This window comes from Sturnira hondurensis, unplaced genomic scaffold, assembly GCF_014824575.4.
Source record: "Sturnira hondurensis isolate 20B ecotype Veracruz unplaced genomic scaffold, ASM1482457v3 Scaffold0022305, whole genome shotgun sequence".
Lineage (NCBI taxonomy): Eukaryota > Metazoa > Chordata > Mammalia > Chiroptera > Phyllostomidae > Sturnira > Sturnira hondurensis.
This window is the reverse complement of record NW_028094936.1, coordinates 530,268-602,356: the sequence shown is the minus strand read 5'-3', so window position 1 is coordinate 602,356 and position 72,089 is coordinate 530,268.

The window sequence follows — 72,089 nt, the reverse complement described above, 5'->3', positions numbered from 1 at the left end:
CAAAAGGAAAATACTAAAAAACACTCAAATTCATGGAGAATGAATAGCATGCTTTTAAACAATGAATGGCTTAAGAAACAGGACAAGGAAGGAATAAAAAAAGTTTCCGGAAGCAAATAAAAATGCTGTCACAAAAATATCAAACTTAGGGGACACAGAAAAGTCAGTCCTGAGAGAGTAATTCACAGTAATATATGTCTACCTGAAAAAGATAAAGACATTTCAAATAAAGAACCAATATACTTTGCTTTCTCTTCAGATTGTATAAATCTTTCAAATAAACAACCTGTTCCTATACCTACAAGAACTGGAGGAATAACAACAAAGACAGCCCAGGATAAGTAGAAGAAAGGAAATAAACAAGATCAGAGCAGAATTAAATGACATAGAGACTAAGAGCAAAATTCTAAACATCAATAAATCCAGGAGCTGGATCTTTGAAAAGATAAATAAAATTGATAATTCCTTAAGTAGACTCATCAAGACACAAAGAGGACCCAAATAAACACAATCAGATATGAAAGAGGAAAGATTACAACTGAAACAATAGAAATACAAAGGATTGTAATAAATTACTATGAAGAATAATATGCCAAGAAATTTGAAAACCTAGGTGAAATAGACAAATTTCTAGAAAACATATAATCTTCCAAAGCTGAATGAAGAAGATACAGGAAGTCTGAACACACCAATAGCAGCTCATGAATTTGAAGCATTAATAAAAAAATCCCAGCACACAAAAACCCTGGACTAGACAGTTTCACAGGAGAATTCTACAAAGCATTTAAGAAAGACCTAATCCCTATCCTTCACAAACTATTCCAAAAACAAGAAGAAGATAGAAGACTCCCACTTTTTATAAATTCAGTATCATTCTAATCCCAAGACAAGATAAAGATGCAACAACAACAAAAAAGAAAAATTACCAGCTAACATCACTGATGAACATAGATGCTAAAATCCTCAACAAAATATTGCCAAACCGCTTCCAGAAATTCATTTTAAAAAATCATGCACCATAATAGAGTGAGATTCACCCCAGGGATACAATGTTTGCAAATTAATAAACATAAATATCACATAAACATAAGCAAAAAAATCACATGATCATAACAATAGATGCTGAAACAGCATTTGATAAAGTACCACACCTATTTATGATAAAAACACTCAGCAAAGTGGGGATAGAGAAAGCATTCCTCAACATATTAAAGGCCACTATGAGAGACCTATAGCCAACCTAATACTCAAAGGACAAAAACTAAAATTTTCCCACTAAGATCAAGCACAAAACAAAGATGTCTGGTCTCATTACTCCTATTCAACAGAATATTGGAAGTCCTAGACATAAAAATCAAACAAGAAAAAGACATAAAAGGCAACTAAATTGGAAAGGAGGAAGCAAAACTGTCACTGCTTGCAGATGACATGATAGTGTACATAGAAAACCCTATAAACTCCACCCAAAAACTACTTGGCATATAAGAGAATTTTGCAAAACAGTGAGGTACAAATCAATATTCAGAAATCAAAGGCATTTTTGTACACCAACAATGAAATGTCAAAAAGAGAAACGAGCAAATAATCTTATTTGATATAGCAACAAGAAAAATAAGTTACTGAAGAATAAACCTAAATAAGGAGGTAAAAGACCTGAACTCAGAAAACTACACAACACTGAAGAAAGAAATTAAGGAAGATACAAACAAATGGAACCATGTACCATGTTCTTAAATTAAAAGAATTAACATCATCAAAATATTCATACTACCCAAATCAATTTATAGATTCAACACAATTTCTATTAAAGTACCAATGATGTACTTCACAGATATAGACAAAAGATATCAAAAATTTATATAGAACCATAAACAATCCCCAAAAGCTGCAGCAATTTTGAGAAAGAAGAACAAAATAGGAGGAATCACAATACCTGATATAAAGCTGTATTACAAGAACCCTGTAATCAAAACAGACTGGCACTGGCATAAGAACAAACACATAGACCAATTGAACAGAACAAAGAGCTCAGAAATAAACCCATGTCTCTATGGTCAATTAATATTTGACAATAGGGCCAAAAGCAAAAATTAGGGTGAAAATAGTATCTTTAACAAGTGGTGTTGAAGGAAATGGACACCTGCATGCAAAAAAATTAAAATTGACCACCATATACAAAAATAAGTTCAAGGTGGATAAAGGACTTAAATATGCCTTGACACCATAAAAGTCCTATAGGATAACATAGGCAGGAAATCCGCAGATATTCCACACAGCAATATTTTGCCAGTATGTCCCCTAAAGCAAGGAACATAAAGGAAATAATAAACAAATGATTTTGTNTATATAGAACCATAAACAATCCCCAAAAGCTGCAGCAATTTTGAGAAAGAAGAACAAAATAGGAGGAATCACAATACCTGATATAAAGCTGTATTACAAGAACCCTGTAATCAAAACAGACTGGCACTGGCATAAGAACAAACACATAGACCAATTGAACAGAACAAAGAGCTCAGAAATAAACCCATGTCTCTATGGTCAATTAATATTTGACAATAGGGCCAAAAGCACAAATTAGGGTGAAAATAGTATCTTTAACAAGTGGTGTTGAAGGAAATGGACAGCTGCATGCAAAAAAATTAAAATTGACCACCATATACAAAAATAAGTTCAAGGTGGATAAAGGACTTAAATATGCCTTGACACCATAAAAGTCCTATAGGAGAACATAGGCAGGAAATCCGCAGATATTCCACACAGCAATATTTTTGCCAGTATGTCCCCTAAAGCAAGGAACATAAAGGAAATAATAAACAAATGATTTTGTTTGTTTAGGTGCTCTTTTTTTCTTGATGAGCCCGCTTAAAGGCTTATATATTTCATTTATCTTTTCAAGGAACCAGCTCCTGGATTTATTGATTCTAAAATTGTGCTTTTGGTCTCTATGTTGTTTAATTGTGCTCTGATCTTAGTTAGTTATTTCCTTCCTTCTATTTGCTCAAGACTGTCTTTGTTATTTTTCTTCGAGTTCTTGTAAGTGTAGGGGCATGTTGTTTATTTGAAATGTTTCTATTTTTTAGGAATGCCTGTGTTGCTATGAACTTTTATCTCAGGACTGGCTTTGCTGTGTCCCATAATTTTGTGGGTGTTGTGAGTTCATTTTCATTTGTTTCCAGAAAATTTTTTGATCTTCCTTGATCTCATTTTTGTCCCATTCATTATTTAATAGCATGCTATTCAATCTCCATGATTTTGAGTGTTTTTTTAATTATTTCCTTGAAGTTGGTTTCTAGTTTCAGTCCATCGGGGTCAGAGGGAATGCTTGATATGATTTCAATTTTCTTGAATTTGTTGAGGCTTGTTTTGTGTCCTATCATGTGGTCTATCTTTGAAAATGTTTCACGTACATTTGAAAAGAATGTATATTTTGTTTCTTTGTGATAAAAATCTCTCTCTCTATATATATATATATATATGTCATTATAAAACTGGTACATTTACACAGTGAAATTGTATGCAGCAGAAAGAGAGGAGTTCCTACCCTTTGTGACCACACAGATGGAACTGGAGAGCATGATGCTAAGTAAAATAAGCTAGGCAGTGAAAGACAAATACTGTATAATCCCACCTTTGTCTAGAACCTAACCAGCAAAATCAACAAGTAAGCAAAATATACCCAAAGACATTGAAATTGAGAACAGGCTGACAGGGATCAGAGGGGAAAGGGGAGGAGATTATAGACAAAAGGGGTGAAGGGTTTTCAAGAACAGTTTTAACAAACACATGGACAATAAGAAGGAGATGTGGAAACAGGTGAGGGAGGTGGGAAGGGGTGAGTTTGTGGGGAGGTATGCAGGGGGGAAGGCAGAAAATTGTACTTGAGCAAAAATAAAAAAATGTTTTATAAAGTAAAGAAAAAATAAAATCAAGTAAAAGTATTTTTCAAAAACAGAATAAACAAATAATATCTCATCAAAGTGAAAAGTTTCTGTACAGCTAAAGAAAACACCCTTAAAATTAAAAGAACCAGCCCTGGCTGGTGTAGCTCAGTGGATTGAGCGCGGGCCTGTGAACCACACGATCATGGTTCAATTCCCATGTCAGGGCACATGCCTGGGTTGCAGGCCAGTTCCCAGCAGAGGACACACGAGGGGCAACGATACATTGATATTTCTCTCCTTCCCTTCCCCTCTAAACATAAATAAATAAATAAATTTAAATAAAATTAAAAGAACCAGCTATATGGGAAAACATATTTGCCAATGATCCCTCAGACACATGTTTGATCTCCAAAATATATAAAGATTTCATACAAGTTCACTCCAGGAAGACAAACAATCCAATTAGGCAATGGGCAACAGAACTGAACACACACTTCTCCAACGAGGACGTACAGAAGGCCCAGACACATGAAAGTTTGCTCAGTGTACTAGCCATCAGCAAGATGCAAATTAAAATCACAATGAGATACCACTTCACACAGAATGACCATCATAAACAAGTCAACAAACAAGTGTTAGAGAGAATGTGGAGAAAAAGGAACCCTAGTGCACTGTTCAAGGGAATGCAGACTGGTATAGCCACTGTGGAAAACAGAATGGAATTTCCTCAGAAAACTAAAAATGGAACTGCCTTTTGACCCAGCAATTCTACTGCTGGGATTATATCCTAAGAATCCTAAAACACCAATCCAAAAGAACCTATGCACCCCAATATTTATAGCAGAATGATTTACAATAGCCAAGTGCTGGAAGCAGCCTAGATGTCCATCAGTAAATGAATGGAATGGAACAAAAACTATGGTGCATTTACATGATGAAATACTACACAGCAGAGAGAAAGAATGTGCTCCTGCCCTTTGCAACAGCATGGATGGAACTGGAGAGTATTGTGCTAAGTGAGTAAGTATGGTAGTAAAAGACAAATACAATATGATCTCACCTATAAGTGGAACCTAATCAACAAAACAAACAAGCAACCAAAATATAACCAAAGACATTAAAATTAAAAACAAACTGACAGAAACCAGTGGGGAGTTCAGAGGGGATAATGGTGGGAAGAAGGAAGTGTTTTCAGGAACAACTATAAAGGACACAAAGATGAAACCTACAGGGGTGTGAAATCAGAGGAGGGAGGTGGGAATGGGGCAGAATGGTAGGGGGGGAATCAGACAACTGTATTTGTACAATATTAAACTAAACAAAATAGTTGATATTGTAGCACAGGGAAATTCCCTCCTTGGGAAAATGCGTATTGCTGCAGCTTCTTTGGAGTGGATGTTTTTTTGGTAAGTCTTGTGTTTAGAAATTCACCCTGTTGAAATATTCATAAAATAATTCAAAGATATGTGCAAAAATATTTTCATTGATGCTTCACTTGTTATAATAAGAAATTGCCTCCAGATGCATTGATAGACAACTAGTGAATTTCTAAATGTAATATAATAAAGTCAAGAGAATGTTGGGCAGCTTTTATTAATAAGGAGAATCTATATTACTGCCATAAAATAATATAGATATGTCGTGTGGAAAGAAAGTTTCAAGACACCATATATTATAATTGCATTATTTAAAATATATGTATGACTATTATAATGTATGCATTTATTGTTGCATTTACAACTAGTATATATTACTTATTTAATAGAAATGTAACAGTGAGCAAGAGACAACATCACTACCTCATTGAACTTACAGAGCAGTGAAGAAAATGGAAACTTAAACATGAAATCACACATCACTGTGAAATGTGCCACAATCCTAGCAATAGAACCATTGGAGAGCCTAATTAGGCTTGAGATACCACAGAAGACCCCAATGTTGATACCTGGAAGGTAAATAGGAGTTATTCAAGCAGAGATGTTATCAGTTATGACCAGAGCACAGATTTCAAGAGACAAAAGCAAAAGGTATGCTTGGAGAGTGCCCAGAAGCTCATAAAGATCCTTAAATGTGCCATGGCTGGTGTGGCTCAGTAGATTTAGTGCTGGTCTGTGAATGAAAAGGTCATTGGTTTGATTCCCAGTTGGGGCACATGCCTGGGTTGCCTGCCAGGTCCCCAGTTGGGGGTATACAAGACAACAAATCAAAGTATCTCTCACACATTGATGTTTCTCTTCCTCTCCTTCTTCCCTTCCCCTCTCTCTATAAATAAAATCTTTGAAAAAAAATCCTTAAATGCCATCCAAAGAGCTTTAGTTTTGTCCTCAGTGCAATAGAACTTTTAAGAAGTGTTTACACAGGTTTCTACAAGAGAATAAAGTAATTAGCTTTGTGTTTTTAAAAGATACACAACTCTGTCCACATTTAATAATAGAATACAGACTTCCTTATTCTAGTATGGCTGACTGGAGACTTTGTAGATGCAATAACTAGATCTTGCATTAAAAATAGTTATATTCATCTGTGTTTTAGTTGCTGGGCTTTCAGAAAATATGAGAAAGGAAAAACAAAACTGACAGTATTTTAGATCAGTGGTTCTCAAAAATATGGCCTGTGGGCTCCTGTGATTCTCAAAAAACCCTCAGGGATTTCTCAGAAAGTCTGAAAGGTCAAAATATTTTTATAGTAATCTGTCACTTGGTTTTTTAACTGTGTTAACATTTGCTCTGTGAACAAACAATGATGATAAAACTGTGTCAACACATTCACACAAACCGGTAGCCCCTTCAACTTCACACACATGCAATTTTTTAAAAATTCTACTTTCACATAAGAATGTCCTTGATAAGGCAGTAGAAACAATCAATCTTACTCATTTCAGCTCTGAAGGATCAGCCTTTCTAATATTCTTTTTGATAACATGGGAAGTATGTTTAATGCATTTGGCTGCGCAAAGAAGTAGGAACATTGTCTCAAAGAAGAACACTTGTAAAATTGTTTCAGATGTGAACTAAACTAGCCAATTTTTCCATGAGGCACCATTTTTACTTGAAAGAACTGAAACTATAATTATTCTGATCTGGGTGTTTGTCAAATATTTCCTTGTAAATGAATGAGGTGAGTCTCTCACTTTAAGAAGAACTGATTAAATGATTAAATTTAAATTTTCAAACAAAAACTAAAATTTTGGAAAACTTGTACCCCACTTTGAGATTGAAAGCTTCCCGATTATTAAAGGCTTTTTGGGTGTGATCAGTGAATTTTTAGCAAATGTGGGGTTTTTATATTGTATAATGCAATGTGTCACTATCTGAAGATCTGTGTATAACTCAGTGAGCCACTATTGTCCAAATCACTGATATATATCATATAAAATCACACTTGGGTGAGGTAGACCAAGTGTATTTTTATTGTTTTATTTTTTATTTTTAATATATTTTATTAACAGACCAAATGTATTTGAATATAACTGAGAATAAAATTTGCATTTATAAAAGTACAGATTCCAATAAAATATAATTTAAATTTTAAAAGGTCATTAAGTTAAAAAACTTGATGTCTGATTATATGTGTCATAAAGGAAGAGGGAAGAATCCAGTATAACTAGAAAAGGAGATGACTTAGGGGAGACGGCACATTTAGTTTTTACATATTGTGATATATTGTGATATATTGCATTCTCTGTTCACACAAGATTTCCAAGTGGAGATGTCTACATAAAACCTGAAGCCCAAGGGAAAGGCAGGCTTAATGAAACAAAGCATGAAGTACTTTGAACTACGCTGAGGTTACGGATCTGCCAAATGTAAAATGAGGATATGATGCCTTACTGTGAGAGTTCCATGAAATGATGTATTGCAGTCCCAGACTGACTCAGCCCAAGGTTCTCTAGGCATAATGTTTTGAGCTTTTCTTCCTCCATTAAAAATTTCTGTTTTGCCCTGGCTGGTGTAACTCAGTGGATTGAGTGCAAGCCTGCAAACCATACAACCACAGTTTGATTTCCAGTCAGGGCACATGCCTGGGTTGCAGGCCAGTTCCCAGCAGGGAATACATGAGAGGCAACCTCACATTGATATTTCTCTCCCTCTCTCCTTTCCTTCCCTTCTAAAGATAAATAAATAAAATGTTTTTAATTTTTTTAAATTTAATTATTGTTCAAGTACAGTTTTCTGTCTTTTACTCCCATCCCAGCCCACCCCACCCCCCAGAGCTCCCCACCTCCCTCCCATTTCCACCCTCCCTTAGTTGTTGTCCACGTATCCTTTATACTAGTTCCTGTAAATCCTTCCCATTTTCCCCCTGAAATTCCTTCCCCTATCCCCTCTGGTCACTGTCCCCCGTTCTCTATTTCAGTGTCTTTGTTTTTATTTTGCTTGCTTGTTTGTTTTGTTGTTTAGCTTCCTGTTAAAAGTGAGATCATATGGTATTTGTCTTTCAACACCTGACTTATTTCACTCAGCATAATGCTTTCCAGTTCCACCCGTGCTATTGTAAAGGGTAAGAGCTCCTTCTTTCTTTCTGCTGCCTAGAATTCCATTGTGTATATGTACTATAATTTTTGATTCATTCACTTACTGATGGGCACCTAGGTGCTTCCAGCTCTTGGCTATTGTAAATTGTGCTGCTATGAACATTGGGGTGCATAGGTTCTTATGGATTGGTGTTTTAGGGTTCTTAGGATAAAATCCCAGCAGTGGAATTGCTGGGTCAAAAGGCAGGTCCACTTTTAGTTTTCTGAGAAAATTTCATACTGTTTTCCACAGTGGTTGTACCAGTTTGCAATCCCACCAACAATGGATTTGGGTAAAATCTTAAAAAAAAAAGAATCTCTGTTGTTATAATGTGCTCTGCACTGACCTGTTTCCTTGGGCTTCTGAACCCCCGTTTCCTTAGGCTTCCTCTTGCAACACTGAATAGCAAAATTTAGAAATAATTCTATTTAACAGATTATATGGGATATTATGTTATTAATAGCATTGATGATTTGAAACACCCTCCACTCTAATAGCCAATTCTGTCCACATTGCTTACTGTGCACATTGGGTATGCATCTGTTCAAGTCACCCTTCATTCCCCCAAAGGGATATTTTGATCATGCGTGGCACATGCTATGAGATCAGTAAGAGAAGGGCATTCCCCTTGAAGTGTTTTTCTGGCCCATTTTATTAGATGAGGTGCTGCCATAAACCAACCAATATTTCTTCCACACCATACCTATGTTCACCAAAACTAGACAAGGAGATGAGAAGGAGAGAGGTTTAGGTAGACCAGAAAATCAGAAAGCTGCGGAGGACCAACCTGATTTTTGTAGACAAAATGATTGAAAATTGGGATATTGTGTTACTAATGGCCTTGATGATTTGAACAACCTTTGACTTTGCATCAGAAAAGGTACTGGAGAAAATGGATACTAAACCTCTAACTTTTATGGTTGGTTTCTCCTAATTCTCTATATGGTAAGGTTGATTGGAGCTCCAGGGGTTGCACTGGAAAGCTCCCCAGCAGCCTCCAGATCTTCTCAATCCCCACATGGTCCCTGGAGTGATGCTGTGTAGGAAGAATGTGGGGGAAAGGCAGGACTGGAAGGCATATTCTGCACAGGGTTGTAATGAGTTGTGATTTCTGACAGTCAGAATAATAATGGCAATATAACTAGTAAAAAGGGATAATGAGGTATCTTTTTTTCCAGACTAAATGTTTTCTCATCAAAGTTTTCCTCATTCACAAGAAGAATGAAAAGGAAAATCAGGAAATATATAAGACACTGAAAGCTGTTATCATAAATAGCTGTTTGATGGTCTAAGGCCTGAGGGAACTGGTTAGTGGTAGGAAGCACTTCAAGACACTATTTATAGAGCATAGTCCTTTGTGGCTTCAGCCAAATGTAGCAGGACCATTTGACCAAGCACTTAAGGTCCCTTTTGGGATGATCTCCTGTGCAATGCCAAACTTCTTGGGCTTTTTCTCACACAGGGGATTTGTTACCTTCTTGGCCTCCTGCTTCTTCATGATAGTGGGGCTACTATCACCACCTTTTACTTAGACTTCTTTACCTTCAGAATCCTGGGCAGTGGGAAGAGAGAGGCCTACATCATTGCTATTGCTACTTCTGAAAAAGCTGTTTTTAACAACTTTGTGCACATTTTATAATCTACTAAATATGCTTATCTCTAAATTTTGCTAAAAAAATCAATTTTCAAAGATAGAACTATAACACAATAAGAAACCTATAAGTAAGTATCACATAAGCTAATCAAAAAATTAGTATGATTATTAATAAACAGGTGCTTCATGTGCACAACATAGTGCAGATGCCCTTTTTTGACACTTAATCGACTTCTCCAAATAAGATAAGTGATTCAAACATTTTTCCTGGATTATTTAAGATATAACATCAATGACAACAAAATGAATGACATGGGTGAAATGGAAATATTCCTAGAAATATACATTCTTCCAAAAGTCAGTCATAAAAAATCAGAAAACCTGAAAAATTCAATTATAACTAATTAAATTGAAGTGATATATTTTTTTAAATCCCAGAAAACAAAAGTACTAGACAAGGTGGCTTCATGGGTGAATTTTACCAAACATTAAAAGAAGCACTAACACTTATCCTCTTCAAACTATTTCAAAAATTGTATGAGGAGGAAAAAATCCCATGCTCTTTTTGCAAGGCCAGCATTATCTTAATTACAAAACCATATAAATACACTACAAAGAAATAAAATTGATCACATGGTATTTAGATATGGTCAATATCTCTGATAAATATAATGCTAAAATTCCCAACAAAAAATTAAAAAATTCTATCCAACAATACATTAAAAAGTTCATACAGCATGATCAAGTGGGATCTTTTCCAAGGATGTGAGGATGGCATAATATTTACAAATCAATGATGTGATATATCAAATACACAAAATGAAAGATAAACATCACATGATTCTATCAACTGACACAGAGAAAACTTTCAATAAAATCAAGCACCCATTTATGATTTTAAATAACTCCCATTAAAGTGACAATAGACAGATGATATCTCCACATAGTAAAGGCCTCAACACAATAAAGGGTGAAAAACATCAGGCAGCATCAAACTCAATGGGCAAAAGCTAAAATTGTTTCCCATAAAAGCAGAAACAATACAGGGATGTCCACTTCAGCAATCTTATTTAACATAGATCTAGAAGTACTAGTCACATTGATCAGACAAGGAGAAATAAAAGGCATCCAAATTGGAAATGAAGAAGTAAAATTGTCATTATTTCTCAATTGCATAATATACATAGATAATGCTAAAGATTCGACAAAAAGTAGTAGATTTATTAAATGAATTTGGGAAAGTAGCAAGACATAAATTAATATTCAGAAATTCATGGCATTTTGTGCATTAATAATGAACTATCAGAAAGAGAAACTAAGAAAAAAACTCATTTACCATTGTAAAAGTAAATTAAGTGCCTAGTAATAAGCTTAACCAAGGAGGTAAAAGAGCTGGACCTGAGACCTGTAGGACACTAAAGAAAGAAACTGAGGAAGATACAAATAAGTGGAAACATATACTGTATTCATATACTGGAAAAATTAACAGCATGAAAATGTCCATACCCAAAGAAATCTATAGATTCACAGGCACAAGAATAGGTATATAGATCAATGGAACAGAAGAGAAAGGCAGAAATCAACCCATGCTTTTATGGTCAATTAATATTTGACAAAAGGGTCAAGAACATACAATGAAGTAAAGACAATCTTTTCATTAATTGGTGTTGGGAAAATTGGATGGGTATGTGTAAAAAATTAAACTAGATCACCAACTTATACTATACAGCAGAGTAAAATAAAAATGAATAAAAGACTTCAGTGTAAGTTTTTAAGCCATAAAAATACTAGGGAAAAACATAGGCAATATAATATTCAGACATGTCATGTAGCAATATTTTTGTTGATATATCTACTGAGGCAAGAGAAACAAAAAAAATAATCAAATGGAACTACATCAAACTAGAAAGCTTCTACACAGCAAAAGAAACTATCAACAAAATGAAAAGGTAACCCACTGAATGGGGGCACATCTTTGCCAAAAATACATCTGGTAAATGATTAAGTTTAAAAATATATAAAGAACTTATACAACTCAACACCAGAAAAACAAACAATCCAATCACAATAACAGAAAAATATGAATAAACATTTTTCCAAAAAGGAAACATGAATAGCTAATAGATATATAAAAAATTCTCAAAGTCACTAATCATTAGAGAGATGCAAATTAAAAGTAAAATATGGTACTGCCTCACAACTTCCAGAAAGGCTACCATTAAAAAAAAAATAACAAACACAAAGTGCTGGCAAGAATGTGGAGAAAAGGGAACCCTAGTGCACTGCTAGTGGAAATGCAGATTATTATAGCCAATGTGGAAAATGATATGGAATTTTCTCAAAACATTAAGAATGTAACTGCCATTTGACTCAGCAATCCTTCTAGAAATATATACTAAGAATTCTGAAACAACAATCAGAAAGAATATATATACACCTATATTAATAGCAGCATTATTTACAATAGCCAAGACCTGGAAACAGCCCAAGTGTCCAGCAGTAGATGTTTGGATAAGAAAGTTATGGTACATTTACATGATAGAATACTATACAACTATAAAAAGAAGGAATATTTACCTTTTGCAACAGCATGGATAGACCTGGACACTATTCTGATAAGGAAAATAAGCCAGTCAGAGAAATCCAAATACCATGTGATCTCACTTATATGTAGAACCTAATGAAGAAAATACACGGATGGAAAAATAGGACCAGAGACAGAGTTACATCAAATGGACAGACAGATCTCAGAGTGAAGGGTTGTAGGGGGAACTTGGAGAGATAAGATGAAAGACAAATATGCATGTAGTTTCCATGGACACTGCCAAGAATGTGGTGAAGTCCAGGATGTCAGGGGCTAGGTGGGGGTGTGCAGAATAGGGAAAATAGAAAACCACTCATAATACTGTCAACAATAATAGAGTATATATAAGTTGGGGATTTCTAAATATATAATTTTACTTAAAAAGGTTATATTTGGGAGCTCTGCCCAAGATGGAGGCATAAGGAGAAATGCTTCATTTCCTCCCACAACCAAAAGAGGGATAACAACAAATTTTTAAATGATAAACAACCATAACTACCAGGATATCAAGCTGCATGGAACTCTAACAACCGAAGAGTTAAAGAAACGTCACTCAGACCAGTAGGAGGCATGGAGATAGATAGCCAGGTGGGCAGAGAGGACCTGCAGCAAGGCAGTGGACCACTCATGTGAGGTGGGGCTGGCTGATCTGGAAACTAAAGACTCAGAGCCTCTTGCTATAAAATAATGTGAGGGTCATGAAGGTGGAAGAAACTTTGTCTTACAGGAGAGTTCAATGGAAAGTAGGGCTAGGGCAGAGTGAGCAAGCAGCATTTTTCCTTCTCTGACCCTTCCTCCACAAAGAGCACCATAACACAGCAAAGAGGGTTACCTGCCCAGGTGAATACTTAAGGCTCTGTCCCCTTATAATGTAACAGGTGTGTGGAGACAAAGAAATATGGCCCAACCAAAGGAACAGATCAAAACTCTAGAAAAAGAGCTAAGGGATGAGGAGACAGACAACCTATCTGATGCAGAGTTCAAAACGTTAGTAATCAGTATGCTTACAAAACTAATTGAGCTTTGTCAAAAAAAAATGAAGGAAGAAATGAAGGCTACACAAAGTGAAATAAAGCAAAATATACAAGGAACCAATAGTGAAGGAAGGGAAACTAGGACTCAAATCAATGATTTGTAACAAAAGAGATAAATAAACACCCAAATGGAACAGAATGAAGAAACAAGAATTCTAAAAATTGAGGAGAGGTTTATGAACTTCTGGGACAACTTTAAGTGCTCAAACATCCAAACCCCAGGGCTGCCAGAAGGAAAAGAGGAAGAGCAAAAAATTAAATAATTATTTGAACAAACAATGGAGAAAATTTCCCTAATCTAACAAACGAAATAGACTTCCAGGAAGTCCAGGAAGCTCAGAGTCCCAAAGAAGTTGGACCCAAGGAAGCACAAACCAAGTCACATCATAATTACATTACACAAGACTAAAGGTAAGGAGAGAATCTTAAAAGCAGCAAGAGGAAAGGGGAGAGTTACTACAAAGGAGTGCCCATAAAACTATCAGCTGATTTCTCAAAAAAAAAAAAACACCTTATAGGCAAGAAAGAATTGGAAAGAGGTATTTGAAGTCATGAAAGGCAAGGACCTACACCCCAGATTACTCTATCCAGCAAAGCTATCATTTAGAATGGAAGGGCAGATAAAGTGCTTCCCAAATGAGGTCAAGTTAAAGGAGTTCATCTTCACTAAGCCCTTATTATATTAAATGTTAAAGGGATTTATCTATAAAAAAGAAGTTGATCAAAACTATGAACAGTAAAATAGCAAGCTCACAATATCAACAACTGAGACTAAAAAATAAAAGTAAAAACTGAGCAGACAACTAGAACAGGAACAGAATCAAAGAAATGGAGATCACATATGGAAGGTTATCAGCAGGAAGGGGTCATGGGAGAATGGGAGAAAAGGTGCATGGAATAAGAAGCATAAATTGTAGGTGCAAAATAGACAGGAGGAGGTTAAGAATAGTATAGAAAATGGAGAAGCCAAATAATTTACAGGTACTACCCATGGACATGAACTAAGGGGGGTGAGTGCTAGTGGGAGAGGGGTTGCAGGCATAGGGGAATAAAAGGGAGGTAAATATGGGACAACTGTAATAGCATAATCAATATAATATATATTTAAAAAGAGACACATATATAATATATATTTATTATCATATAATAATAATATATGTTATTTTAATTTTAAATATAGTAACATATTTAAAATGAATTGAGACAAATGTAAGACTCAAAACCATAAAACTCTTGGAATGAAACATAGGCTGGAAAATATTTGATATTTCTCTCAAAAATATTGTTTCTGATATATGTGCTTGGCAAGGAAACAAAAGAAAAATAAATAAATGTGACTACATCAAACTAAAAAGTAAAACAATCAACAAATGATGCAATTGGCAAAATAAAAAAAAGCAACCTATTGAATAGACGAAGCTATTCAACAATGATACATCCAAGAAGGGATTTATTATGCAAAATGTATAAAGAGTTGATTCACAAGAACCACTCAAAAACAAAAAGCTATTCTAAAAATGGGCAGAAAACTTGAATAGACAGTTCTCCAAAAAGGAGTTACAGATGGGCAATAGACATAAAGTAATGCTCCATGTCAATAATTATCAGAGAAATGCAAACTAAAACCATAGTGAGATATCACCTCACACCTGTCAGAATAACTATCATCAATAAATCATCATACAACAAATGGTGAGGATGTGGATAAAAGTACTGTTGGTGGGAATGCATATTGGTACAGCCACTTTGGAAAATAGTGTGGAGTTTCCTCAAAAAATTAAAAATGCAAATGCCTTATGTTCCAGTAATTGCACTCTGGATAATAACCAAAGAAAGCCGAAGCATGAATTTGAAAGAGCACATGTACCGCTATATTTTTGCAACATTATTTATAATAGCCAAGATGTGAAAGCTAACCAAGTTCCCGTGAATAGACAAGCAAATTAAAAAAAAACATGCTACATATAATAGGTGGGCCCAGGTAGGTTTTCAGTTGTTTGTATGATAAAAGACATGCAGGTTATCTTTACTATAATAGCTTCATTAACTCAAAAGAATGCCACAATGCAAATGTACACCTGCTTTTGCTCACCCCTCTATGCAATGGAATATTACTCAGCCATAGAAAAATAATGAAACCTTACCATTTGCAACAGCATGTATGGACATAGAAAACATTTTTCTAAGTGAAATAGGTGAGGCAGAGAAAGATAAATATATTATTTCACTTATATGTCTAATCTAAAGAACAAAATACATATAAAAACAAAATGGAAAAGATACATATGAGTAGATAAGAGAGAACAGACTTAAGATTGCCAGAGTGAAGAAGGGTGCAGGAACAGGGTAAAAAATGTGAAAGGATTAAAATGTACCAATTGATATTTTAAAAAGTCATGCAAATGTAAAGCATAGCATATCAAATATAATAAATATTGTAATAAATGTTTGTGGTGCTAAGTAGTACTGGAATTATGGGGAGGAGGAATCAATTTATGAAGGATATGATTGGCCATAGTACACCTGAAACTAATAAAAATAATATTGAATGTAAACTGTAATTCAAATAGAAATATGTTCACCATTATTTCTTTAAAAAGAACAAAACTAATGGGTCAAAAAAATTATGGTACACTTACACATGAAATGTGTACTATCCATGAAATGCTATGAAGCAGAAGGAAAGAAGGGGCTACTACCATTCATGGCAGCATGGATGAACTGGAGGGCATTATGTTAAGTGAAAAGAGCGAGATGGTGAAAGACAAAAACCATATGATCAAGGAGGAAGATGGCAGAAAGGTAGGAGGGAGCAGATTCCACTCCTCGCTACACACAGGAGAAAAACCTAGCTGATCTATGGAGGAACAGAGCAAACAGCCAACAGTACCCCAGCATATATGAAAATAGAAGACCAAAAATTGTAGCAGGCATTGAAAAAACAAACAGTAAGGAGAGTGCTTCAGGGCAATAAGGTCCCAGGCACCAGTTCAGGGACCAGGGTAGCTGCAGCCCCAGGCCAGGCGCCCACCAGGTCTGCCACAGGGTTCTTGGGAGAGAGCCAGGGCAACTGCTCCCTCCTTGCCCAAACAAGGTTTGAGCAGCACCTGGAGAGACCTGGTTGCTTGAAGAACTAGAGAGGGGAATAAGGACTAAGTGGCAAACTCACATGAGCTGTGAGTACCCACAGAGTCTGTGGAAGTGGGTTGGAGAGAGTTGAGAGACCGACCCTGACAGGCCCTGACCCTGATAGTCACCTGTCTGGCTATAGAATTAAGCTTCGTGAGAGGCCAGCCCACTGTATGGAGTGACAGGCTTGAGTATGAGGAATTTCTCAAAAAGAAAAAGTGAAAAAAAAAGAGACACAGTTTGGGGAATTCTGCACTCTGGCCTCCTCTCCACCCAGCTGGGCAGCATTTTCAAGGTGGCACTGGAAACACTGAGCATCCCATATCGCTGAGAGGATGCACATCCGAACCCCTGGCATCTGAGGCAGCCTGTCCCAGCACATGCGTGCATCCCCAACCCAGGGAAAATGCATTCTGCCAAGGCCCGAAGCCCACAACAGTAACCCTAGAGAAAGTGTGCTCTGCAGAAATCCTGGAGCCCCAAACCATAATAACCCCTGTGAGAATGCCCTCTGAGGAAGAGCTGGATCCCACACCCAAGGCTCATTGCAGAGGCTCCAAGCTAGCTCTGGGAAGAGTGCTAGCCATGCAGAGAGCCCCAGGCTGACTGAGTGCTGATCTGGAAAGGAGAAAAGCACCTCAGCCTGCTGCAGCCAACTAGAACAGAAAAACTAGTGTGGCCAGCTTGAAACAAGCAACAAGTTTTTGGTTTTGTTGGTTTTTTAAGTATTTTTTTACTTTTAAATTTCTATTATTGTATTTTTATTTTTTAATTTATTTAATTATTTTTCAAGTACTGTTTTCTGTCTATTACTCCCATCCCATCCCACACCCCATTCTCCACCTTACCTCCCATTTCCACCCTTCTGGGTTGTTGTCCATGTATCCTTTCTACACATTCCTCTAAATCCCTCCCCTATTTCCCCTAAAATTCCCTCCCCTCTTCCCTCTGGTCACTGTCACCCTGTTCTCTATTTCAGTGTCTTTGGTTATATTTTGCTTGCTTGTTTGTTTGCTGTTTAGCTTCCTGTTAAAGGTGAGATCATATGGTATTTGTCCTTCAACACCTGGATTATTTCACTCAGCATAATGCTTTCCAGTTCCATTCATGTTGTTGCAAAAGGTAGGAGCTCCTTTTTTCTTTCTGCGGTGTAGAATTGCATTGTGTATACGTACCATAGTTTTTGGTACCATTCATTTACTGATGGGCACCTAGGTTGCTTCCAACTCTTGGCTATTGTAAATTGTCCTGCTATGAACATTGGGGTGCATATGTTCTTTGGGATTGGTGTTTTAGGGTTCTTAGTATAAAATCCTAGCAGTGGAATTGCTGGGTCAAAAGACAGGTCCAATTTCAGTTTTCTGAGAAAATTCCATACTGTTTTCCACAATGGTTGTACCAGCCTGCAATTCCCATCAACAGTGAATCAGAGTCCCCTTTTCCCCAAACCCTCTCCAACATTTGTTGTTTATTGCTTTGTTTATGATATCCATTCTCACCGGTGTAAAGTGGTATCTCATTGTGGTTTTAATTTGCATCTCTCTGATAGCAAACGATATTGAGCATCTCTTCATGTGTCTCTGGATTCTCTTTATGTCCTCCTAGCAGAAGTATCTGTTCAAGTCCTTTCCCCATTTTTTAATTGGGTTAGTTGTCTTCTTAGAGTGAAGTCGTGTGAGTTCTTTGTATATTTTGGAGATTAAACCTTTGTCTGGGGTATCATTGGCAAATATGATTTCCTATACAGTTTGTTGTCTTTTTATCTTAATGCTATTTTCTTTAGCTGAGAAAAAGCTTTTTATTTTGATGAGATCCCATTTGTTTATTTTCTCCTTTATATTCCTTGCTTTAGGGGACATATCAGTAAAAATGTTGCTGCGTGAAATATCTGATATTTTCCTGCCAATGTTCTTCTCTAGGACGTTAATGGTGTCACAGCTTATATTTAACTCTTTTATCCACTTGAATTTATTTTGGTGTATGGTGTAAGTTGGTGTTCAAGTTTCATTTTTTTTGCATGTAGCTGTCCAGTTCTCCCAACACCATTTGTTGAAAGGGCTATCTTTACCCCGTTTTATGTTACTGCCCCCTTTGTGGAATGTTAATTGACTGTAGAGAGTTGGATTTATTTCTGGGCTCTTTGTTCTGTTCCATTGGTCTATGTGCCTGTTTTAATGCCAGTACTAGGCTGTTTTGATTACAGTGGCCTTGTGATACAGTTTGATATCAGGTATTGTGGTCCCTCCCACTTTGTTCTTCTTTCTTAACATTGCAGCTGCTATTCGGGGTCATTTATGGTTCCATATAAATTTTTGAAGTGTTTTTTCTATGTCTGTGAAATATGCCATTGGTATTTTAATACGTATTGCATTGAATCTGTAAATTCCTTTGGGTAGTATGGACGTTTTCATGATGTTAATTCTTCCAATCCATGAACACGGTATATGTTTCCATTTGTTTGTGTCTTCCTTGATTTCTTTCCTCAGTGTTGTGTAGTTTTCTGCATACAGGTCTTTTACCTCCTGGGTTAGGTTTATTCCTAGATAATTTATTTTTGTTTTTGCCATATTGAATGGAATTTTTTTTTCTTGATCTCTTCTTCTGCTGATTCATTGTTAGTATACAAAAATACCTTTGAGTGATCGATATTGACTTTGTAACCCGCTGTTTTCCCAAATTTGTTTATTATTTCGAGCAGTTTTTTGGTAGAGGCTATAGGATTTTCCAAGTACACTATCATGTTATCTGCAAACAATGACAGTTTTCTTTTCTTTTTTTTTTTTGAGGGATAAAAAAAAACTGGCCCAAAACTTTGCATTAGAATCTGGGAACCACCACAGAAAATCGAATTTGCATTTTTCTTTCTTCTCTAATAATGTTATTTTATTTTATTTTATTTTTCACTTTGATAAAGTTAATATATTTGTTAGTATATCAATCAGACTGGTACCTGATTGATTTTAGAAAATAAATGTCTTTTTACTATCATGTCTTTTTTAATTTAATTCTTATTCAAGTACAGTTTTGTTTTATGTTCCCTGCCCTGCCCCCACCAAGTGCTCGCCAACTCCCTCCCATTTCCACCAAGCACCTTAATTATTGTCCGTGTCTCCTTTATATTTATTCATGTGAGTCCGTCCCCTTTTCACCTATCATTCTCTCCCCTCTCCTCTCTGGACCATGTCAGCCTGTTCTGTATTTGAGTGTCATTGTCATATTTTGCTTGCTTGTCTGTCCTGTTCTTTAGATTCCTGCTAATGGTGATATTATATGGTATTTGTCTTTCATCGCCTGGATTATTTCGCTCAACAAAATGCTCTCCAGTTCCATCCATGATGTTGCGAAAGTTAGGAGCTCCTTCTTTCTTTCTGCAGTATACAATTCCATTCTGTAAATGTACCATAGCTTTTTGATCTAGTCATTTACCGATGAGCATCTAGGTTGCTTCCAACACTTGGCTATTGCAAATTGTGCTGCTATGAACATCGGGGTGCATAGGTTCTTTTGGATTGGTGTTTCAGGGTTCTTAGGATATACTCCAAACAGTGGAATAACTGGGTCAAAAGGCACATTCATTATTAGTTTTCTTAGAAAGTTCCATACTGTATTCCATAGTGGTTGTACCAGTTGGCAATCGCACAAACAGTGGGACAGTTTTATTTCCTCCTTTCCAATTTGAATGACTTTTATTTCATGTTCTTCCCTGATCCCTGAGGCTAAAACTTCCAATACTATATTAAATAGAAGTGGTGAAAGGGAACAACCTTGTCTTGTTCCTGATCTTAGTGGAAAAAAATTTAGTTTTTGCCCATTAAGAATGATGTTGGCTGTAGGTCTTTCATATATGGCCTTTATTATATTGAGGAATGTTCCCCCTACTCTCATTTTGCTGCGTACCTTTATCATAAATTGGTGTTGTATATATCAAAAGTTTTTTCCGCATCTATTGATATGATCATGTGGTTTTCCTCTTTGCTTTTGTTATGTGGTGTATTACATTTACTGATTTGTGGATATTGAACCATCCTTGCATCCCTGGGATGAATCCCACTTGGTTGTGGTGTATGATTTTTCCCATGTATTGTTGGATGCGATTTGCCAATATTTTATTGAGGTTTTTAGCATCTATGTTCATCAGCGATATTGGCCTGAAGTTTTCTTCCTTTGTTGTGTCTCTATCTGGTTTTGGAATTAGAATGATGCCGGCTTTATAAAAAGAGTTTGGGAGTTTCCCATCATTTTGGATTTTTTGGAATAGTCTGTGAAGAATAGGGGTTAGCCCTTCCTTAAATGCTTTGTAGAATTCTCCTGTGAAACCATCTGGTCCAGGGCTTTTGTGTGATGGGAGTTTTTTCATTACTTCTTCAATTTCATTTGCTGTTATTGGTCTGTTCAGGCTTTCTACTTCTTCTTCATTGAGTTTTGGAAGATTATATTTTTCTAGAGATTTGTCCATTTCACCTAGGTTTTCAAATTTCTTGGCATACAATTCTTCCTAGTAATTCCTTACAATCCATTTTATTTTTGTGGTATCAGTTGTAATCTCTCGTCTTTCATTTCTGATTGTGTTTATTTGGGTCCTCTCTCTCCTTTTCTTAATAAGCCTACTTAAAGGCTTGTTTATTTTGTTTATCTTTTCAAAGAAACAACGCTTGAATTCATTGATCCTTAGATTTGTGCTTTTAGTCTCTATGTCATTTAATTCTGCTCTGATCTTGGTTATTTCCATCCTTGTACTTGCTCTGGGCTGTCTTTGTTGTTGTTCTTTGTGTTCTTGTGGGCGTCAGGGTAGGTTGTTGGATTGAAATGTTTCTGTCTTCTTTAGGTAGGCCTGTATTGCCATCAACTTCCCTCTCAGTACTGCCTTTGCCATATCCCATAAGTTTTGAGTTGTTGTGAGGTCATTTTCATTGGTTTCCTGAAACTTTTTTTATTTCTTCCCTAATTTCACTCTTGACCCAATTCACCCTTTAGTACCATAACATTAAGTCTCCATGATTTTGGGTGTTTGGGGTTTTTTCCTTTGGGGTTAGTTTCTAATTTCAGTCCCTTGTTATCAGAGAAAATGCATAGTATTATTTCAGTTTTCTTGATTTTGTTGACACTCGTTTTGTGACCAATCAAGTGGTCTATCTTTGAAAATGTTCCATGTGCATTTGAAAAGAATGTATATTTGGCTTCTTTGGGATGAAGGGCTCTCTCTATATATAAGTCAAGTCCACTTCATCTAGGGTGTTGTTTAGTGCAGGTATATGTTTATTAATATTTTGTTTGGAAGATCTGTTTATTTTTGACAGTGGGGTGTTAAAGTCCCCTAGTATAATTGTGTTGCTGTCAATATCTTTCTTGAAGTCCTCTCGGATTTTCTTTATATACTTGGGTGCTCTTTTGTTGGGTGCATATATATTTATGATGATAAAATCTTCCTGGTGGATTCTTGCCTTGAGCATTATGAAGTGACGTTCTGGGTCTCTCTTTAGAGCCCTTTTTTTGAAGTCTATTTTATCTGATATGAGGATTGCTACAGCGGTTTATTTTTCTTGTCCATTTGCTTGGAAAATTTGTTTCCAGCCCTTCACTTTTAGTCTGTGATGGTCTTTTGTCCTGAGGTGGGTCTCCTGTAGGCAGCATATGTGTGGGTCATGCTTTCTTATCCATTCAGCTACTCCATGTCTTTTGATTGGAGCATTTAATCCATTTACATTTAAGGTTATTATTGATAGGTACCTATTTATTGCGATATTTGTACCAGACTTACTCTCTGTCTCTGTTTTTTCCTTCTTTTCCTTAAAGCAGTCCTTTTAGTATTTCTTGTAGAGCTGGTCTGATGGAGGCATATTCTTTTAGACCTCTTTTGTCTTGGAAGCTCTTTATTTGGCCTTCTATCTTGATTGAGAGCCTTGCTGGGTAAAGTAGCCTTGGTTGTAGGCCTCTGGTTCTCATTACTTGAAATATTTCTTGCCATTCTCTTCTTGCTTGGAGTGTTTCAATTGAGAAGTCAGTAGCTGACCTTATTGGGGCTTCCTTGTATGTTACTTCCTTTTTCTCTCTTGCTGCCTTTAAAATTCTCTCTTTGTCTTGGAATTTTGCCATTTTAATGATGATGTGTCTTGAAGTGGGCCTCTTTGGGTTCCTCTTGAATGGGACTCTCTGTGATTCCTGGATTCGCGTAACTTTTTCTCTCAACAAATTAGAAATATTTTCCATTATTACTCTTTCAAATAGGTTTTCTATCCCTTGTTCTTCTTCTTCTCCTTCTGGTATCCCTATTATTCAGATATTATTATGTTTCACATTGTCTTGCATTCCTCTTAATCCCTCTTCATTCTTTTTGAGCCTCTTTTCCCTTTCTTGCTCTTTCTTAAAGATTCTTTCTACTGTGTCCTCCAACTCACTGATCCTATTTTCTGGCTCATTAATCCTGCTTTCCATTCCTTCTACTGTCTTCTTCAGTTCCCAAATTGTATTCTTCTTTTCCTCTTCTCCTTTGGTGATAGTTTCTATTTCCTTTTTCATTTTGATATAGTTTGCGGAGAGCTCATTTTAGCTCCCCTCTAGTTTCTGGTAGCTCATTGTGAGCTCTTTGAATTTCCTGATAACTAGTGCTATGAATTCAATATCTGATGGCTGACTTGCCTCTCTTTCATCTGACATTATTACTGAGACTTCCACCTTTTCTTTCATTTGGGCATGGTTTCTTTGTCTTCCCATTGCTTATGAGACTCTTCTTGTTAGCTTCAGCTTCTTAAATTGATCTGTTCTGACTCCCTAGGTTTATGGTGTGAACTTCTATGGTAGAATTCCTGTGAAATTCAGTGATTCAGTCTCCTGCAGGTATCTTGATGTTTTATGCTTCCTTTCTTTGTGTGTGTCTGATCAGTTGGAAGGGGAGGCAAAATGGTTTATGGCAGCAGGAGAGTACTTTATGATATTTACAGTCACAGTCCGAAGAGAAAAGAGAGAAGGTCTTTAGGCCATATATAGTGTTAACTGTAATCTTCAACCCAATTTGCCCCTTTTAAGAAAGGATAGGCCAAAGATAAGTCTCTTGTTGGGAAGGGAAGGCTTATGAGTAGTATCTAGAAAGCAGTGAGGTTGGGGGTGGTTAGATTTTGAGGTAAGGTGAGAGTAAAGAATAGTAAATAAGTGTAGCATGTGAGCAAGGAGAGTTAATCACTACAGTAATAGAATTCAGGAACCTGTAAAGTGGGTAAGACCCTAGAGTTGTGTTGTGAAGTATTTACAGTGGTATAGAAAGCAACAAACAAACAAACACACAAAAAAAAGGGCAAGAGAAGTGAGGAAAAAGCAATAAGTTTGGAGTGAAAGGAAGGACTAAAACAGGAAAAAAGAAAGCAGGGGAACAAAGTATAGAAAGATACAGCAACAATAAAATTAAAAATATATACAATTACTAAAAAAATGTTTTAAAAAAAGTTAAAAAAGAAAACAACCCTCCCTTGTTGGTTTCAAACTGTCCAATCCGGTTTTTCTGGTTTCGGCACGACTTCTCTGTGGGCTGGGTAGTAGGCCCTGGCGCACTCCCACGCGCCAGCAAATCTACCAGACTGGGGTGCAGGTGCCTGCCCACCTGACAGGCTGCCTGGGTCCCATGGGATCTGGTACTGGTCCTTCCCAGTCCTGTGGCTGGGTGAGAAGCAAGTCAAGCTGCCTTCACAGGAGAACTCCTCAGTCCACTTTCCAATGAAAACTTCTCCAGAAAGTGTGCCTCTCAGCTCAGTCCAATCCCCAACCTGACTGGTTAGGACAATGTTCCTCTCAAATTTCCTGGGCTGGCGAGCTGGTGGGCTCGCGACCACAGAGATCACAACTGAACATGGCCCACTGTCTTTGCCACCCTCCCTGCACACCTAGGCAGACAGGTCTCTGCCACCCAGCCCCACCTAAATGGCGAAGGACAGAGCCATCTCTCTACCAAGGTCCCCGAAGTTGGCCCAAGACTTCACCGGGTGCTGGGCTCTTGATGAGTCCTCTGTGGCACTGGCCTCAGATGGAAGCCTCTACACCCCTAACGCAGTGGCAGTGGCAGCAGCGGCAGTGGCAGCGGCTCTGAGCCGTTTTGGGCTGGCCGAGGGTGGCCCTGCCGCTGCCGCTTTTGTCTTTACTCACAGATACCGGGCTCCATATGAGAACTCTGTGGCAGTTGCCCTGAGGCTGGTCATGGATGGGAGCCTCTGGGCTCTGAAAACTGCGGTGGCAGCAGCTCCAAGGCAGTTAGGCACCGGCCAAGGGCTGCTGGTCCCGCTGCTGCTGTTCCCACCTCTGCTGCTTTTGACTTTACTCTGGGGTGCCTAGCTCCCGATGAGTCCTCTGTGGCAGATGCCCCTGTGGCTGGGCATAGACGGAAGCCTCTGGGTCCCAACTGATACGTTGGCAGAAGCTGCGAGGTATTTACTCCGGCCAAGGGCTGCCACCAGCCCTGCCACCTCCGTCCTTACTGAGGACCCTGAGACCCCACCGACCTGTAGCTGTCTGATCGGTCACTATCTCTGGTCTCTTATTTTCATAAATGCTGGGGAATTGTTGGTTGGGCAATTGATTGTGCTGTTCCTCAGTAGATATGCCAGGAATTTCTCCCAGGGGTAGTGGGAGAACTGGAGTCGCTCTGTCCTACTCCACCACCATTTCCCTTCTCCTAAATTTCTATTATTTTTTATCTCTCATTTTTTCCCCTCTCTCCTTCATTCTTGTTTTATTTCTTCTTCCTTTCTTTCCAATTTTATCTCTTCTTCCTTTTAAATACCCACAAGTCAGCACAAAAAAAAAAAACCCTAGAGTGGTGAAAAGACCAGAGTTGGAACCAAAAAGGGGGCATACCAACAGCTGATACCATGAGACAAATTTTACTCTGCTACTACAGAGANTGCTGGGGAATTGTTGGTTGGGCAATTGATTGTGCTGTTCCTCAGTAGATATGCCAGGAATTTCTCCCAGGGGTAGTGGGAGAACTGGAGTCGCTCTGTCCTACTCCACCACCATTTCCCTTCTCCTAAATTTCTATTATTTTTTATCTCTCATTTTTCCCCTCTCTCCTTCATTCTTGTTTTATTTCTTCTTCCTTTCTTTCCAATTTTATCTCTTCTTCCTTTTAAATACCCACAAGTCAGCAAAAAAAAAAAAAAACCCTGGAGTGGTGAAAAGACCAGAGTTGGAACCAAAACGGGGGCATACCAACAGCTGATACCATGAGACAAATTTTACTCTGCTACTACAGAGAACCTGCAAGTTATTGCATATTTGTATTATCATTTTGTCATTATTCTCACATCTTTTAATTTAATAGTATTTTTGTATTCCTCTTCTTTCTGTTTAGTCTCCTTTGCTTGGCTGGTTAAATTGTATCATTTAACAGATTTCCCTTGTTCTCTATTTCATATATTACTGCTAATTTACTGTCCTTCCCTTCACTGGTGTTAATTAGCACACTACACAAGGTCCTATAGTACCTATTCTTGTTATCCAGATCACAGGGATTCTGTCATATGAGTATTGCTGCATTATTAATGTAAATAATAGCTGTCCCATACAAGTGTAAATATGACACAACACCCCTCCCAGATCTTAGCCAACTTCACAGTTTCCTGAACTCTATTACTGCAGTGGTTAACTCTATTCTTCCACACACTACATCTATTCGCTATCCTTTACTCTCACCTTTCCTCAGAATCTGACCTCCCACAACCTCAGTGCCTCCTAGATCCAACTCACAACCCTTCCCTTCCCTCTCCAACAAGAGTTTTATCTTCTTTCCACACTTTCTAAGAAGTGGTTAGTTGGGTGGAATATCACGGTAACATTATACATAGCCAAAGGATCTCCTATCACTTCTATACTAGCTGCTACTGTAGATATCATAGAATACTTTTCTGCTATCTTAAACCATTTTGACTTCCCCTCCAACTGGTTACAAAAAAACAATAGGCAGAAGCAGTGAACACCAGGATATCCACTGGAAGAGGACACCCAACAACAAAGGAACCACCAACATATGACAGCAGAAGAAGGTGAAGGATGGAGTGGAAGCCACACTAACCTCAATCCAGGCATTAGCTGGAAATACAACTAAATAGTGGAGAAATTACCCAGAACAAACAACTGAATAAGAGCAAGAGTGAATCCTCAAAACCATGTACACATGGAAGAACCAGCTTCAACACAACCTTCCCTCACTAGCACAACAAAATACAAGAGGTCATGAACAGAGTGACCCTGAGTTAACCAGCTGGTGGGAAGAAACCACCAAAGAAAGACCCAACAACAATCAAAACCCAAGGACAAACACAGAGTCAACTTAAATGACAGCCCAAGATGAGTGAGCTGAGATCAAGGAGACTACACCACTGAATCTCACAAGTATTCTACCACAGCGTTCATACCATAAATCCAGGGAGCTAGAACAGATCAATTTAAGAAGCCAAGGCTAACTAGAAGAGTCTCAAAAGCAATGGGAAGATAAAGAAACAATCCTAAAATGGAAGAAAAGGAGGAAGCCTCAGAATAAATGCTAAATGAAATAGAGGCAAGTCAACTATCAGATACTGAATTTAAGACAATGGTTATTAGGAACCTCCAGGAGCTCACAGAGAATTACCAGAAACTACAGGGAAACTGCAATGAACTCACTGCAGACTATATCAACATGAAAAAAGAACTAGAAACTATCAACAAGGACCAAGAGGAAAAGAAGAATACAATTTCTGAACTGAAGAACACAGAGGAAGGAATCAAAAGCAGGATCGATGAAGTAGATATTGAATCAGTGAGCTGGAGCACAAAGTAGAAAAAACACCCTGAAAGAGCAAGAAAAGGAAACACACCCAAAAAATGCAGAGGGATTAAGAGAAATGCAAGACCATATGAAATGTAATAATATCCATAAAATAGGAATACTAGAAGAAGAAGAAGAGCATTGGATAGAATACCTACTTGAAAAAGTAATGATGGAAAACTTCCCTAATTTGAGGAGATATAAAGTCACACAAAACCAGAAAATTAGGAGGACCCAAATCAGGAGGAACCCAAAAAGGCCTACTTCAAGACACATCATAATTAAAATGGCAAAATTCTAAGATAAAGAGAGAATCTTAAAGAGAGTAAGAAAAAAAGGAAGTGAAATACAAGGAAGTACAAAAAATAGTAACTGACTCCTCAATGGAAACACACAAAGCCAAGAGAAAATGGCAAGAAATGTTCCAAGTAATGAGAATGAGAGGCCCACAACCAAGACTACTTTACCCAGAAAGGTTCTGAATCAAGATAGAAGGCCAAATAAGAAGCTGCTGGGACAAAAGAAGCCTGAAATAATATACTGTCCCCAAACCAACTTACAAAAGATGATAAATGGTTTGTTTTAAGGACAAGAAAAACACAGTGAAAGAGAGAGGAACACAGATACAAAAAATGGCATTGAATAAGTATTTATCAATAATAACCTTAAATATAAATATATTAAATGCTCCAATCAAAAGATATAGAATAGCTGAATGGATAAGAAAGCATGCCCCACACATATGCTGCCTACAACGGACGCACCTCAGGACAAAGGACATACACAGATTGAAAGTGAAGGGCTAAAAACAAAATTTCCAAGCAAAGGGACAGGAAAAAATCTGGGTGCAAATACTCATATCGGGCAAAATAGACTTCAAAAATAGGGCATCAAGAGAGACCCAGAAGATCACTTCATAATACTCAAGGGAAGAATCAACCAAGAAGACATAAAAGTCATAAATATATATGCACCCAATATAGGAGCACCCAAATACATAAAGAAAATCTTAGAGAACTTCAAGAAAGACATTGACAGCAACACAATTATTGCAGGATATTTTAACACCCCACTGTCAACAATGGACAGATCTTCCAAACAAAATATCTACAAAGATATTGTGGCATTGAACAATGATCTAGATGAAATGGACTTAACTGATATATGTAACCCTTATCCCAGAGAAGATAAATACACATTATTTTCAAATGCAAATGAAGCATTTTCAAAGAGAGACCACATAATAGAACACAAAAAGCCTCAACAAATTTAAGAAAATTGAAATCATACCAAACATTTTATCTTTCCACAAGGGACTGAAATGAGAAAACAATCCCAATGAAAAGAAACTAAAACTCTCAAAATCATTGTGATTGAATAGCATGTCATTAAGCAATGAATGGGTCAAGGATGAAATTAGGGAAGATATCAAAAAGTTTCTGAAAAAAAAAATGAACTCAAAACAACCCAAAAATTATGGGACACAGAGAAGGAAGTCCAGAAAGAGAACTTCATAGCAATATAGGTGTACCTAAACAAGACAGAAACATTTCAAATAAACAACCTAACCGTGTGCTTACGAGAACTCAGAAACAACAACAAAGACAGCTTAAAGCAAGTAGAAGGAAGAAAATAACCAATATCAGAGCAGAATTAAATGACACAGAGACTAAAAGCACAATTCCAAGGATCAATGAATCCAGGAGCTAGCTCTTTGAAAAGATAAACAAAATAAACAAGCTTTTCAGCAGGCTCATCAAGCAAAAAAACAGAGATGACCCAAATAAACACAATTAGAAACGAAAGAGGAGAGATTACAACAGATATCATAGAAAAACAAAGGACTGTAAGAAATTACTATGAAGATGTCCTGGCTGGTGTAGCTCAGTGGATTGATCTCAGGCCTGTGAATCACATGATCGCAGTTCAATTCACAGTCAGGGCACATGCCTGGGTTGCAGGCCAGTTCCCAGCAGGGGACTCAGGAGAGGCAACCATACATTGATATTTCTGTCCTTCTCTCCTTCCCTTCCTCTCTAAAGATAAATAAATAAAATATTTTTTTAAAAGAAATTACCATGAAGAACTGCATGCCAAGAAATTTGAAAACCTAGGAGAAATGGACAAATTTCTAGAAAAATACAATTTTAAAAAAACTCAATGAAGAAGAAGCAGAAAGCTTGAACAGACCAATAACAGCAGATGAAATTGAAGCAGTAATCAACATTGAAGCAGTGAGTAAACTCCAAACTCACAAAATCCCTGTACAGGATGGTTACACAGGACAATTCCACAAAGCATTTAATGAGGACCTGACTGCTGTTCTTCACAGACTATTCCAAAAAGTCCAAAATGATGGAAGACTCTCAACCTCTTTCTATGAAGCCAGCATCATTATAAACCCAGAACCATATAAAGACACAACAAAAAAAAGAAAACCTCAGGCTAATATCACTGATTAACAAAGACGCTAAAATCCTCAACAAAATATTGACAAACAATGTCAAACAACATATTAAAAGGTCATACACCATGCCCAACTGGGATTCATCCCAGGGATGCAAGAATGGTACAATATTCACAGATCAGTAAATGTATTAATACATGACATAAACAAATGCAAAAACAAAAATCACATGATCATATCAAAAGATGTGTAAAGAGCTTTTGATAAGGTATACCACCTATTTATGGAAAAAACACTTCGCAAAGTGGGAATAGAGGGAGCATTCCTCACCATAATAAAGGCCATATATGAGAGACTTACAGCCAACATCATACTCAATGGGCAAAAACTGAAAGCTTTTCCAACCAGATGAGGAAGAAGACAAGATTGTCCATTTTCACCATTTCTGTTCAATATAGTATGCGAAGCTTTAGCCAAAGCAATCAGACAAGAAAAGAAAATAAAAGGCATCCAAATCAAAAAGAAGGCAATAAAACTGTCACTGTTTGCAGATGACATGATATTGTACATGGAAAAGTGTATAGACCCAGCCAAAAACTGCTTGACCTAATAAATGAATTTGGCAAAACAACAGGATACAAACTCAATATACAGAAATCAAAGGCATTTTTGTATCCCAACAATGAAACCGCAGAAGAAGAATTCAAGAAAAAAATCCCATTAGATATGGCAACAAGAAAAATAAAATACCTAGGAATAAGCCTAACCAAGAAGGTAAAAAGCCTGTATGCTAAAAACTACACCACTCTGAAGAAAGAAACCAAGGAAGACAGAAACAAATGGAAACATATGCCATGTTCATGAATCAGAAGAAATAACGTTATCAATATCTCCATACTACCCAAAGCAATTTACAGATTCAATGCAATACCTATTAAAGTACCAATGACATATTTCACAGACATAGAATAAACACTTCAAAAATTTATATGGAACCATAAATGCCCCCCAATAGCTGCTGCAATTTTGAGAAAGAAGAGCAAAATAGGAGAGATCACAATAGTTGATACCAAAGTGCATTACAAAGCCACTGTAATCAAAACAGACTGGTATTGGCATAAAAACAGGCTCCATCTGTCTGTGACAGAAAATCTCTACCTTCTGAGGACTTAGGCTTCTGGGACACCAACCCTGGTCTCTTAACCTTTGGGTTATTGATTTCAGCACTAAAACTGGGAGATGGAGGTGAGGTAACAAGAATCAGATTCCACTACACCCTGCACCCAGCTGGAGCACCTAGACAATCATCCGAGATAGAGTGAACAGTCATTGGAGTCCCAGATTATATGAAGTTTGGAGACCAAAACTGTAGAAGACATAGAAAAATAGATGGTAAGGAGATTGCATATGGATGATAAGGTCCCCAGGACCTGCATGAGGATCAAGATGGTTGTGGCACGCCCCTGGTCCAGTGCCTGCTACAGGATCTTTGAAGAATAGCTGGAGCAGCAGCTACCTCCCCTACCAAAGCAGGGAGGGCAGCATAGCACCAGAAGAGACCTGGATACCTGAAATCCCTGGGGAGAATAAAGATGCAGTGGGGGATGCACAGAAGTGGTGTTCACCTGCTGGGATAGTGGACACCAGCTAAGTCATTGCCAGTGAATTTGGAGAGCCAGGTGACACCTGAAGAATGGAGGGGAGTAGGGCAACATCAGACCCTGACCTGGATAGTCTCCAATCTGGTTACAATGTGAGGGTGTATGAAAAGTCGGGCGTTTGCTAAGAATGGTGGACTTAAACAAGAGAATTTTACTAAAAACAAATGCTCTCAGGCACTGTTTGAGGAACTGTCACATGGCAGCTGGCTTGACCACAGATGGATCATACAACACTCACATCACAGGGGGTTCGTGAAGAGGAAGGAGGAGGTGCACAGCTCAGCCACAGCAAAACTGATGGATTAAAGGCACTGGCCTAGCACAGATGGCAATTGGGAGTTCAATAGCTCAAGGAGGACCTGGGCTAGAAGCTGGACAACTGTGAATACTGTCGCCCAGACCTTTCCCTTATCCCCCCAAAACCATAGGAAGGGAGAAAAGCAAATACCAGCCCCCTCTGCTGCAGCATCCAGGAACACCAGAAGCATTCGCTAAGTTGATTTAAAGTCAGCAAGAGTTCTTCTTCTTCTTCTTCTTCTTCTTCTTCTTCTTCTTCTTCTTCTTCTTCTTCTTCCTCTTCCTCTTCTTCTTCTCCTTCTTCTCCTTCCCATTTTTTTCATTCCCTACCCCCCACAGTAAGACAATAAGACCTACAGCTCTGAAAGGTCCAGAGACAGATCCAGAGAGGGAGCACAAGGCTAACCCCAACAACTGAGAAACTGAAACAAATTTTACTTTGCTATCCTATAGAACTTGCATTTTATTGTTTATTGTTTATTTTTTTCATTATTTTTACTTCCTTTATTTTATTAATATGTGTTTCTGTATTTCTGTTTCATTTTCTTCATTTTATTTGTTTAATTGCATCATTTGACTGGTATTCCTTATTCTCTCTTTCATACTGTATTTTAATTTTCCTTCTTTCACTTCACTCATGTTCCAATAACAAACTATTCTTGGTCATGTGCTTTCTATTCTTGTTATTCAGATCATACATTTCTTGTCATATTATTGTTCATTCCAATAATGAATGAGCAATATGGCAACCATACATTGATATTTCTCTCCCTCTCTCCTTCCCTTCCCCTCTAAAGATAAATAAATAACAAATTTTAAAAATGATAGTTCATTCCAACTATCATAAATAATTTTTGTCCCATATAATTGTAAATACTACACAGCACCCCTCTTTGATCTTACCCCATTTCACTACCTTCCTGAGCTGTATAACTGCTGTGGTTAACTGTATTCTCTCACACACTAAAATGACTTTCAATCATTTACTTTTATTATAGCTTATCAAGTAACCATACAGAAGCACTCTGTTTTCCGGATTCATCTCATAATCCTTCTCCCCTCTAATAAGAATCTTATCTCCCCTGGCTGGTGTAGCTCAGTGGATTAAGCACGGACTTTTGAACCAAAAGGTCACTGGTTTGACTCCCAGTCAGGGGACATGCCTGGGTTGCAGGCCAGTTCCCAGCAGGGGATGCACGAGAGGCAACCATACATTGATATTTCTCTCCCTCTCTCCTTCCCTTCCCCTCTAAAGATAAATAAATAACAAATTTTAAGAAAGAATCTATCTCTTTCCCACCTTCCATAAAAACCAACTAATTGGGTGAAATATCACACTTGATGCTATACTTACAAAAAGGATGTCCTAGCTCTTCTGTACTTGTTGGTACTTTAAATCCCATAGTACACTCTCCTGCTATCTTAATCCATTTCACCTTCTGCCCGCTACTGATCACATACAAGATTAGGTGAGAGCTGTGAACACCACTATACCTGCTGGAGGATAGAATCCATCAACAAAGGAACCACTAACAAAGTAAAACCCAAGTACAACAAGAGAGCCCACTCAAAGAGAAGAAAGGGCCTACCTATAGCATCCAGACAAGGAGATCAAAGAGACAGCACTACTGAATTACATAAAATTCCTACCATAGAAGAAATTCACCCTACAAAGATAGCTAGCAAAGTGAAAATTAAAGGGGGGCAGAAACAAACAAAAACAATCACTTAACATGGGGATACAGTAAAAAAGAACTTGAAATCAAAGGGAATGGAATACCTCCCACCAAAAGAGCTAAATAAAATGGAGGTAAGCAAACTATCAGATATAGACTTCAAAAGAATGATTAAAAGGATGCTCAAGGAACTCGCAGACAACTACAAGGAACTGAGTGAGAATTATAACAGTACAAAAAAAAGAAAAAGAAACTATAAACAAAAAACAGGAAGAAATTAAAAATAAAACTTCAGAAATAAAAAAAACACAATAGAAGGAATTACAAGCACATTGGATGAGGCACTGCACTGAATTTGTGAGTTGGAAGACAGGGTAGAAACACCCAGGTACAACAGCAGCACAAAAGAAGACTAAAAAAATTATGAAGATAGCTTAGAGGAACTCCAAGATAACATAAAATACAATAACATTAAAATCATAAGGATATCAGAAAGAGAAGAAACGGAACAAGGAATAAAAACCTTGTTTGAAAAAACAATGAAAGAAAACTTTCAGAACCTGGAGAATGAAATAAAACACACAGGCTCAGGAAGCAGAGAGAGTCGCAATAAAGATGAACCTAAAGAGGCCTACTCCAAGATATATCATAACTAAAATGCCAAGTTTTAAACACAAAGAGAGAATGATAAAACTAGCAAGGCAGAAATAAGAAGTAACATATAAAGGGGCTCTGATAAAGCTAGTAGGTGATTACTCAACAGGAACACTCCAATCCAGGAGAGAATGGCAAAAATATTTCAAGTATGAAAAGCAAAGTCCTGCAATCAAGACTATACAACCCAGCTAGGTCCTCATTTAAAACAGAAGGTGATGAGGAGTTTCCCAGAAAAAAACACAGCTAAAAGAATACATCTCCAACAAATTACAACTATAAGATACAATAAAGAGTCTACTATAAGAAGAGGAAGGAAAAGAGTGAAAGAAAGAGAAACACAGATACAAAGAGGGAAAATCAATAAATACCTATTAATCAATAAATAATAACCTTAAATATAAATGAATTAAATACTCCAATTAAAAGAATAGACAAGCTGAATGGATAAGAAAGCATGACCTACCTAAGATAAACCCACCTCACAACACATGACATACACAGACTGAAAGTGAAGGACTAGAAATAAATTTTCCAAGCAAATAGACAGGAAAGAAAAGCCAGGGTAGCAATACTCATATCAGACAAAATAGACTTCAAAAATAGGGCCATAGAAAGAGACCCAGGAGGTCACTTTATAATACTCAAGGGAAGAATCCATCAAGAAGACATAAACATTGTAAATATACATGCACCCAATGCAGGAGCACCCAAATACATAAAGAAGATCTTGTAGGACTTCAAGAGAGATATTAACAGCAACACAATTATAGTAAGGAATTTCAACCCCATTGTCAACAATGGACAGATCTTCCAAACAAAGTATCAACAAAGACATTGTGGCATTGAGCAATGCCCTAGATGAAATAGACTTAACTGATATATATAGAGAGCCTTTCATCCCAAATAGGCAAAATATACATTCTTTTCAAATGCACATGGAACATTTTGAAAGCTAGGCCACATGATAGGACACAAAACAAGCCCCAACAGATTCAAGAAAATTGAAATCACGGCAATCATCTTTGCAGACCACAAGAGCCTGAAACTAGAAATGAACCTCAAGGAAAAAGCTAAAACACTCAAATTCATGGAGATTAAATATCATGCTATTAAATAATAAATGTGTTAAGAATGACATCAAGCAAGGAATCAAAAAGTTTATAGAAACAAATGCAAATGAAATCACAACAGTTCACAACTTATGGGACACAGCAAAAGCAGTCCTTTAAGAAAAGGTCATAGCAGCACAGGTCTACCTAAACAAGATAGAACCATTTCAAATGAACTACCTAACCCCACATCTACAAGCAGTGGAGGAACAGCAACAAATAAAGATGGTGGACCTTTTGCCAAGATGGAAGGGTAGGTAGACACACTGTGTCTTCTTGGACAACCAAAAAAAGGAAAACAACAAATTTAAAAGCAAAAACAACCAGAACTGACAGAAAATTTAACTGCGTGGAAGTCCAACAATCAAAAAGTTAAAAAAGAAACATTTGTCCACACTGCTCAGAGGGGCAGAGACAAATATTCGGGGGGAGAGGACTCAAGGAAAGGTGGTGGCTAGAGGACCAAGACAGGCAAGGTTGCAGCTGGCAAGCAAGGAGGTGGCTGGTGGAGCTGGTGAGTCAGCAGGTTGTGGACTGAGCAGTCCCACATTCATGTGCAGATATACTGGAAGGAATAACTGAGGATGAGAAAAAACGTGCAACCCAGTGTTCTAGGGTGGGGAAATAAAACCTCAAACCTCTGATTAAAAACACCTGTGAGGATTGAAGCAGCAGCAGGAGAAACTCCCAGCCTCACAGGAGAGTTCACTGGGGAGACCTACAGGGTCCTAGAACATACACAAAACCACCCACCTGGATATCAGCACCAAAAGGACCCAAGTTGCTTGTAGGTAGCAGGGCAAGTGACTGCAAACTGGCAAAGAGCAGAGCAAGCCTCACTGTACCTCCTTGAACCCCTCCCCCACATACAGCATCACAGTGCAGCAATGTGGGTTACCCCACCCTGGAGAACAACTAAGGATTTACCCCTTACAACCTAACAGGTGTGCTGAGACAAAATAATAATAATAATGGCCCAAATGAATGAACAGATCAAAGCTCTAGAAAAAATACAACTAAGCAAGGAAGAGATAGCCAACCTTTCAGATGCACAATTCAAAACCCTGACAATCAGGATGCTCACCGAGTTGGTTGAATATGGTAGCAAGTTAGATGAAAAAATGAATACTATGCTAAGTGAAATAAAGGAAAATGTACAGGGAACCAATAGTGAAGGAAAGTAAACTGGAACTCTAATCAACAGTGTGGATGAGAAGGAAGAAAGAAACATTCAACCAGAACACAATGAAGACAAGAATTCATATGAAACAACAATTCAAAAAAATGAGGGAAGGTTTAGGAACTTCCAGGACATGTTTAAATATTTCATATTCCAAATCATATGGGCGCAACAAGGAAAAGAGGAAGAGCAAGAAATTGAAAACTTTTTTTCTCCAATTTTTTTATTTAATTATTTTTCAAGTACAGTTTTCTGTCTATTACTCCCATCCAGTCCCACCCCCCATGCTCCCCACTCCCTCCCATTTCCACCCTTCTCAGTTGATGTCCATGTATCTTTTATATAGGTTCCTTTAAATCCCTCCCTTATTTCCCCTGAAATTCCCTCCCCTCTCCCCTCTGGTCATTGTCAGCCTGTTCTCTATTTCAGTGTCTTTGGTTATATTTTGCTTCCTTCTTTGTTTGTTGTTCAGCTTCCTGTTAAAGGTGAGATCATATGGTATTTGTCCTTCAACACCTGGCTTATTTCACTCAGCATAATTCTTTCCAGTTCCATCCATGATGTTGCAAAAGGTAGGAGCTCCTTCTTTCTTTCTGCAGCATAAAATTCCATTCTGTATATGTACCATAGTTTTTTGATCCATTCATTTATTGGCGGGCACCTAGGTTGCTTCCAACTCTTGGCTATTGTAAATTGTCCTGCTATGAACTTTGGGGTGTATAGGTTATTTGGGATTGGTGTTTCAGGGTTCTTAGGATACAACCCTAGCAGTGGAATTGGTGGGTCAAAAGGCAAGTCCAATTTTAGTTTTCTGAGAAAATTCCATACTGTTTTCCATAATGGTTGTAACAGTCTGCAATCCCACCAACAGTGGACCAGACTCCCCTTTTGCCCACATCCTCTCCAACATTTGTTGTTTATTGCTTTGTTTATGATAGCCATTCTCACCGGTGTAAAGTGGTATCTCATTGTAGCTTTAATTTGCATCTCTCTGATAGCTAGCTATATTGAGCATCTCTTCATGTGTCTCAGGATCCTCTGTATGTCCTCCTTGGAGAAGTATCTGTTCAAGTCCTTTCCCCATTTTTTATTTGGGTTAGTTGTCTTCTTAGAGTGAAGTCCTGTGAGTTCTTGGTATATTTTGGAGATTAAACCTTTGTCTGAGGTATCATTGGCAAATATGTTTTCCCATACAGTTGGTTGTCTTTTTATTTTAATGCAGTTTTCTTTAGCTGCACAGAACCGTTTTATTTTCATGAGATCACATTTGTTTATTATTCCCTTTATAGTCCTTGCTCTAGGGGACATATCAAAAAAATGTTACTGCGTGAAATATCTGAGATTTTCCTGCCAATGTTCTCCTCTAGGACTTTAATGGTGTCACGGCTTATATTTAAGTCTTTTATCCACCTTGAATTTATGTTGGTGTATGATGTAAGTTGGTGCTCAAGTTTCATTTTTTTGCATGTTGCTGTCCAGTTCTCACAACAGCATTTGTTGAAGAGGCTATCTATACCCCATTTTATGTTACTGCCCCCTTTGTTGAATATTAATTGACTATAGAGAGTTGGGTTTATTTCTGGGTTCTCTATTCCGTTCCATTGGTCTATGTGCCTGTTTTTATGCCAGTACTAGGCTGTTTTGATTACAGCGGCCTTGTAATACAGTTTGATATCAGGTATTGTGATTCCCCCTACTTTGTTCTTCTTTCTTAACATTGCAGCTGCTATTCGGGGTCTTTTATGGTTCCATATAAATTTTTGAAGTGTTTGTTCTATCTGTGAAATATGCCATTGGTACTTTAATAGGTATTGCATTGAATCTGTAAATTGCTTTGGGTAGTATGGACATTTTGATGACGTTAATTCTTCCAATCCATGAACATGGTATACGTTTCCATTTGTTTGTGTCTTCCTTGATTTCTTTGTTCCGTGTTGTGCAGTTTTCTGCATACAGGTCTTTAAACTCCTTGGTTAGATTTATTCCCAGATATTTTATTTTTGTTTTTGCTATATAGAATGGGATTTTTTTTTTTGATTTCTGCTTCTGCTGATTCATTGTTAGTATACAGAAATGCCTTTGATTTCTGGATATTGCCTTTGTATCCCACTGTTTTGCAAAATTCATTTATTAGCTCCAGCAGTTTTTTGGTAGAGTCTATAGGATTTTCCATGTATAGTAACATGTTATCTGCAAACAATGACAGTTTTCTTTTCTCCTTTTTCATTTGGATGCCCTTTATTTTTTTTTCTTGTCTGATTGCTGTGACTAGAACTTCCAATACTATATTAAATAGAAGTGGTGAACGTGGAAAAGCTTGTCTTGTTCCTGATCTTAGTGGAAAAGCTTTTAGTTTTTGCCCATTGAGTATGATGTTGGCTGTATGTCTTTCATATATGGCCTTTATTATATTAAGGAATGCTCCCTCTATTCCCATTTTTCTGAGTATCTTTTTCATAAATGGGTGTTGTACCTTATCAAAAGCTTTTTTCGCCTCTTTTCATGTGACCATGTGGTTTTTATCTTTGCTTTTGTTTATGTGGTGTATTACATTTATTGATTTGCAGGTATCGAACCATCCTTGCATCCCTGGATGAATCCCACTTCGTCGTGGTGTATGATCTTTTTGATATATTGCTGGATGCGATTTGCCAATATTTTATTGAGGATTTTAGCATCTATGTTCATCAGCGATATTGGCTAAATTTTTCTTTCTTTGTTGTGTCTCTATCTGGTTTTGGAATTAGGATAATGCTCACTTCATAAAAAGAGTTTGGGAGTTTCCCATCGTTTTGGATTTTTTGGAATAGTCTGTGAAGAATAGGGGTTAGCTCTGCCTTAAATGCTTTGTAGAATTCTCCTGTGAAAACATCTGATCCGGGGCTTTTGTGTGATGGGAGTTTTTTATTATTTCTTCAATTTCATTTGCTGTTATTGGTCTTTTCAGGCTTTCTACTTCGTCTTCATTGGTTTTGGAAGATTATATTTCTCTAGAAATTTGTCCATTTCATCTAGGTTTTCAAATTTCTTGGCATACAGTCCTTCATAGTAATTCCTTACAATCACTTCTATTTCTGTGGTATCAGTTGTAATCTCTCCTCTTTCATTTTTGATTGTGTTTATTTGGGTCCTCTCCCTCCTTTTCTTAATGAGCCTACTTAAAGGCTTGTCTGTTTTGTTTATCTTTTCAAAAAACCAACTCTTGGATTCATTGATTCTTAGAATTGTGCTTTTAGTCTCTATGTCATTTAATTTTACTCTGATCTTGGTTATTTCTTTCTTTCTACTTGCTCTGGGCTATCTTTGTTGTTGTTCTTCGAGTTCTTGCAGGCGTCGGGTTAGGTTATTTGTTTGAAATGTTTCTGTTTTCTATAGGTGTGCTTGTATTGCTATGAACTTCCCTCTCAGGACTGCCTTGGCTGTGTCCCATAAGTTTTGGGCTGTTGTGAGTTCATTTTCGCCTGTTTCCAGAAACTATTTGATTTCTTGCCTAATTTCAATCTTGATCCATTCGTTGCTTAATAGCATAGCATTCAGTCTCCATGATTTTGGGTGTTTTGGGTTTTTTCCTTTGGGGTTGGTTTCTAATTTCAGTCCCTTGTGGTCAGAGAAAATGCTTGGTATGATTTCAATTATCTTGAATTTCTTGAGGTTTGTTTGTGTCCTATCATGTGGTCTATCTTTGAAAATGTGCCATGTGCATTTGAAAAGAATGTGTATACCTTCTTTGGGATGAAGGGCTCCATATATATCAGCCAAGTCCATTTCATCTAGGGTGTTGTTTAGTGCAGCTATATCTTTGTTGATATTTTGTTAGGAAGATCTGTCCCTTTTTGACAGTGGGGTATTAAAATCCCCTGCTATAATTGTGTTGCTGTCAATATCTTTCTTGAAGTCTTCTAGGATTTTTCTTATATATTTGGGTGCTCCTATGTTGGGTGCATATATATTTCTTATGTTAATGTCTTCTTGGTGGATTCTCCACTTGAAAATTATGAAGTGACTTTCTGGGTCTCTCTTTATGTCCCTTTTTTGAAGTCTAGTTTGTCTGATATTAGAATTGCTACCGCGGCTTTTTTTTTCTTGACCATTTGCTGGAAAATTTGCTTCCAGCCTTTCACTTTTAGTCTGTGATGGTCTTTTGTCCTGAGGTGGGTCTCCAGTAGGCAGCATATGTGTGGGTCATGCTTTCTTATCCATTCATCTATTCCATGTCTTTTGATTGGAGCATTTAATCCATTTACATTTAAGGTTATTATTGATAGGTACTTATTCATTGCCATTTTTGTACCACGGTTCCTCTCTGTGTCTCTTTTCCTTCCTTTCCTTAAAGCAGCCCTTTTAGTATTTCTTGTAGTGCTGGCTTGGTGGAGGCGTATTCTTTTAGACTTCTTTTTTCTTGGAAGCTCTTTATTTGGCCTTCTATCTTGATTGAGAGCCTCGCTGGTTAAAGTGGCCTTGGTTGTAAGCCTCTGGTTCTCATTACTTGAAATATTTCTTGCCATTCTCTTCTTGCTTGGAGTGCTTCCAATGAGAAATCAGTAGCTACTCTTATTGGTCTCCCTTGTATGCTACTTCCTTTTTCTCCTTTGCTGCCTTTAGGATTCTCTCTTTGTCTTGGAATTTTGCCATGTTAATGATGATATGTCTTGAAGCGGGCCTCTTTGAGTTCCTCTTGAATGGGACTCTCTGTGATTCCTGGATTCACGTAACTTTTTCTCTCAACAAATTAGAAATATTTTCCATTATTACTCTTTCAAATAGGTTTTCTATCCCTTGTTCTTCTTCTCTTTCTGGTATTCCTATTATTCGGATAGTATTACGTTTCATATTATCTTGCATTTCTCTTAGTCCATCTTCTTTCTTCTTGAGCCTCTTTTCCGATTCTTGCTCTTTCTTAAAGATTCTTTCTACTGTGTCCTCCAACTCACTGATACAATCTTCTGCCTCATCGATCCTGCTTTTCTTTCCTTCTACTGTGTTCTTCAGTTAAGAAATTGTATTCTTCATTTCCTCTTGACCTTTGCTGATAGTTTCTATTTCCTTTTTCATATTGATATAGTTTGCGGAGAGCTCATTGTAGCTCCCCTCTAGTTTCTGGTAGCTCCCCTCTAGTTTCTGGTAGCTCATTGTGAGCTCTTTGAATTGCCTGATAACTAGTGCTTTGAAATCAGTATCTGATAGCTGACTTGCCTCTCTTTCATCTGACATTATTTCTGAGACTTCCACCTTTTCTTTCATTTGGACATTTTTTCTTTGTCTTCCCATTGCTTATGAGACTCTTCTTGTTAGCTTCAGCTTCTTAAGTTGATATGTCCTGACTCCCTAGGTTTATGGTGTGAACTTTTATGGTAGAATTCTTGTGAAATTCAATGGTGCAGTCTCCTGCAGGTATCTTGATGTTCTCTGCTTCCACCTACTCCTTTCTTCGTGTGTGTGTGATCAGCTGGAGGGGGAGGCAAAATGGTTTATGACAGCAGGAGAGTACTTTATGATATTTACAGTCACAGCTGGTAGAGAAGAGATAGAAGATCTTTAGGCTCTATATAGTCTTAACTGTAATCCTCAACCCAATTTGCCACTTTTAAGAAAGGATAGACCAAAGATAAGTCTTGTTGGGGAGGGAAGGTTTGTGAGTTGTATCTAGAAAGCAGTGAGGTTGGGGGTGGTTAGATTTTGAGGTAAGGTGAAAGTAAAGAATAGTAAATAGACGTAGCCTTTCAGCAAGTAGAGTTAATCACTACAGTAATAGAATTCAGGAACCTGTAAAGTGGGCTAAGACCTGAGACATGTGTTGTGAAGTATTTACAGTGGTATAGAAAGCAAGAAACAAACAAACAAACACACACAAAAAGGGCAAGAGAAGTGAGGAAAAAGCAATAAGTTTGGGGTGAAATGAAGAAGGACTAAAACAGGAAAAAAGAAAGGAGAGGAACAGAGTACTGAAAGATACAGCAACAATAAAATTAAAAATATATACAATTACTGAAAAAGTTTAAAAATAAATGTAAAAAAAAACAAAAACAAAACAACAACAACAAAAAACTCCTTCCTTGTTGGTTTCAAACTGTCCAATCTGGTTTTTCTGGTTTCGGCTGGACCCCTCTGTGGGCTGAATTGTAGGCCGATGCGCACACCCGGCCACCAGCAAGGCTACCAGACTGGGGTGCGGGCACCCGCCCACCTGACAGGCTGCGTTGGTCCCATGGTATCTGGTACTGGTCCTTCACAGTCCTGTGGCTGGGTGAGAAGCAAGTCTAGCTGCCTTCACAGGAGAACACCTCAGTCCACTTTCCAGTAAAAACTTCTCCAGAAAGCGTGCCTCTCAACCCAGCCCAGTCCCCAACCTGACTGGTTAGGACAATGCTCCTCTCAAATTTCCTGGGCTGGCAGGCTGGTGGGTTGGCGACCACAGAGATCACAACTGAACACGGCCCCCTGTCCTTGCTACCCTCCCTGCACACCTAGGCAGACAAGTCTCTGCCACCCAGCCCCGCCTAGATGGTGAGAGAAGGAGCCAGCTCTTCCTGGGACCCTGCAGCCGGCCCAATGCTCCACTGTGTGCTGGGCTCCCTATGAGTCCTCTGTGGCACTGGCCACAGACGGAAGCCTCCACACCTCTAACACAGCGGCTGTGGCGGCTCCGAGGGGTTTTGGGCTGGCTGAGGGCAGCCGGTCCTGCCACTGCCCCTTCTGTCTTTACTCACAGTTGCTGGGCTCCTGCTGCGTCCTCTGTGGCAGATGCCCCAACGCTGGCCGTAGACAGAAGCCTCTGGGCCCCTACCGCTGAGGCAGCCAAGGCTCCAATGTCTTTGTGCACCGGCCAATGGCTGCCGTCCCGCTGCCACCGCCACCACTGCCGCTGCCCTTGACTTTTCTCAGGGTTGCTGGGCTCCCAATGAGTCCTCTGTCTCAGACGCCCCTTTGGCTGTGCACAGACAGAAGGAAGCCTCTGAGCTCCAACCTCTGCGGCAGCCGAGGCTCTGAGGTCTTTACGCGCTGACTAATGGCTCCCGCCGGTCTCAAGAAATTGAAAACTTATTTGAACAAATATTGAAGAAGAACTTTCCCAATCTGGCAAAAAAATAGGCTTTCAGGAAGTTCAGGAAACTCAGAGAGTCCCAACAAAGGGGAACCCAAGCAGGAACGCATTAAGGCATATCATAATTACATTATCCAACATTAAACATGAGGAGAGAATCTTAACAGCAGCAAGAGGAAAGAAGAGAGTTACCTACAAAGGAGTGTCTATAAGACTGTCAGCTGATTTCTCAAAAGAGACCTTGCAGACAAGAAGGGGCTGGAAAGAAGTACTCCAAGTCATGAAAGGCAAGGACCTACATCCAAGATTACTCTATCCAGCAAAGCTTTCATTTAGAATGCAAGGGCAGATACAGTGCTTCGCAGATAAGGTCAAGTTCAAGAAGTTCATCATCACCAAGCCTTTATTATATGAAATCTTAAAGGGACTTATCTAAGGAAAACAAGGTAAAAAAAAAAAAACATGAACAGAGAAATAACAAACTAATAGTTATTAACAACCACACCTAAAACAAAAACAAACTAAGCAAACTACTAGAACAGGAACAGAATCACAGAAATGGAGATCACATGGAGGGTTATCAGTGGCATTATGGGAGAGGGAGAAAAGGAGAAAAGATACAGAGAATAAGTAATGTAAATGATAGGTAGGAAATAGACAGGGGGAGGTTAAAACTAGTATAGGAAATGTAGAGGCCAAAGAACTTATATGTATGACCCAGGAACATAAACTAAATGGGGGAATGTGGGTGGGATGGGATGTGCCAGGTGGAGGGGAATAAAGGGGGGAAATAGGACAACTGTAATAGCATAATCCATAAAATATTTTAAAGAACAAATAAAACTAGAACTGAGGAGAAGGAAAGAAAAAAACCATAATCAGAGCAGAATTAAAGATATAAACACTAAAAGAACAATTCAAAGGACCAATACATCACCGAGCTGTTTCTTTGAAAAGATCAATGAAATCAACAAGACTTTAAGCAAGACTCAACAAGAAAAAAGAGAGGAGACCCAATTAAATATAAGCAAAAACCAAAGAGGAGAGATTATAACTGACACCACAAGAATACCAATGATTGTAAGAAAGTACTGTGAAAAACTATAGGCCAAGAAATTTGAAAACCTAGGTGAAATGGACAAATTCTAGAAAATATATAATCTTTCAAAAATCAGTGAAAAAGTAGCAGAAAGCCTGAGCAGACAAATAACAGCAGATAAAGTCAATGCAGTAATAATAATAATAATAAAAACTCCTGGTACACAAAAGCCCTGGACTGTATGTTTTCACAGAATTTTACAAAACATTCAAGGAAGAGCTAACCGCTATCCTTCACACACTATTCAAAAAAGCCCAAGAAGATGGAAGACTCCCAAACTCTTTTTATGGAGCTAGCATTATCCTAATCCCCAAACCACATAAAGATACAATAAAGAAAAGTGTAGAACAATAAACCCGGATGAACATAGAAGCTAAAGTCATCAACAAAATATTGGCAAACCACATCCAGCAATACATTAAAAGCATCATTCACTACACTATTTTCAAGTGAGATTCATTGTAGGGATACAAGGATAGTACAACGATCATATATCAATAAATGTAATTCCTCACATAAACAAAAGTAAAGAAAAAAATCACATAATCATGTTGATAGATGCAGAAAAAGCATTTGATAAAGTACAACACCCATTTATAATAAAAATAGTCAGCAAAATGGATGTACAGGTGGCATACCTCAACAAAATAAAGACCACATATGAGAAAACTACACCCAACATCATACTCAATTGACAAACACTAAAAGCTTTCCCACTAAGATCAGGAACAAGACAAGGATATCTGTTTTCATCACTTAAATTAAACATAATATAGGAAGTCCTAGCCAGAGAGATCTGACAAGAATAAGAAATAAAATGCATCCAAATTGGAAAGGAGGAAGCTAAACTGTCCTGGTTTTCACATGACATAATAATGAACATAGAAAAACCAAGAGACTCCACCAAAAGTTTAATACAGCTAATAAGTGAATTAGGCAAAACAGCAGGATACAAAGTCAACATCCAGAAATCAAAGGTACTTTTGTACACCAACAAGAAAATATCAGAAACAGATTTTTAAGGAAGAAATCTCATTTGCTATAGCAATAAGAAAAATAAAGTACCTAGGAATAAACCTAACCAAGGAGGTAAAAGAAATGTACTCATAAAACTACAGAATACTGAAGAAATAAATTAAGGAAGACACAAATAAATGGAAGCATATAATGTGTTCATGGATTGGAAGAATTAACATCAACAAAATGTTTACACTACTCAATGCAATTATAGATTCAACACAATCCCTATTAAAATACCAATGATACATTTCATGGACAAAGAACAAACATTTCAAAAATTTATGTGGAACAAAAAATGACCTTGTATAGCCCCAGCAGTTTAGATAAAGAAGAACAAAGTAGGAGAGATTACAATACATGACATCAAACTATATTACAAGGCAACGGCAATCAAAATGGTATGGTACTGGGACATAAACAGACACACACACTAATAGAACAGAAGAGAGAGCACAGGAATAAAATCATGTGTCTATGCCAATTAATATTTGACAAAAGGGACCAGAAGGATAAAAATAAAGTAAAAATATCCTCTTCAATAGATTGCTTTGGGAGATCTGCACAGCTACGTGCAAAACCATAAAACTTGACCAACAAATATCATCATACACAAACATAAACTCATGGTGGTAAAAGATTTAAAGATAAGTAGTGAGGCCATAAAAGTCCTAAAGGAGGACATTGGCAGGAAAATCTCACATATTCTACATAGCAATATTTTCACTGATATAACCCCTGGAGAAAGGGATATAAAGGAAAAAATTAACAAATGGGATTTCATCAAAATAAAAGGCTTGTTCCAGCTAAAGAAATCATCAGCAAAATAAAATGGGAAGCAGCAGTATTGGAAAGTATATTTCCAATGATACCTCAGACAAAGGTTTGATCTCCAAAATATATAATATAAAGAACACATATGACTCCACTCCAGAAAAACTAACAACCCAATTTAAACATGGACAAAGGCCCTGAACAAACATATCCTCATGAAGAACATACAGAGGGGAACTGGAAAGCATTATGCTCAATGAAATAAACCAGGCGGTGAAAGACAAATACCATATGATCTCACCTTTAACAGGAACCTAATCAATAATACAAACACACAAGCAAAACATAACCAAAGACACTGAAATAGGGAACAGGATGACAGTGACCAGAGGGGAGAGGGGAGGGAATTTCAGAGGAAAGGGGGAAGGGTTTGCAGGAATAAGTATAAAGGACACATGGGCAAAATCAAGTTGGGTGTGGAAACAGGGCAGGGCAGAGAGGACTCAGAGGGGCTGGGATAGGAGTAAAAGGCAGAAAACTGTACTCGAACAACAATTAAATTTTTTAAAAAGGAACCTACAGGAGGGTCCAGATTCATATGAAAGGGTGTTCAGCATAACTAACCATCAGAGAGAGGCAAATTAAAAAGACAATGAGATATCACTTCACAACAGTCAGAATGGCCATCATAAACAAGTCAACAAACAAATGTTGGCAAAATTATGGAGATAAAGGGATGCTATTACACTGTTGGTGGGAATGCAGACTGGTGCAGCCACTGTGGAAAACAGTGTGGAATTTCCCCAGAAAACAAAAAATTGAAACTGCCTTATAACCTGGCAATTCCACTGCTGGGTTATATCCTAAGAACCTTGAAACACCAATTCAAAAGAACCTACACACCTCAATGTTCATAGCAGCACAATTTACAACAGCTAAGTGCTTGAAGCAACCTGAGTATCCATCAGTAAATGAATGGATCAAAAAATATGGTACATTTACACAATGGTGAACTTTGCTGCAGAAAGAAAAAAAAGAACTCCTAACTTTCATGACAGCATGGATGGATTTGGAGAGCATTATGCTAAATGAAATAAGCCAGTCATTGAAAGACAAATACCATAGATCTCACCAATAAGAGGAACTTAATCAACAAAACAAACAAGGAAGCAAAATATAACCAGATACATTGAAATAAAAAACAAAATGCCAGTAACCAGAGGGGAGTGGAAGAGTTATAATGGGGGAAAACAGGGAAAGTGCCATGAAGAAACATGTATAAAAAACACATAGACAAAGCCTTAGGGGATAGGATTGAGTGTGGGCAGTGAGGATGCCTGTGGCAGAGGGAATGGTGGGAAGTAGGACTGTACTTGAACAGAAATCAAAAAATTAAATGAGATAAAGTTAAAGTAGTTTTTAAAAAGAGAGAGATCAAGAAAGAAATTAAAAATTACCTGGAAACAAGTGAAAATGAACACAGAACAACACAAACCAATGAAAAACAATGACATTTGTCCAGAGAGGGAAGATCATTCCATTACAGACTTAACTAAAGAAGATTTTAAGACCTCAGATAAACTCCTAAGCTTACACCTGGAAGACTAGAAAAACAACAGCAAATCTCAGAGTTAGCCGAAGGAAAGACATAATCAAGATCAGAGCAAAATTAAGTGACACGGCCACTAAAGAAAACAGTACAAAGGATAAGTTAACCCAGGAGATGGCTCTTTGAAATAATGAAAAAATGGACAAAACTTTAACTAGATTCATCAAAAGGTGAAGAGAGATCACCTAAACAGATAAAACCAGAAATGACAGAGAAGGAGTAACAACTGATACCACAGAAATCTAAAAGATTTTAAGAAATTGCCATGAACAGCTATATGCCAAAAATTTTGACAATGTGGGAGAAATGAATGATCTTCTAGAAACATACAATCTTCTAAAACTAAACCAGGATGAAGCAGAAAATCCAAATAGATCAATAACAACTAGCTAAATTGAAGCAGCAATCAAAAGTCTCCCAGCCCACAAAGACCTGGACCAGAGCTTCACATGCAAATATTACCAATCATTCAAAGAACTATCACCTATACTTCTTAAACTATCCCAAACAATCCTGGAAGACGAAAGACTTCATACTCTTTCTAGGAGGCCAGTATTATGCAAACCCAAAACAAGCAAAGACACAACAAAAGGAAAATTATAGGCAAATATCTCTGAAGAATATAGATACTAAAATCCTCAACAAAGTATTAGCAAACCTGACCCAGCAATACATGAAAAAGCCACAATAAAATGGGATTAATTTCCAGGAATGCAAGGTTGGTACAATATCCACAATCAATACACATGATATATCACATAAACAAAATGAAGATCTCATGATCATGTACTCCAGGGGTATCTAACTTTTTGGCATTTCTAGGCAACACTGGAAGAAGAGTTATCTCAGGCCACACATTAAATACACAAACACTAATAAAAACAGATGAGAAAAAATGGGTGTGTGCATTACTTTTCTGACATCCACCACCAAAGATAAGCAAGAAACTCTGCACATTATAACACTAATGATGCAGTGGTCCTTCAATATTTTTTTCATTTCTTAAATTATCTTTATTGATGTTCAAATACAGTTGTTTCCATTTTCCAACCACCACTTTCCCCACCTCTACCTGCCCCCACCTCCCACCCTCAATCCTACCCCTTTTGGTTTTGTCCATGGGTCCTTTATATATGTTCATTTATGACCTTTCCCTTCTTTCCCATGTTATTTCCCTCTTCCATGCCCTCTGGTTACTGTCAGTTTGTTTTTAATTTCAATGTCTCTGGTTATATTTTGCTTGCTTGTTTATTGTGTTAATTAGGTTCACTTACAGGTGAGATCATATGATATCTGACTTTCACTGCCTGGCTTGCTTTACTTAGCATAATACTTTCCAGTTCCATCTATGCTGCCACAAATGGTAGGAGTTCCTTCTTTCTTTCTGCTGTCTAGTATTCCATTACTATACAGTGGACCACAGTTTATTGATCCACTCATTTACTGATGGGTATATAGGTTGTTTCCAGCTCTTGGTTATTGTTAATTATGCTGCTATGAACATTGGAATACACAGGTCCTGTTGAATGAGAGTTTCAGGATTCATAGGGTATAAACCAAGCAGTGGAATTGTTGGGTCAAAAGGTAATTCCATGTTTAGTTTCTGGAAGAAATTCCATACTGTTTCCCAGAGAGGATGCACCAGTTTGCATTATCACCAACAGTGCACAAGGATAACCTTTTCCAACAACTCCAACCAAGACTTGTTGTTCGTTGATTTGTTTATGATGGTCATTCTGATGGGGGTGAAGTGGTATCTCATTGAGGTTTTAGTTTGCATCTCTCTGATGGCTAGTGATGCTGAGCATTCTTTGATCTGTCTCTGGACCTCTGTATGTCCTTCTTGGAAAAGTGTCTGTTCAGGTTCTTTGCCCATTTCTTAATTGGATAGTTTGTCTTCCTGGTATGCAGTCATGTGAGTTCTTTATATATTTTGGAGATCAAAACCTTAAACCTTGTCTGAATATCACTAGCAAATATACTTTTCCATACAGTTGGTTCCATTTTCATTTTGTTAATATTTTCTTTAGACATGCAAAATATATTTATTTTAATGAAGTACCATTTGTTTATTCTTTCCTTTATGTGCCTTGCTCTAGAGGACACATCAGTGAAAATATTGCTGCATAGAATATCTAAGATTTCCCTGCCTATCTTCATCTCTAGGACTTTTATGATATCATAACTTATCTTTAAGTCTTTTAGTACCTTGTTTTATTTTTGTGTATGGTGTAAGTTAGTGGTTGAGTTTCATTGTTTTGCATGTAGCTTTTTAGATCTCCCAATACTATTTGTAGAAGAGGCTATTTTATTTGATTTTATGTTTCTGCCACCTTTGTCAAATGTTAATTGATGATAGAGAATTGGGTTCATTTATATGCTTTCTATTCTGTTCCATTGATCTATGTGTCTGTTCTTATGCCAGAACAGACTGTTTTGACTATCATTGCCTTGTAATACAGATTGATGTCAGATATGGCAATCCCACCTACTTTGTTCTGCTTTCTCAACATTGCTGCAACTCTTCAGAGTCATTTATGGTTCCATGTAAATTTTTGAAATGTTTGCTCTATATCTGTGAGATATGTCACTGGCATTTTAATGGGGATTGTGTTGAATCCATGAATTGTTTGCGGTATTTTGGACATTTTGATGATGTTAATTCTTCCAACCCATGAACATGGTATGTGCTACCATTTATTTGTGTGTTCCTTAATTTCTTTCTTCAGTGTTGTGCAGTTTTCTGAGTACAGGTCTTTTGCATCCTTGGTTAGGTTTATTCCTAGGTATTTTATTGTTCTTTTTTGCTATATCAAATGGAAGTTTTTTCCTGATTTCTGTTTTTGATATTTCATTGCTGGTGTACAAAAATGCTTTTTGATTTATGGACATTGACTTTATATCCCATTACTTTGCCAAATTCACTTAATAATTCAAGTAGTTTTTTGGTGGAGCAGGAAGCAATTTCAATGTACACTATCATGTGATGTGCAAATAATTACAGTTTTACTTTCTCCTTTCCAATTTGGATGCCTTTTATTTCTTCTTCTGTTCTGATTGCTATGAGTAGGATCCAATACTGTGTTGACTAAAAGTGATGAAAATGGACATGTGTTGTTCCTGATCTTAGTGGGCAAGTTTTTAGTTTTTGCCCATTAAGTATGATGTTGGCTGTAGGTATCTCATATATGGCCTTTATTAGTTTGAGGAATTCTCCCTCTATTCCCACTTTGCTGAGATTTTTTGTCATATGTGGATGCTGTACCTTATCAAATGCTTTCTCTGCATCTATTGACATGATCATGTGATATTTGTCTTTGCTTTTGTTTACGTGATGCACTATGTTTATTGATTTGCAACTATTGTACCATCCTTTCATCCCTGGATGAATCCCACTTGATCATGGTATATGATTTTTTTAATATATTGATGAATGCAGTTTACCAATATTTTGTTGAGGATTTTAACTTATGTGTTTATCAGCGATATTGGCTTGTAGTTATTTTTTCTTTGTTGTGTCTTCATTTAGTTTTGGGATTAGGATGATGCTGGCTTCATAAAAGGAGTTTGGAAGTCTTCCATCTCATTGGATTTCTTGGAATAGTCTATAAAGGATGGAGATTAAGTATTCTTTAAATGTTTTTTTAACATTCTCCTCCAAAACTGTCCAGTTCAGGGCTTTTGTGTGCTAGGAGCTTTTTTTTTAATGACTGCTTAGATTGGATCAGCTGTTATTGGTCTGTTCAGGCTTTGTTCTTCTTCTTCACTGAGTTTTGGAAAATTATATTTTTCTAGAATTTGTCCATTTCACCTAGGTTTTCAAATTTCTTGGCATATCATTTTTCATAGTAATTTCTTACAATCACTGGTATTTCTGTGGTGTCAGTTGTAATCTCTCCTCTTTGGTTTCTGGTTGTGTCTATTTGGGTCCTCTCTCTTTTTGTCTTGATGAATCTTCTTAAAGGTTTGTTGATTTTGTTTATCTTTTCAAAGAAATAGCTCCTGGATTTATTGATCCTAAGAATTTTTCCTTTTGTCATATGTTATTTCCACTCTGATCTTGGTTATTTTCTTTCCTCTACATGCTCTGGGCTCTTTGTTGTTGTTCCTTCAGTTCTTGTAGATGTTAGGTTAAGTTAGATGTTAGGTTAAGTTATTTATTTGAAAATTTTTAATCTTTTTTTTGTTGTCAAGTACAGTTTTCTGCCTTTTCCCCCAACCCCATTCCAGCCTCCCAGCTCTCCCCACCTACCTCCCATTTCCACTCCACCCTTCTTTTTGTCCATGTGTACTTCATCATTGTTTCTGCAAACCCTTCACCCTTTCCCCCTGAAATTCCCTTTCCTTTCCCCTCTGGTCACTGTCAGCCTGTTCTTGATTTCAGTGTCTTTGGTTATATTTTGCTTGTTTGTTTGTTTTGTTGATTATGTTCCTATTAAAGATGAGATTATATTTTTTAAGTAGGCCTGTATAACTGTGAACTTCCCTCTCTTGATGGCCTTTACAATGTCCCATAAGTTTTGGACTGTTTCGAGTTTCTTTTTATATTTTTCCAAAAAAAATTTAATGTATTTTTTTCATTATGCTATTACAGTTTTCCTAATTTTTCCCCCTTTAACATCCCTCCATCCTTTTCCCACAACCCTCCAGCATTCTCCCTCTCCTGAGGTCCATGTGTTGTACATATAAGTTTCCTGAGCTCTTCTTTCCTATACCATTTTATCTCTTCCCATCTATTTTATGCCTGCTAATTATGGTTTCTCTTCCCTGTACCTTTCTCCACTATTATTCTCTTCCCCATCTCCATTGAAATCCTTCCATGTGATGTCCAATTCTCTGATTATGTTCCTGTTCTAGTTGTTGGTTAGTTCTTGTTTCAGTTGTTTTTCTTCTCTTTTAGGTTTATTTGTTGATAATTGTGCGTTGTTGTCATTTAATTGTTCATAGTTTTATCTTCTTTTTCTTAGATAAGTCTATTTAACATTTCATATAATAAGAGCTTGGTGATGATGAACTCCTTTAACTTGACCCTATCTGGGAAGCACTTTATCTGCCCTTCCATTCTAAGTGATAGCTTTGCTGGATAGAGTAAGCTTGAATGTAGGTCCTTGCCTTTCATGACTTTAAATACTTCTTTCTAGCCTCTTCTTTCCACAAGGTTTGTTTTGAGAAATCAGCTGATAGTCTTATGGGAACCCCTTTGTAGATAACTCTCTCCTTTTCTCTTGCTGCTTTTAAGGTTCTCTCCTTATCTTTAATATTGTGTTACTTAATGATGATGTCCCTTGGTGTATTCCTTTTCGAGTGCAACAACTTTGGGGCTATCAGGGCTTCCTGGAGTTCCTGTAAGTCTATTTCTTACACCAGACTGAGGAAGTTCTCCTTCATTATCTGTTCAAATAAGTTTTCAATTTCTTATTCTTGTTCCTCTCCTTCTGCTACCCCTATAATTCAAACATTAAAACATTTCAGATTTTACCAGAGGTACATACATCTCTCTTCACTTTTTTAATTTTTTTTTTCATTCTGTTCTGGTTGGATGTTTATTATTCCCCTTTGTTCCAAATCATTGTTTTGAGTCTTGGTTTTCTTTCAGTCACTGTTGGTTCCCTAAATATTTTGCTTTACTTCATTTTGATTATTTCTCATTTGTTTTTCATGTTATGATGAAGCTCAATAAGTTCTCTATGCATTTTGATTATCAGGGCTTTAAATTCTCCATCAGTTAAGTTGGACATCTCCTCTTCACTTAGTTGTATTTCTGGAGTTTTGCTCTGTTCTTTCATTTGGGCCTTATTTCTTTGTCTTGGTGCACCTGTAAAGTCATAAAAGGTTGGAGCCTTAGCTATTTACTGAGCAGGGCAACCCCCCTTGCTGGGCTGAGGCACTGCCTGTGGGGGAGGCGCCATAGAAGGAACAATGCGGATCTCCTGCTCATTTCTAGCCCACTTTCCAGCAAACTCTAATGTGATACTGGGAGGTTCTCCCACCATGGCAACTACTGTAGTCTACAGTCAACTCTCATTCTCAGTTTCACCTTCAGCCAGCCCCACCCACATGATCCACCACCATGCCATAGGTTCTTACCAGTCTGGTAGTTCTGGTTGACTTCTTTCATTTGTTGGTTGTTGGAGTTTCATGCAGTTTAATTTTCTGGTGCTTCTGGTTGTTTGTTGATTTTACATTGCTTGTTACCCTTCTTTAAGTTGTGCAAGGAAGTGAAGGTTTTCTTCCTATGCCTCCATTTTGGCCAGAAATCTCCAGGAACTTTTTGAATCTTCCGTGGTCTCATTCTTAACTCATTCATTGTTTAATAGCATGCTATTCAATCTCCATTGTGTGTTTTTGAGATTTTTTTCTTGCAGTTGGTCTCTAGTTTCAGGCCCTTGTGGTCTCAGAAGAGGCTTGCTACAATTTCAATTTCATTGAATTTGTTGGGGCTTGTTTTGTGTCCTATCATGAGGTCTATTTTTCAAAATGTTCTCTGTGTATTTTGTTTCTTTGGATGAAAGGTTCTATATATACCAGTTAAATCTATTTGATATATGGTATCATTCAATGCTGCAATATCTTTGCTGATATTTTATTTGGAAGATCTATCTATTTTTACAGGGGGCTGTCAAAATTCCCTAGTATAAATGTGTTGCTGTCTATATCCTTCTTGAACCCTTCCAAAATTTTCTTCTGTATTTGGATGTTACTATGTTGGATTCATACATGTTTATAATGTTTATGTCTTCTTAATGATTTTTTTTCTTGAATATCATGAAGTGTCCTTCTTGGTCTCTTTCAGTAGCCTTTGTTTTGAAGTCTATTTTGTCAGATATGAGCATTGCTTCCCCAGCTTGTTTCCTGTCTGTTAGCATGAAACATATTTTTCCAGCCCTTCACTTTCAGTCTGCGTATGTATTTTCTTATGAGGTGGGACTTTTGTAGACAGCATATGTGTGTGTCATGTTTTATTAACCATTCAGCTACCCTATGACTTTTGGTTGGAGTATTTAATTCATTTACATTTAAGGTTATTATTGATCAGTACTTATTCTTGCCATTTTTAGTCCCTTTGTACCTTAGTTCCTTTCTCTCTCACTGTTTTTCTTCTTCTTCTTAAAGCAGTGCCTTTAGCATCTCTTGCAGAGCTGGTTTGGTGGAGGTGTATTCTTTAAGCCTTCTTTTGTCTGGGAAGCTTCTTATTTGGTCACCCATTTTAATTAAGAGCCTTGCTGTAGAGATTAGCCTCAGTTGCAGACCTTTCTTTTTCATTACTTGGAATGTCCTTCTGGCTTGTATTTTTTTTTTTTTTTTTCAGAAATCAACTGCTAGACCTCTTGGGGCTCTCTTGTATGTTACTTCTCATTTCTCCTTTGCTGCCTTTAAGATACTCTCTTTGTCTTAGAATTTTGGCATTTTAATTATGATGTGTCTTGTAGTGGGCCTCTTTGGGTCCTCTTGTTGGGACTCTCTGCTTCCTGGACTTGTGCGGCCTCTTCTCTCATCATATTAGGGAAGTTTTCCAGAGTTACTTTTTCAAGGAGTTTTTCTATCCTTTGCTCCTCTTCTTCTCCTTCTGATATCTCTATTATAAAGATAATATTCAGTTTCGTGTTGTCTTGCATTTCCCTTAACTCCTCTTCATTCTTTTTCAGTCTTTTTTTTTCTTACTCTTTTTGGGGTTTTTTTTTCTGCTTTGTCCTCTGGCTCACTGATTCAATCTGCTGCACCACTGAGCCTGCTTCTGATTCTTTCTACTGTGTTCTTTAACTCATAAATTTTATTCTTTATTTATTCTTGACCCTTGTTGATTGTTTCTATGTCCTTTTCTATACTGATAAAGTTTGTAGTAAGTTCCTCATAATTTCCCTGTTGTGTTGGTAAATTCACACTGAGTTCATTGAGTTTCATTATAACCATTGTTTTGAACTCAATATTCAATAGTTGACTTGTCTCTATTTTATTTATCATTCTTTCTGAGGATTCCTCCTTTCCTCTTGATTAGGCATTGTTTCTGTGTGTTCCTGTTGTTGTGGACTCTTCTTGTTTGCTTCTTTTTCTTAAATTAATCTGTTTTGACATTTGACTTCATGACGTGAACTTCTATGGTGGGAGGACTGTGAGCTTTAGTGGTGCAATTTCCTTGATCACTTGAACTTGGTGTTCTTGTGATACCCTTTATGCTTTTATTCAGGTTTTCTGGCTGTAATTGGGTTTTGATTGTTCTTGGGTCATTCTTTCATGGGTCATTCCCTGCTGCTGTTTGACTGAAGGTCACTTCACCCACTATTTCTTGTATGCTGTTGCAGGTGCTGCCTGAACAAAACCACAGAGACCAAGAAACAAACCCACAAATATGGCTCCTCCCACGATTCCACTATCAATAGCAAATGAACTAGTATTAATAAGGGTGTATTACAATTATGACTATTATAAGAAAAGAGAGCACATAGAAGATAACCTACTGAAAAAATGATTTTGAGAAGGTAGAGGGAGGAGCACTAGTAAGAGTTGGGAGTCGGAGCAATAGCAGGAGAGAAGGTGAAGTTTACTTCATGACTAAAGAAAGGGAATTAAGAGTGTGGAATGGAGTATGAGAAGGGAAGCATATAATATTAGGTTTAAACAGAAATTAAAATAGTATAATATAAAATAAAGTGAGAGAGAGGAAGAAAAATGAAGGAAAATACTAAATAATTAATAAAAATATAGGAGCTAAATTGTCAAGAAAGATTTAGTGGAGTACTATCAACAAAAATTATCTTAAATTGGTACAGGTGGTATGGAAATAAGAGAAAAAAAACAAAGAAAAGTTTAAGAGATGTTTACAGGAATAGGAAGTGATTTTGTATGATAGAAGGAATACTAAGAGGAACAAAAAGTAGACTAAGTGAAGGAAAAATTAAAATTTGGGATATAAAGAGAAAAAGGATGAGACAAAAATAAAAGAGCAGGATGAAAGAGAAAAAAATAAATACAAAAAAAGAAAAAGAAAAAAAAACAGCTAAGACAGTAGAATTAAATTTTCAGTTAAAAAAAGAGTAGAAGAAGGGTCCAGTAAAATTTGTTATTTGAAATACAGAATTAGGGAAGCTCTAGCGATACCCTTGAAAAAACAATGCAACAATTACCCTATTCACAACAAACTGACAAAGTTTATTACAGGTACAGAGAGAATGCAGGTATCTTAAGATCTGGGCAAAAGAATGTGAAATGACCATTGCATGAGAATTTGTTTTGAGTGTCTGGATGGAGGAAAATAGTAGAGAGTATGGAATGAAAACAAGTTGTAGCTAGAGAGAAAACTAAATTTGAAATGAGAATATTGCAAAGAAAGAGGAAGGTAAGATGGGCTAAGAGAAGGGAGGGGCAAAACATGTAAATTAAAATACACTATAGTATAAAATCTAGTGGCTTATTACAAACAAACTCACTGGACAAAAAATTAATATATAAAGCTATGCAGAAAAAAACATCGCAAATCACGAAGAAGACCACAATGTTTTTCATCTCAGTAGCCTCTTGTATTTACCACTATTTTTTTTCTTTCTGGATCTGCCTCTGGTGTTGCCAGATGTCCACCCCATCTGACCTTATATTGGATACTTCCAGTGATCTGCCTGTTGTCACTGCCTATCTCCTTCGATTGTTAATCTGGTCATTTTGCACTCAGCAGTCAGGTTACCTTAACCTGACTAGGTTAACTTAAATACAGGTTTAAGTACCATAGTGTTACCAAGCAGAGGTGTAAGGTGAGGGGCGGGGGCAATATCTGGCCCACCGAGGGATGCCAAAAACTGCTACAGAAAACAGGAGCCCCTCCCAAGGATGGTATACTAATACCTACTGGGCCTGTCTGTCCACCACCAGTTGGAAAGACATTTCTCAATGCCAGAGATTTGTGGAAAGGAAACAAAATGTTTATTTAATGCTATTCAGTTCTAACGCCTCCATTAAAATATCAAAGTCCTCTAGGGTATACATCTACACACACACACACACACACACACACACAGCCCTTCTCCCCCTGTCCTAACTCTGGGTACTGTAAATCAGGAAAAGAGCACATGCCCATTTTCCCAGGCCTCTTGTATCACCAGCTGTGTTGACGTCCAGGCAGGATCTACAATTAATCTAAAGTCATGCAGCACCTTCCACTGGAAAGAGTTCTTTGTACCAAATTTTCCAGGCAAAGTCTCTCCTGCTTCCCAGGCCACGCAGCCAAAGGGAGCGCCCCAAAGCTGCATGGGTCTCTTCTACCAAAGTTGCAGGGGTCCGCATTCCACCAAAAGCGTGTGTCTTTATTCTTCACCTGGCCACAGAGATCTCCATTCTGGCAAAGCTGCGTGGTTTTCCCTTTCACCTGGGAAAGAGGGAGTCTGCACCCTGCCAGAACCACATGGCTCCCTCTTTCACCTCACCAAGAGGGGATCCTTAGTCTGCTAAACAACGTGGCTCTCTCCCTTTCACCTGGGCAAGAGGGGGTCCTCACTCTGCTAAAGCCACATGTCTCTCTCCTAATGGCTTCAGGGTTCCTCACTCTGCCCCAAACCGCATGGCTCTCCTTCAATGGCTGCCATGTCTGGGTTTAAATCCCCGAGCCAGTCCTCCCCTGCAGCCCCATTTCTGACTCCTTCCACAATTGGTTACAACTGCCAGTACTCCCATACCCTCCCAGCTTTACTGGGCTTCAACAGTGAGTCTGGGCAAGTGTGGCCCCATGGTGTAGAGCCAATCAACTCCAAGCTCTCATGCAGGCACTGTAACTCAGGGGACCAGCCCCCAGGTACACTCTGGGTAGAAGCCACTCCCTTCTCCCTGGCTCAAAACTTGGCCACAGCTATTTAACATATCTATGAAACCAGTCAAATGTTATAGATATGTTAAATGACCATTCCAGAGGTTAGCTGCAAAGCTGTTGCTATGCAAAACAGCCCTCAATGGCCCTGCTCCATTTGTCCCTTACCCCAACTCACACCTGTGGGGGGAAGGGGTGAGGACATCTTATATGTCTCTCCAATATTCCTATACACTTTGAGTTCTGGACACCATTCCAAATCTTTTTTTGCCCTCCCCCTCCCCCCCGCCCCCGGCTGCAACCTGTATCAATATGGTGAGGCTAAATCCTTCCTTGGATATGGGCTATTGTTCCCCCTCAGGCTGCTGCTGAGGAGGGCAGTGGTCTGCCTGAGCAGGATGGTTGCTGTGTATGAGAGTTTGCTCAGCACCAGATCCTGGCAGCTACTCTCTCAGTTCTCTCTGCCAAGCCTCTGTCCCAGTCTCTCTTCAAATCTCTCTAGTACACTCTGCCCCACCTTTTCCAGGGATCTCCTTCAGTTTTTCGTCTCACCCTTATGCACCAAAGGACCAGGGTGAGACCCTGCTGAGGTGAAGGCTAATCTTTCCCCTCAGGCTACTGCCACTAGAGAGGAGTGGTTTGCCTGACCACAAAGGTGGCTGCTGTCTGGTGCATGACTCATCACAGGGATACCAGTGGCTATGCTCTCAGTTATCTCCCCAAGGCTTCCAGCCCCCATCTCTCCTCAGGCCTCTCCAGCCCTCTTTGTCCCTGTTTTTGCCGAAGTCCCAGGTAAGTGGCTAAAAATGAAAATTTGTGTGTTGGCCCTTTAAATGTCCCTTGTGTTTCCAACCATTTGTCTCTGGCAGAGAGCAACACTGCTGCTTTTTGCCACTGGTTGTTATCTGTGTACTTTGGAGTTCTGGTGTTCTAGGCTGGGAATTTTAGCTTAGAGTTTAGACCCCAATCTTCCCTGGGGGATCCAACTGACTGCCTAATTCTCCCACTGGTGTTGCTGCCTGTGGGCACCCAGCCAGCCCTCTTGAGTCTCTACCATTCTCCTTACTAGACCGGTTGTGCCAAAGCTGATTCTGTAAATTATGGGCATCTCTCTGGCCATTGCTCCGTTGTTTGTTCTGGGTGGTTTCTCCACAATTGAGCTGTAATTCCCAACTGGGCATGGGAGGAGGTCACTGTGACTCCGTTCACTCCTCCATCATCTTCTTTCTCCCCTTTCAGTAATTTTTAAGTCATTAAGCAGGCTTTTATTATCATTAATAAAGATTTTATGATCACTAATGTAGAAAATATGCATATCTAAGTAATAAAATGTCATTGATTTCTTAAAGTATTTTTATTATAAAAGTAAAAGAAAAGAGGACAACATAAAACCAGTGGGATGTTGGACATTGCCTTTGAGAAACTAGTGCATCACTATCTGGTTTGATACAAGTGATTGCATTTCTCAATGAGTTATCAAGGAGCTCATCGGACATTTTGGTTCTAATTTTACTCTTAATGTGTTTATTCTTGAAAATAGTTGCTGGCAAATATGGGTGCTACCAAATAGTAATGACATTAATAAGGTGTGATTGTGAATAAAAGGATATTTGTCTCTGGGAAGATAAGATTTATAAAAGTCCAGTAAAGATAACCAATCAAATTTTTATTTAAGTTGAATGTCAGATTGCAGCTTTATGCATGACAGTTTAAAATTTATAGGTAACATATTTTTGTCAACTGAAATTAAAGTTGCAAATATAGCAACATTTTGATTATTTTTCCTATAAATCTTGAAATGTGTTTTCAAATTTTTATATGAAATTGAAAAGTAAGACTGCATATCTGTCACTGTTCACAGGACTGTGTTTCCCTAACATGTCAAAATGCATAAAGTTGTTTGTCTTATTTTGAGCTTGCCATAATTTTAGTTTCATTTGGAACACTATTATAGTTTGAAACATGGTATTGATAAGTTGGTTTTCACATTGAATGGGCATGCTTAGCTCACTTAAATGAGCAGTTAAATACACTAAAAATGCTAAATCGGTAAGCAGTTTTAATTGTCAAGTTCTGGCACAAATTTGTTTTTTTATACCATAAAAGACTTGGTAACATCTTGTAAATCATTAAATCTTTCCAACACTTAACCTTGACTAAGCCATCTCACTTGCAAAAAGTAAATGATGTCACCATAATCAGCATCAATGCTTTTAAGAAATTCCTTGGAAATTCAATCCCTTGGTTCTTATGAAATTCACAATCCTGGTGGTGATTAGCATGATGTTATCCATTTTCAAAGCTTTTGAGAATAAATTGTCTTGATGTACTATGCAATGATGAGCTTTGAGCAGCAATTTCATTGTCTTTTATTAATTTTACAAGTCCCTCTCTTTTTTCTACTGTTGCCAGGGCACCTTCAGTAACTATACCAGATACACTGACAATGGACAAAAAAAAAAAAAAAGAATCTTTAACATATTTTTTACTGCTTTGTATAAATCTCTTGATTTAGTTGTGTCTTTCAGTGGAACTAAAGAATACACTTTTATTTGTTTAAATTTATTTATTTAATTATTGTTCAAGTATAGTTTTCTGAGTTTTACTCCCATCCTAACCAACCCCTCTAGTGTTCCCCACCTCCCTCCCATTTCTACCCCTCTTAGTTTTGTCCAAGTGTCCTTTATACTAGTTCCTCTAAACCCTTCCCCTTTTCCCCTGAAATTCCCTCTCCTCTCTCCCCTGGTCATTGTCAGCCTGTTCTCTATTTCAGTGTCTTTGGTTATATTTTGCTTGCTTGTTTGTTTTGTTGTTTAGCCTAATGTTAAAGGTGAGAGCATATGGTGTTTGTCTTTCAAACCCTGGCTTATTTCACTCAGCATAATGCTTTCCAGTTCCATCCATGTTGTTGCAAAGGGTAGGAGCTCCTTCTTTCATTCTGCTGCATAGAATTCCATTGTGTAAATGTACCATAGTTTTTGGATCCACCCAATTACTGATGGGCACCTAGGTTGCTTCCAACTCTTGGCTATTGTAAATTGTGCTGCTATGAACATCGGGGTGCATAGGTTCTTTTGGATTGGTGTTTCAGGGTTCTTAGGACATACTCCTAACAGTGGAATTGCCAGGTCAAAGACAGATCCATTTTTAGTATTCTTAGAAAATTTCATATTGTTTTCCATAATGGTTGTACCAGTCTGAAATCCCACCAACAGTGAACTACGGACCCCTTTTCACCACAATCTCTCCAACATTTGTTGTTTGTTGCTTTGTTTATGATGGCTATTCTGACCAGTGTAAAGTGGTATCTATTTGTGGTTTTAATGTGCATCTCTCTGATAGGTAGTGATATTGAGCATCTATTCATGTGCCTCTGGATCCTCTGTATGTCCTCCTTGGAGAAGTGTCTGTTCAAGTCCTTTGCCCATTTTTAAATTGGGTTGCTTGTCTTCTTTGAGTGGAGTTGAGTGAGTTCTTTGTACATTTTGGAGATGAAACCTTTGTCTGAGGTATCATTGGCAAATATGTTTTCCCATACATTTGGTTCTCTTTTTATTTTAATCTGTTTTATTTAGCCGTGCAGAAGCTTTTTATTTTGATGAGATCCCATTTGTATATTCTTTCCTCTAGGTCCCTTGCTCTAGGGGATATATCAGCAAAAATGTTGCTGCATGAAATATATGAGATTTTCCTGCCAGTGTTCTCCTCTAGGACTTTAATGGTGTCAAGGGTTATATTTAAGTCTTTTATACACCTTGAAATTACTTTTGTTTATGGTGTAAGTTGGTGCTCAGGTTTTATTTTTCTGCACCTAGCTGTCCAGTTCTCCCAACACCATTTGTTGAAGAGGCTATTTTTTTCTCCATTTTATGAGGCAGCTCCCTTTTTCAAATATTAATTGACTGTAGAGAGTTGGGTTTATTTCTGGGCTCTCTGTTCTATTCCATTGGTCTATGTGCCTGTTTTTATGCCAGTACCAGGCTGTTTTGAATATAGTGGCCTTGTAATACAGTTTGATATCAGGTATTGTGATCCCTCCTACTTTGCTCTTCTTTCTCAAAATTGCCACTGCTATTTGGGGTCATTTATGGTTCTATATAAATTTTTGAAGTGTTTGTTCTATTTCTGTGAGATATGGCATTGGTACTAGAAACCATTTCTTTAGTGACATGGCGTTCATCATTAATGCCTCTAATAAAAATGGCAAGTTGAGCAATATCTGTGGCATCAGGGCTGTCATCCTTCATCAAAGCATAAAATTAGCAGCTTTAACCTCCAATTTTTTTATAGATTTTCCAATTTCTTCCAATTTGCCTGGCTATAATCTGGTGAGACGATTTGATTTTAGAAATGCCCCCCTTTTTAAGGGTAAATATATTCACCACAATATCAATACCTTGCTTAATAACTCACTATCAGTAAATGGTTTTTATTTTTTGTTATTAAATATACTTGCACATAACTATTTTTTACAGTGGAATATGACTGAATTTTTATTTTTGAAAAAAATTTTCTTGAGAACAGACTTTTCTTCAGTTCTGCTAATTTGTCCTTATGGCACAATCACTCACGTTCATTAAATTTGGTAGCATGTTTCTGCATATAATGCCTTTGAAATCATAGGTTTTGAAAACTCACACAAACTCCCTACAAATTAAGCAGAGTTTCTTATTATTTGCCTTGACAAAAAAAGTAGTCATCTGTCCACTTTTCATTGAATAATCTTCCAACATTTGTAATTTTTTTGGGGGGGAGGGGTTTTTATTTTGAGATATTGTAGAAACCAGGCTGGGATTAAAAAATAAAAATAGATAATTGACTTTATTTACTTCTATTATGAAAATTAATTGACGATAAACTAGAAAGCAAGGTTTGGGCTCTTCCAAAGCACTCTTGGCTACCAAGATACGGTGAGGCAGTAGACTGATCATAAAGCATAGCAGGCAATGTATAAGGTGCTATGGAGGTGTGGAATTACCTTTATTAACCAAATAATAATGCTTACCTAATTTCTAAAAGACATTAAATGCCTAATATTGCCATGGCAGGTTGAAATGTTATTGATAATTATTACATCACTAAGTCACCAGGAGTACATGTAACATCTGATGATGTCAATTCTACTCTTTGCTCTTGGGAGATAACATACTGGAAGCCACAACCACCATAAAACTGAGGCCAAGCATGCATACAAATAGTCAGAGCATACACACATTTATTTTATGTGACAATGCAACATGTAATCAAAAAATCTCATAACATTCTAAGTAAACTTATGATTTTGTGTTGGGCCACATTCATAACCATCCTGGGCTGCATGTGACCTGTGAGTCATGATTAGATACCCTGATGTAAAACCCAGCATCTATTTATGATAAGACTACTCGGTAAAGTGGGAATAGGGGGAGCATACCTCAACATAATAAAGGCCCTATATAAAAAAATTAACTTCCAACTCATAGTCAATGGGTAAAAATTCCAACCATTTCCCTTAAAGTCACTAAAACATAGGGTGTCTACTTTCACCACTCTTATTCAACATAGTAGTGTAAGTCCTAGCCTCAGCAATCAGACCAAAAAAAATAATATGTATCTCATTTAAAAACAGGAAGTGAACCTATCATTACACACAGATGGCATTATACTGTACCTAGAAAACCTTATATGCTCCTCCAAAAAACTACTTGGCCTAATAAATAAATTTGGCATAGTAACAGGATACAAAGTCAATATTCAGGAATTGATGGTGGCCCAGCCTTACACCTAAATTTCACAGAAATCAACTTCAAAATTCAGTCAACTGTGTATGATAACATGTGTGAATGAGCATGTGCAGGCATGTGTGCATATGTGTGTGTATCTGTCCATTTGTCTGTGTGCTCATGGGAGGATGGTCTGTGCTCTCCTGGTGGAGATGCTGCCACTGCTGTCACCCAGCCTGATGCTTCTGACATCAGTGCAGATTTTGAGTGCATGCCATTTTTGAAACTTATGAAATCTTCCTCAGAAAGGAGCCTAGGAAGCAGCCACTCCTCCATTCCCAGTTTTGCCTCTGATCCCTCTCTGCAGGGTTGGGTCATGCACCCCATTTCTGGGAAACAGGGTCCAAGACTGTGGTATTTGCTGGGATGGAGCTGTCACCCAGCCCCAGACGCTGCTGAAACTGCAGAGTCTGACTAAGGAGGCTGCAGATCATCCAAGGAGCCAGGTACGTGAAGAGCAGAGGGAAGTGACTGCAGAGTTCATAGTGGGATTGTGGTGGTGGGAGTCTGAGGCTGAGACTCACTGTAGGGAGTGGTGCAAGAACCCTACTAGCCTCCAGTTTTATAGATTTTCTGCTGAGTCTACTCTTCCTTCTGCTAGCACATGAGGATTATATGAGACTTGAAAGAAGATGATGCATACAGGATGGATTATACTGACATGGTGGAAAGGAAAAGAAGCATCAGTGTGAGGTAAAAACATTAATAGGTGGTTCTTTGTAAGTTCTCAGACTGGGAATCCAACACACAACAAGAAGCCCTCTCAGGCAGAGACAAATGTGGTAGGGATGGAGCCCCTTAGTTTCTCCAGCCAGAGGAGAGTTTCCATCAAGGAATGGGCCAATAGCAATCAAGACACAAATACAATAGGAGAGTCCACATAATATGCACAAAGGACATTCCTAGAACTTCTAGACCAGAACATCAGAGAGTCTGTCTGCACAGTGGGGAGGGTACCTCTTAGCTGAGGAATGACAAAACTAAGGGAGAGAAAGCCACCATCTTTATTTTTTCTTAAAGAGGCAAAGCACAAGTTTCATGTTTGTGGCTGTTCACCCTGGGCCCCAGTGAAGAGAGTGGCGTCTAAAATCCTGTTCACTCCACCAGCACTTTGTTGTTGTTTTTGTTCTTTCATTCAGTTTTGCTCTGTCTTGGTGTTCTGTTTTTGTTTATTTGTGTTTCTTTTTTTTCCCCATCCTGCATCTTAGCCTTTGCTGAGGAGATAGCAATATAAACAGGCTCAGGGGTCATCAGAAACTGGTGGTAAGGCACAGCCAATGCACACACTATTCTGCGAGACAAACTGGTGCTTATCACTCACAGGAGAGCCAGGCAAACACCCTATGGACATCTGGAATAATAAGCATCTAAGTTTTTGAGACCTAGTTAGGGCCCTGCTCTCCTGAGTAAAGGGAAATAATCCCTCATAGACCCAGACAAAAATCTCAGAGAAGGCGGAACACACATACCATCATTTTTGAATTGTGAAAGGCAGTTCCACACCACTTGATTTTTTTTATTATTGTTACTAGTGTTTCTTTTTCATAGCCTTTTTATTTATTTTCATCTTTTTTTCCATTTCCTTTCATTTTTGGTGCTCTAATTTTTCTTTCACACTACTATTATATCTTTGATTACTCCACTGTTTTCTTCTCTCCTCTTATTATTTTTGTTACTACTTCTCACATTTCCCTCTTTTACTTCATTACTAGCATGACTTCTCCTTTTTCCTCTCACAATCATTTATATTTCTTTTGGTCTTCTCATATATTTTTCCTTTTCCACTTTTTTTACCTTTCGATTTCTATTTCTGTTTTTATTATCCTTTCCTCTCTTGCAACAGATATAGCCACTGCGGTGAAAAAGTTACTTCTTTCGGTGTTGCTTTTGCTTTATATTGCTTTGTTTTTCCAGCGCCTATACAACAACATACACCTTGTGGTGGGAGTTGAGATTCTCAGTTAGGCAGCCAAAGGGGATATCTCACCAATGAATAGGCCAATAAAAATCAGGATCCAAATACCAGAGAGTCAGTCCACATAACCCGCACAAAGGACATTCTTAGAGAAACAAGGTCAGGATAGATGCACCACTGGGTCCCACAGGAGTCCCAGCACATAAGGCCACTCCACAAGACAGAGTAAAAGCAGATCAATCTAATATACAGAAACAAACACAAACAATTAACCGGGGATACAAAGAAACAACCCCCAAATGACAAAAAGCAGGAATATCCAGAAAAAGATCTAAGTGAAATCAATTCAAGCAATTTATGGGACACAGAGTTAAAAGTAATGGTTATAATGATGTACAAGAAACTTAGAACTAAAAGGAACTTAGTGGGAAATACATCAACATGAAAAATGACATAGAAACCTTGAATTAGAACCATTTGGAAATGTGAACTCAATAACTGAAATGTAGAACACAGTAGGAGGAATTAAAAGCAGGCTAGATGAAGCAGATAATCAAATCAATGAGTTGGAAAAAAGATAGAAAAACACACAATCAGAGTAGCAATTAAGAAAGACTAGGGGGACCTAGAAGATGGAGATGGAGTAGGATGGAGCAGATTCCACTTCCCCTTACACACAGGAGAAAAACCTGGCTGAACTACAGAGGAACACAGCAAACAGCCAACAATACCCCAGCATATATGTAAATAAGAGACCAGAAAATGTAGCCGACACTGAAAAACCAGAAGGTAAGGAGACTACTGCAGAATTATAAGGTCCCACAGACCAGCATGGGAACCGGCTGTAGCCCCAGGCCCAGTGCCCTGCACCTGGTGCTGGGTCTACCACAGACTCTTTCGGAGCTGCAGGCCTGCCACAGAGTCCTTTGGAGAGAGCTGGGTCAACTACTCCCTCCCTCCCTGGCCAAGCAGGGTTTGAAAAGCACCAGGAGAGACCTTGCTCCTTGAAGCTTCAGAGAGGGAAATAAGGATAAAGAGGCAAACATACAAGGGCCGTGATCACCCACAGAGTCGGTGGTCCCTGGGTTGGGAGAATTGAGAATCCTGCAGTTAAGCACACGGACCCTAATAGTCACTGGCCTGGCTGGAGAATTAGGATGTACTGAGTGGCAGGCTTGAGTAGGAGGGATTTCTACAAGAGAAAAGCTGTTTAGGGAATTCTCTTGCGACAGCAACTCAGCCTACTCCCCAACTAGTTGGGCAGCAATCCCAAGGTGGCAAGGAAGTCCCTGCATTTCCCCATAGCACTGGGAAGGGTTTGCACCCAGGCACTTGTGACCAAGGCAGTCTGGACATATAAGTTCCCCCACACCCCAACCCACAGTGATAATCACTGAAAAAGAGCCCTCTAAAGTAGACCTTGAACCCCCATCTAAGGTATCCAGGAGAGGCGCCAGACTGGCTCTTGGGAGAGTACTTGTAAGACTGGCTAGCACACATTGGGAAGGGAGAAAGTCCACACCAATTGCCTCTCAGCCTGCTGTAGCCAACGAGACAAAAAACAAACAAACAAACAGAAAAACAGTTTGGCCAGTTTGAAATCAACAAGAAAATGGAAGCGATGAACAGCAGGATACCCACTGGAAGTAACAACAACAGGAATACCCAAAGGATACCCACAGGAAACCCAACAACAAAGGAACCACCAACAGATAACAACAGAAAAAGGTGAAGGATGGAATGGAAACCACACAAACCTCAATCCAGTAAGGCAACTAAATAGTGCAGAAACTACCCAGTAAAAACAACTAAAAAAGAGTAAGAGAGAATCCTCAAAACATTGTAGACAAGGAGGAACTAGCTTTAACCCAAACTAACCTAACCAGCACAAAAAATTACAAGAGGTCGTGGACAGAGTAACCATGTGAGCCAACTAATGGGAAGGACCCACAAAAGAAAGGTCCAAAAATAATCAAAACCCAAAGACAAACACAGAGCCAACTTAAAACACAGCCAAAGACCAGTGAGCTTGGGAGATCAAGAAGACCACACCACTAAATCTCACAGGTATTCTAACAAAGAAGTTCACACCTTAAAACCAAGGAGCCACAAAAAATCAATTTAAGAAGCTGAAGCTAACAAGAAGAGTCTCACAAATGATGGGACAACAAAGTACCAATCCCCAACTGAAACAAAAGGAGGAAGCCTCAGAAAAAACTGCTAGATGAAATAGAGGCAAGTCAGCTATCAGATATTGAATTCAAAGCACTGGTTATCAGGAAGTTCAAAGAGCTCACAATGAGCTGCCAGAAACTACAGAGGAACTAAAATGAACTCACTACAAACTATATCAATATGAAAAAAAAGAAACTATCAACAAGGGCCAAGAGGAAATGACGAATACAATTTCTGAACTGAAGAATACAGTGGAAGGAATCAAGAGCAGGATCAATGAAGAAGAAGATAGAATCAGAAAGTTGGAAAACAAAGTAAAAAAAAACCAGAAAGAGCAAGGGGAAAGAAGAGGCTCAGAAAGAATAAAGAGAAATTAGGGAAAATGCAAGACAATATGAAACGTAATAATATTTCAATAATAGGGATACCAGAGAAGAACAGCAATGGATAAAAACACATATTTGAAAAAGTAATGATGGAAAATTTCCCTTATTTGATTAAAAAACAGTCTCACAAATCCAGGAAACACAGACAGTCTCAATCAAGAGGAAATCAGAGGCCCACTTTCATCCCCAAAAAGCTAAATACACATTATTTTCAAATGCACATGGAACATTTTCAAAGATAGACCACATGATAGGACACAAAACAAGTCTAAACAAATTCAGGAAAATAGAAATCATACCAAGCATTTTCCCTGATCACAAAGGACTGAAATTGAGCTTCCTTCCATCTGTGCCCAGTGACAGGGTCCTCTGCCACAGAGAAATCAACGGGAGAACAGCAAACCAGAGTACAGTCAAAGACAGTGGCAGCAGTGGCTGCAGCGGAGGCAGGACAGCAGCCATTGCCCAGCATGTAAAGACCTTGGAGCAGAGGCTGCCACAGAGGTCTGGGCCAGAGGCTTCTGCCTGTGCCCAGCGGCAGGGGCATCTGTCACAGAGGAATCATCGGGAGCCCAGCACTTGTGAGGAACGAAAAAAGTGGCAATGGCAGGATTACCTGCCCTCGGCCAGCCCGAAACAGCTCAGAGCCACCGCTGCTGCTGCGTTAGGGGGGTAGAGGCTTCCATCTGTGGCCAGCGCCACAGAGGACTCATAGGCAACCCAGCACCCAGTGGAGCATTCAGCCAGCTGCGGGACCCTTGGAAGAGCTGGCTCCTTCCCTCACTATCTAGGCAGAGCTGGGTGGAAGAGACCTGTCTGCCTAGGTGTGCAGGGAGGGTGGCAAGGACAGGGGGCCATGTTCAGTTGTGATATCTGTGGTCGCCATCCCATCAGCCTGCCAGCCCAGGAAATTTGAGAGGAGAATTGTCCTAACCAGTCAGGTTGGGGATTGGGCTGGGCTGAGAGGCACACTTTCTGGAGAAGTTTTTACTGGAAAGTGGACTGAGGTGTTCTCCTGTGAAGGCAGCTTGACTTGCTTCTCACCCAGCCACAGGACTGGGAAGGTCCAGTACCAGATCCCATGGGACCCAGGCAGCCTGTTAGGTGTGCAGGCGCCTGCACCCCAGTCGGGTAGCCTTGCTGGCGCGTGGGAGTGCGCCAGGGCCTACTATCCAGCCCACAGAGAAGTCCTGCCGAAACCAGAAAAACCGGATTGGACAGTTTGAAACCAACAAGGAAGGAGGGTTTTGTCTTTGTTGTCGGGTTTTTTTTTTTTACTTTTTATTTTAACTTTTTTCAATAAATGTATATATTTTTTAAATTTTATTGTTGCTGTATCTTTCAGTACTCTGTTCCTCTCCTTTCTTTTTTCCTGTTTTAGTTCTTCCTTTCACCCCAAACTTATTGCTTTTTCCTCACTTCTCTTGCCCTTTTTTTGTGTTTGTTTGTTTGTTGCTTTCTATACCACTGTAAATACTTCACAACACATCTCTCAGGTCTTAGCCCACTTTACAGGTTCCTGAATTCTATTACTGTAGTGATTAACTCTACTTGCTGACAGGCTACATCGATTCACTAGTCTTTACTCTCACCTTACCTCAAAATCTGACCTCCTGCAACTTCACTGCTTTCTAGATACTACTCATAAGCCTTCCCTCCCCAACAAGAGACTTATCTTTCTTCAATCCTTTCTTAAAAGGGGCAAATTGGGTTGAAGATTACAGTTAACACAGTATAGAGCCTAAAGAGCTCCTGTCTTTTCTCTACCGGCTGTGACTATAAATATCATAAAGTACTCTCCTGCTGTCATAAACCATTTTGCCTCCCCCTCCAGCTGATCACACACACACAAAGAAAGGACTAGGTGGAAGCAGAGAACATCAAGATACCTGCAGGAGACTGCACCACTGAATTTCACAGGTATTCTACCACAGAAGTTCACACCATAAACCTAGGGAGTCAGAACAGATCAATTTAAGAAGCTGAAGCTAACAAGAAGAGTCTCATAAGCAATGGGGAGACAAAGAAACAATGCCCAAATGAAAGAAAAGGTGGAAGTCTCAGAAATAATGTCAGATGAAAGAGAGGCAAAACAGCCATCAGACATTGAATTCAAAGAACTAGTTATCAGGAAATTCAAAGAGCTCACAATGAGCTACCAGAAACTAAAGGGAAGCTACCAGAAACTAGAGGGGAGCTACAATAAGCTCTCCGCAAACTATATCAACATGAAAAAGGAAATAGAAACTATCAGCAAGGGCCAAGAAGAAATGAAGAATACAATCTCAGAACTAAAGAACACAGTAGAAGGAAAGAAAAGCAGGATCGATGAGGCAGAAGATCGGATCAGTGGGTTGGAGGACATAGTAGAAAGAATCTTTAAGAAAGAGTAGAAAAGGGAAAAGAGGCTCAAAAAGAATGAAGAGGGATTAAGAGAAATGCAAGACAATGTGAAACATAACAATATCTGAATAATAGGAATACCAGGAGGAGAAGAATAAGAATGAGGTATAGAAAACCTATTTGAAAGAGTAATGATGGAAAATTTTCCTAATTTGATGAGAAAAAGCTACACGAATCCAGGAATCACTAAGAGTCCTATTCAAGAGGAACCGAAAGAGGCCCACTTCAAAACACATCATCATTAAAATAACAAAATTCCAAGACAAAGAGAGAATCTTAAAGGCAGCAAGGGAGAAAAAGGAAGTAACATACAAGGGAGACCAATAAGGGTAGCTACTGATTTCTCATTGGAAACACTCCAAGCAAGAAGAGAATGGGAAGAAATATTTCAAGTATTGAGAACCAGAGGCCTACAACCAAGGCTACTTTACCCAGCAAGGTTCTCAATGAAGATAGAAGGCCAAATAAAGAGCTTCCAAGACAAAAGAAGTCAAAAAGAATATACCTCCACCAAACCAGCTCTACAAGAAATACTAAAAGGGCTGCTTTAAGGAAAGGAAGGAAAAGACAGAGACAGAGAGGAACTGTGGTACAAAAATGGCA